Genomic DNA, 72089 nt, shown 5'->3' on the forward strand with positions numbered 1-72089 from the left:
CGTCGCGACAAGCTCTACATCGACAACGCAGGTTGGGGCCCCGACGCTGGCTCAATTGAGTATGGGTACTGGGTCCCCTTCGGTGGAATCCACGTCTTCATCGGCCGGATCGGCGAGCCGGGCCCTGAGCCGGACATCTTCACCGACCTCATCGAGACGGCTCAGCGTGCGAGACCCGCCCGGATTCAGCCCGCCGTGAGGCGTGCCTTCGTGGGTTGCATCCATGGAGGGGAGCTTTCTGAAGGATCGGTGGATGGTGGTGAGACGGCCATCTACTCTGACGGTGAGTCGTCCACAGGTGAGACGGATTCATTGTATCAACTACAAGATTGAGGGCTTAGGGGCTGTTCCGATGGCAGCAGTATTCCGGACCCCTTTGAGCCGCCGAATAGAGCGGGGATCATCATGACTGGCACGCAGCCTGCTCAAAACTCTACGGCTGCGGCAGCAATAACCATCAGGTCAGCAGCGGCCGGATAAGGAGGCCCCGCGCGCCCACCGGCTCAGGTGCTGATGGAGCTCATGGATAGGATGACGGCGCTGTTGACTACTGTAGTTGAACCGATGGATCAGGCTCAGCATGATGCAGAGGTGGCACGGTTACGTGAGGAGGTAGCACAAGCTAAGGAAAACTTGGCGGCGGAGGACGTCAGGTTGGCTGCAGAGCTGGCGGCTTTGGATGCTCGGGCTCAACAACTTCAATCAGAGGCTTTTCGGCTCACGATGGATCTGAACGCATCAAACGAGGTCTTGAGGAGAAGGCACCGGAAGACTCAATCACGTCTGCCTCTGACTTACGATCCTAGGAACCTCTTCCACACACCCCGTGCCCGTCCTAGTAACCCGCTGGAGGCAAACCGGATTGCAACACCCGGGGCTGGGGCGCCGGTTCAACCGCGGGCTATGGAACCCCCTCATGTGAATATTGCTCCACCTAATTATACACCAACACCACCGGGTCTTTTTCTAACCCTTTGGAGAATCTGATCGCTGCATTAGCACATTTGGTAGCTCTCCCGATGAAGGGCGACTCTCTGACGACAATCGAAACATGGAGGGTCAGAGAACTTCTTCAGACGGCTCTGGCACAGCAGGAGGCATACTATTATAGTCGAGACAGGGTTCTTTCAACCCCTCGCCCAAGCCGAAGCCCGAGCTATAGCAGGCATATGGATTCAGCAGCCGTGTCAAGCAACGCCCAACGCCGTAACCAGCCACGCATGCATGACCCGACACGTGATGGAGCTCTTAACTTGGTTGACGAGAATAGGATCTGCCAAGAGGCTGAGCGGGAGGTTCAACAGGTAGCTGAGCAGGTAGCTCACCAAGCTTTTTCGGTTTATTCGACGACCTGTGTTGAAGCAGATGTGGCAACAAGGACAGGAGGTATCCCTTGCTTGGTGCCAGCTCTATGTAATGAGCGTTTGTCAAAGGATTTCAAGGGGCCTCAGAAGGTGCCTAATTACACAGCCGACTTACAGCCCGGGGCATGGATTGAAAGTTATGAGATGGCCATGGAATTGCTGGAGGTCACTGACGCAGCAATGGCTAAGTACTTCACTATGATGCTGGATGGAACGGCCCGCACTTGGTTAAAGGGGCGGCCCCCTAATTCCATCGGTTCCTAGGCCGAGTTAAAGGCCTGGTATGCAAAATTCATGGCACGGGCGTGTTATGTTTATCTACAGCTCAAGCTGCCGGGTTATAAAGGTACTATCACAGTACATGGAAGTCGGAAGATAGCCTTAGAGTGTGAGGAAGGCGATGTTGCTTACGCGGAATCTATTTGCGCAACGGAGGAGTTAAAGTTCTACAAAGACAATGTTGACCCGGCAGACATGACATCTTTGAAGAAGCCAACTACGGAACATGAGTTGGCGCCGAAGTTTAAGTCAGCTGACGATACAAAGATGATTGATTTTGTGCCTAGCGACTCATCCAAACAATTTATTATCAGTGCTAATTTGGATCCCAAATAGGAAGGTGCGCTCATCGAGTTCATTCGTGAGAATCGGGACATCTTTGCATGGAAGCCGGGTGTACCGAGAGAACTCGCTGACTACACTCTCAATATTGATCCAAAGTTTAAGCCGGTCAGGAAGATTCTTCGGCGGTTCAACGAGGAAAGGCGCAAGGCTATTGGAGAAGAGGTGGCTCGGCTTATGGCAGTCGAGTTCATTATTGAAGTCTTTCATCCAGAGTGGTTGGCTAACCCGGTGCTCGTGCTTAAAAAGAACGGCACCTGGCGTATGTGTTTGGATTACACGGACTTAAACAAAGCTTGCCCGTCGATCCTTTTGCTCTCCCTCGTATTGATCAAATCATTGATGCTACGGCAGGTTGTGAGCGTTTGAGATTTTTGGATGCTTATTCTAGATACCATCACATCAAGATGGCGGTTAAGGACCAGGAGAAGACAACTTTCATTACTCCATTTGGAGCCTTTTGCTATGTGTCCATGCCTTTTGGGCTTAAGAGTGCCCAGGCGACTTATCAGCGGTGTGTGAAGAACTGTCTTCACAATCAGATTGGGCGTAATGTTCATTCTTATGTGGACGATATAATGGTGAAATCCAGAGAGAAGGAAACCTTGATAGATGATCTGAAGGAAACCTTTGATAACCTCCGGGTCTACAAGATGATGCTTAACCCGGCCAAGTGCATTTTTGGAGTACCGGCAGACAAGCTTTTGGGTTTTTTGGTGTCTAACAGAGGCATTGAGGCTAACCCAGAGAAAATCAAGGCGATTAAGTCTTTGGCTAAGCCGGCGTGCATCAATGACGTTTAGTGGCTGGCGGGTCGTGTTGCAGCTTTAAGCCGGTCCATAAGCCGGTTAGGTGAGAAGGCTATGCCGTTATATCAAATGATGAAGAAGATGGATGATTTTGTCTGGAGTGATGCTGCTAACTCTGCCTTTGAAGATATGAAAAGATAGCTCGCTGAGCGCTGGTTCTTGCTGCTCCTGTTGATAAGGAGCCACTATTGTTATATGTGGCTGCTAACACACGTGCTTCCAGTGTGGCCATTGTTGTAGAGCGCAAAGAGGCTGGCAAGGAATATCCGGTTCAACGGCCAGTTTACTATGTCAGTGAGGTGCTCATTGAGTCCAAACAGAGATATCCACATTGGCAGGAACTTCTTTATGGGGTGTTCATGGCGAGCCGGAAGCTTAAGCGTTACTTTCAGGGTCATCCTATCACTGTGGTTAGCACTGCTCCTTTAGGAGACACTGTTCAAAATAGAGAAGCCGCAGGATGAGTCGCCAAGTGGGCCATTGAACTTGGTTCTCATGGTTTAAAGTATGTGCCATCTACTGCCATCAAATCTCAAGCACTGGTGGACTTCATTAACGATTGGACGGAGTTGCAGATACCTGAAGAGAAGCCAGACAACACATATTGGACGATTCATTTTGATGGGTCCAGACAGTTGGAAGGCTCGGGGGCTGGAGTTGTTTTAACTTCCCCTTGAGGTGACAAATTTTGTTATGTGTTGCAGTTGATGTTTCCTTTTACTAACAACACAGCTGAGTATGAGGCCTTACTCCATGGTCTTCGAATGGCTAAAGAAATGAGTTTAAGCTGGGTAAGGTGCCTTGGCGACTCAGATTTGGTGGCTCAGCAAGTATCAGGCAAGTGGGACTCCAAGGATCCTCTCATGGCGGCCTATCGCTGTGAGGTTGATGTTGTTGCAAGACACTTCAAGGGTTATCGTGTGGAGCACATTGATCGCAGAAATAACGAAGCAGCCAATGCTTTAAGCCGGTTGGGATCTCAGCGTAAGCCAGTGCTGCCTAACACCTTTTTAGATGTTTTGCATAAACCTTCTATCAAGTTGCCTACAGAGGAAGACTTGGCTGTTCCAGACCCGGAAGCACAATTGGTGGCGACTCTTCATGTCATTCCAGATTGGACAGTGTCGTATTTGGCTTATATGACCCGGGGGGAGTTGCCGGAGGATGAGACCTTCGCTAGACAGATAACCTGGCGGTCTAAGTCAATGACAATTTCCAATGGTGAGTTGTATCATCACAGTGTCACCGGAGCATTTCAACATTGTGTCTCTCCTAAAGAAGGTCAAGAAATTCTCCGTGAGATCCATGAAGGAGATTGTGGACATCATGTCGGTTCAAAGTCTCTTGTGGCCAAAGCTTTCAGTCATGGTTTTTACTGGCTAACGGCTCATGCCGATGTGGAGGATCTGGTCAGTAGGTGTGATGGGTGTCAAAAATATGCACGACTGGCGCACGTGTCGGCTCAGGGAATACAGATGATTCCAATTACTTGGCCGTTTGTAGTCTGGGGGCTTGATATGGTTGGACCTTTCAAAAGATCCAAAGATAAAAAGACGCATCTTTTGGTGGCAGTGGACAAATTCACAAAGTGGGTTAAGGCAGAGCCGGTTAGTAAGTGTGATGCGGCCACGACGGTTCAATTCATGAAGAAAGTGATCTTTCGTTTTGGCTTTCCACACAGCATTATCACCGACAAAGGTACTAACTTGTCTCAAGGAGCTATGGAAGAATTCTGTCAACGGGAACATATCCGGCTTGATGTTTCATCAGTAGCTCACCCCCAATCGAATGGTCAAGCTGAAAGAGCCAATCAGGAAATCTTGAAAGGTCAAAAACCCCGACTTATGGTCCCTTTACAACAGACGCCGGGATGTTGGGTGGAAGAGTTACCCTCTGTGATATGGAGCATCAATAATACCCCTAACAGGTCTACGGGTTATACGCCTTTCTTCATGGTCTATGGAGCAGAGGCAGTCCTGCCAAGTGACATCCATCATGACTCGCCCTGAGTGGCGGCTTACGTTGAAGCTGATAATGAACAAGCCCGTCAGGATGCACTTGACTTATTGGATGAAGAGCGTGACTTAGTGATAGCCCGCTCAGCGATTTACCAACAAGACTTACGTCGTTACCACAGTCGCCGGGTTAGGTCAAGAACCTTTCAAGAAGGTGACCTGGTGCTCCGGCTCATCCAGGATCAGTCTGATGCGCACAAGCTATCCCCACCTTGGGAAGGACCCTTTGTGGTCAGCAAGAACTTGAATAACGGGTCATACTACCTTATCGATGTTCGAGAGCACAAACACTCACGTAAGTCGGAGAAAGAGACCCGCCGACCATAGCATATTTCTCATCTTCGGCCTTACTACACTTGAGCCACCGGCACTCATAATGTACATACTTTGACGTTGTATATATTATGATAAGTAATAAAGCAGGACCTCTATCCTTTTCATCCTTAATGGTCACATGTCTTTGTTATTTTAAGTATAAAACGACCAATTGGGGGCTGATCGTATTCGAATTTAGCTTAACCCTCTTGGTCCGGCTCATGATCGTATTCGAATCTAGCCGTTAAATCTCATGATCACTAGGGGGCTTCCTGTTCAAACATAGGTCGTATTCGAACCAAAGAGAACATAGCTGTCGTTACCCTCTTGATCGGCGCAAAGCCAAACTCACTAGGGGGCTTCTTGATCGTATCCGAATCATAGCTTAACCCCTTTTGGGTCCGACTCGGATCGTATTCGAATCAAGGTCGTTAAAAACCTCTCAAGGTCATTTGGGGGCTTCTTGTTCAAACATAGGCCATATTCGAACCAAAACATAGTTGTCGGTACCCTCTTGATTGGCGCAACACCACAACCACTGGGGGCTACATGATCGTATTCGAATCCTAGCTTAACCCCTTTGGTCCGGTTTACTGATTGTATTCAAACCAGAAGCCTCCCAATTTTTCTTGGTATTTAACTTACATTGTTTGAAAGACAATCTTTTGTTCTTTCGGTTTTTTGTTATCTAAAGCTAACTGTAAGTATGGTTTCAATTTAAACCGGCTTGGTTTTTCACAATGAATTGCCAAGTGTATAACAGTCATCATACATACGGAAGTATTGGCTTTTAAAGATTGGGTTATCACCCTTACTGTTCGGGTTACATAAGCCGACAGTCCAGATTCAAGATCACAGGTATGATATTGTCGTTAAAATTCATAACAGACTTATCTGTGTTTTCTTCAATCAAAGACTTTCTGGCCTTATTTATCATTTCATCTAGCCTTGATTATACATTTATGTTAATTTCCATATGTATGTACTAGGAGTTTTGACCCGTCCAGTGACAAACCGCCAGGACAGTTTTTCATCTTTTACATACAGGAATAGATTCAAATGCTATAGATATGATAAACGATGTAAAGCATATATTGACATGACGGATAAAAGTGTCGTACGCAGTACGATATGCACGATGGCATAGGCAGATCATGAAGTTTTAAGCTAGCCTATTACAAGGCGTTTGGAGCCCAAAAGGGTAATACTGTTTTTCTCCTGAACAGATGCTAGACTAAAGCCGGTTCATTAAATCTTGGCCGGATTATTTGGATGGTTACGACTCCTCCCTCACCGGTTCATCTTCCTCTGCCGTTTGAAAACTAGGCTTGGAACAATCAAAACCATGAAGAGCAACGAACTCAGCTTCATCATCGATTAGACCAGACGAGTCAATTTCTGGGGCAAAGGTATGCTGACGAACCGACGGGAGTAGATCAGTCACTTTATACGAAGGAGTCACCATCTTTTTATTCTCAGCTTCAAAACCTGGCTGATACTTATCAACATTGGTCTCGTCGCCAAAGATGGTAGCATGAGGACGAATTCCCTTCACGCAAGCAGCGAAATCTTCTTGATCAAACGGAGTCCCGTCTTCCTTAAAGCTGGGATACCCCTTGGCTACATCTGCCGGGTCTAGCACTGGTAACCAGGCTCTGGAGCGGCTTAGAGTAGTTAGGGCTCCTGCTCTTGCACAGGACCGCTTGACTTCTTGGAATCTGGCGGGTAAGATAGATAACTTCTTCAAGACATCACTCAAGAGGTTTGGTCCTTGCTTGGCTGGGGAAATAATGGCAAGCGCCCGTTGAGCTCTAGTGTGCAGTTGCTCCACCAGGGTGTAAACCGTCTTGTGTTTTATCAAGCTGTTTTGGCTCAGATTGCTGCTCCGTTGACCTATGAGTATCCTAAAAAGTTAAGCAGGTGGCTTATATTTATGGCAAAAATAGATTTTAAGTAAATAATACAACGAGTCACCGAAGATTGCAGAGCCATCTGAGACACACGGTTCTTTAAACCGGTGAGTTCAGTGGTAATCTCCTTGAGAGCCGCCTCAGTTGTCTCAGCATGCTGTATCAGTAAGGTTTTTTCATCGGCCAAGGATTTATTCTCTACATCAAAACTGGTCTTCAGTTTAAAGATTGGGTTATCACCCTTACTCTTCGGGTTACATAAGCCGACAGTTCAGATTCAAGATCACAGGTATGATATTGTCGTTAAAATTCATAATAGACTTATGTGTGTTTTCTTCAATCGAAGACTTCCCAACTTTATTTATACTTTCATCTAGCCTTGACTATACATTTATGTTAATTTCCATATGTATGTACTGGGAGTTTTGACCCGTCCATCGACAAACCGCCAGGACAGTTTTTCATCTTTTACATACAGGAACAGATTCAAACGCTACAGATATGATAAAGGATGTAAAGCATATATTAACACGACGGATAAAAGTGTCGTACGCAGTACGATATGCACGATGGCATAGGCAGATCATGAAGTTTTAAGCTGGCCTATTACAAGGCATTTGGAGCCCAAAAGGATAATACTGTTTTTCTCCTGAACAGATGCTAAACTAAAGCCAGTTCATTAAATCTTGGCCGGGTTATTTGGATGGTTACGACTCCTCTCTCACCGGTTCATCTTCCTCTACCGTTTGAAATCTGGGCTTGGACCAATCAAAACCATGAAGAGCAACGAACTCAGCTTCATCATCAATTAGACTAGGCAGGTCAATTTCTGGGGCAAAGGTATGCTGGCGAACCGGCGGGAGTAGATCGGTCACTTTATATGAAGGAGTCGCCATCTTTTTATTATCAGCGTCAAAACCTGGCTGAAACTTATCAACATTGGTCTCGTCGCCAAGGTTTGTAGCATGAGGATGAGTTCCCTTCATGCAAGCAGCGAAATCTTCTTGATCAATGGTGTCCCGTCTTCCTTAAAGCTGGGATACCCCTTGGGTACATCTGCCGAGTCTAGCTCTGGTACCCAGGCTTTGGAGCGGCTTAGAGCAGTTAGGGCTCCGACTCTTGCACAGCACCGCTTGACTTCTTGGAATCTGGCAGGTAAGATAGATAACTTCTTCAAGACATCACTCAAGAGGTTTGGTCCTTGGTTGGCTGGGGAAATAATGGCAAGCACCCGTTGAGCTCCAGTGCACAGTTGCTCCACCAGGGTGTAAACCGCCTTGAGTTTTATCAACCTGTTTTGGCTCAGATTGCTGCTCCGTTGACCTATGAGTATTCTAAAAAGTTAAGGAGGTGGCTTATATTTATGGCAACAATAGATTTTAAGTAAATAATACAACGAGTCACCAAAGATTGCAGAGACCATCTGAGACACACGGTTCTTTAAACCAGTGAGTTCAGTGGTAATCTCCTTGAGAGCCGCCTCAGTTGTCTCAGCATGCTGTATCAGCAAGGTTTTTTCATTGGCCAAGGATTTTTTCTCTACATCAAAACTGGTCTTCAGTTTGAAGATTGGGTTATCACCTTTACTGTTTGGGTTACATAAGCCGATAGTCCACATTCAAGATCACAGGTATGATATTGTCATTAAAATTCAAAACAGACTTATCTGTGTTTTCTTCAATCAAAGACTTTCCAGCCTTATTTATCCATACATCTAGCCTTGCTTATTCATTTATGTTAATTTCCATATGTATGTACTGGGAGTTTTGACCCGTCCGGCGACAAACCACCAGGACAGTTTTTCATCTTTTACATACAAGAACAGATTCAAATCCTACAAATATGATAAAGGATGTAAAGCATATATTGACACGACGGATAAAAGTGTCGTACGCACTATGATATGCACGATGGCATAGGTAGATCATGAAGTTTTAAGCTAGCCTATTACAAGGCGTTTGGAGCCCAAAAGAATAATACTATTTTTCTCCTGAACAGATGCTAAACTAAAGCTGGTTCATTAAATCTTGGCCGGGTTAGTTGGATGGTTACGACTCCTCCCTCACCGGTTCATCTTCCTCTGCCGTTTGAAAACTGGGCTTGGACCAATGAAAACAATGAAGAGCAACGAACTCAGCTTCATCATCAATTAGACCAGACGTGTCAATTTCTGGGGGGCAAAAGTATGCTGGCGGACCGGCGGGAGTAGATCAGTCACTTTATACGAAGGAGTCGCCATCTTTTTATTCTCAGCATCAAAACCTGGCTGATACTTATCAACATTGGTCTCGTCTCCAAGGATGGTAGCATGAGGACGAATTCCCTTCAGGCAAGCAGCGAAATCTTCTTGATCAAACGGAGTCCCGTCTTCCTTAAAGCTGGGATACCCCTTGGCTACATCTGCCGGGTCTAGCTCTGGTACCCAGGCTTTGGAGCGGCTTAGAGCATTTAGGACTCCGGCTCTTGCACAGGACCGCTTGACTTCGCAGAATCTGGCGGGTAAGATAGATAACATCTTCAAGACATCACTCAAGAGGTTTGGTCCTTTGTTGGCTGGGGAAATAATGGCAAGCACCCGTTGAGCTCCAGTGCATAGGTTCTCCACCAGGGTGTAAACCGCCTTGAGTTTTATCAAGCTGTTTTGGCTCAGATTGCTGCTCCGTTGCCCTATGAGTATTCTAAAAAGTTAAGCAGGTGGCTTATATTTATGGCAACAATAGATTTTAAGTAAATAATACAACGAGTCACCGAAGATTGCAGAGACCATCTGAGACACATGGTTCTTTAAACCAGTGAGTTCAATGGTAATCTCCTTGAGAGCCGCCTCAGTTGTCTCAGCATGCTGTATCAGCAAGGTTTTTTCATCGGCCAAGGATTTTTTCTCTACATCAAAACTGGTATTCAGTTTAAAGATTGGGTTATCACCTTTACTGTTCAGGTTACATAAGCCGATAGTCCAGATTCAAGATCACATGTATGATATTGTCGTTAAAATTCATAACAGACTTATCGGTGTTTTCTTCAATCAAAGACTTTCTAGCCTTATTTATCGTTACATCTAGCCTTGATTATACATTTATGTTAATTTCCATATGTATGTACTGGGATTTTTGACCCATGCAGCGACAAACCGCCAGGACAGTTTTTCATCTTTTACATACAAGAACAGATTCAAATGCTACAGATATGATAAAGGATGTAAAGCATATATTGACACGACGGATAAAAGTGTCGTACGCACTATGATATGCACGATGGCATAGGCAGATCATGAAGTTTTAAGCTAGCCTATTACAAGGCGTTTGGCGCCCAAAAGGATAATACTATTTTTCTCCTGAACAGATGCTAAACTAAAGCCGGTTCATTAAATCTTGGCCGGGTTATTTGGATGGTTACGACTCCTCCCTCACCGGTTCATCTTCCTCTGCTGTTTGAAAACTGGGCTTGGACCAATCAAAACCATGAAGAGCAACAAACTCAGCTTCATCATCAATTAGACCAGACATGTCAATTTCTGGGGCAAAGGTATGCTGGCGAACCGGCGGGAGTAGATCAGTCACTTTATACGAAGGAGTCGCCATCTTTTTATTCTCAGCATCAAAACCTGGCTGATACTTATCAACATTGGTCTCGTCGCCAAGGATGGTAGCATGAGGACGAATTCCCTTCACGTAAGCAGCAAAATCTTCTTGATCAAGCGGACTCCCGTCTTCCTTAAAGCTGGGATACCCCTTGGCTACATCTGCCGGGTCTAGCTCTGGTACTGAGGCTTTGGAGCGGCTTAGAGCAGTTAGGGCTCCGGCTCTTGCACAGGACCGCTTGACTTCCTGGAATCTGGCGGGTAAGATAGATAACTTCTTCAAGACATCACTCAAGAGGTTTGGTCCTTGGTTGGCTGGGGAAATAATGGCAAGCACCCGTTGAGCTCCAGTGCATAGTTGCTCCACCAGGGTGTAAACCGCCTTGAGTTTTATCAAGCTGTTTTGGCTCAGATTGCTGCTCCGTTGACCTATGAGTATTCTAAAAAGTTAAGCAGGTGGCTTATATTTATGGCGACAATAGATTTTAAGTAAATAATACAACGAGTCATCGAAGATTGCCGAGACCATCTGAGACACACGGTTCTTTAAACCAGTGAGTTTAGTGGTAATCTCCTTGAGAGCCGCCTCAGTTGTCTCAGCATGCTGTATCAGCAAGGTTTTTTCATCGGCCAAGGATTTTTTCTCTACATCAAAACTGGTATTCAGTTTAAAGATTGGGTTATCACCTTTACTGTTCGGGTTACATAGGCCGACAGTCCAGATTCAAGATCACAGGTATGATATTGTCGTTAAAATTCATAACAGACTTATCTGTGTTTTCTTCAATCAAAGACTTTCCAGCCTTATTTATCCTTACATCTAGCCTTGATTATACATTTATGTTAATTTCCATATGTATGTACTGGGAGTTTTGACCCGTCCAGCGACAAACCGCCAGGACAGTTTTTCATCTTTTACATACAAGAACAAATTCAAATGCTACATATATGATAAAGGATGTAAAGCATATATTGACACGACAGATAAAAGTGTCGTACGCACTATGATATGCACGATGGCATAGGCAGATCATGAAGTTTTAAGCTAGCCTATTACAAGGCGTTTGGAGCCCAAAAGGATAATACTATTTTTCTCCTGAACAGATGCTAAACTAAAGCCGGTTCATTAAATCTTGGCCGGGTTATTTGGATGGTTACGACTCCTCCCTCACCGGTTCATCTTCCTCTGCCATTTGAAAACTGGGCTTGGACCAATCAAAACCATGAAGAGCAATGAGCTCAGCTCTGGTACCGAGGCTTTGGAGCGGCTTAGAGCAGTTAGGGCTCCGGCTCTTGCACAGGACCACTTGACTTCTTGGAATCTGGCGGGTAAGATAGATAACTTCTTCAAAACATCACTCAAGAGGTTTGGTCCTTGGTTGGCCTGGGAAATAATGGAAAGCGCCTGTTGAGCTCCAGTGTACAGTTGCTCCACTAGGGTGTAAACCTCCTTGAGTTTTATCAAGCTGTTTTGGCTCAGATTGCTCCTCCGTTGACCTATGAGTATTCTAAAAACTTTAGCAGGTGGCTTATATTTATGGCAACAATAGATTTTAAGTAAATAATACAACGAGTCATCGAAGATTGTAGAGACCATCTGAGACACACGGTTCTTTAAACCGGTGAGTTCGGTGGTAATCTCCTTGAGAGCCGCCTCAGTTGTCTCAGCATGCTGTATCAGCAAGGTTTTTTCATCGGCCAAAGATTTTTTCTCTACATCAAAACTGGTATTCAGTTTAAAGATTGGGTTATCACCTTTACTGTTCGGGTTACATAAGCCGACCGTCCAGATTCAAGATCACACGTATGATATTGTCGTTAAAATTCATAACAGACTTATCTGTGTTTTCTTCAATCAAAGACTTTCCAGCCTTATTTATCCTTACATCTAGCCTTGATTATACATTTATGTTAATTTCCATATGTATGTACTGGGATTTTTGACCCGTCCAGCGACAAACCGCCAGGACAGTTTTTCATCTTTTACATACAAGAACAGATTCAAATGCTACAGATATGATAAAGGATGTAAAGCATATATTGACACGACGGATAAAAGTGTCGTACACACTATGATATGCACGATGGCATAGGCAGATCATGAAGTTTTAAGCTAGCCTATTACAAGGCGTTTGGAGCCCAAAAGGATAATACTATTTTTCTCCTGAACAGATGCTAAACTAAAGCCGGTTCATTAAATCTTGGCCGGGTTATTTGGATGGTTACGACTCCTCCCTCACCGGTTCATCTTCCTCTGCTGTTTGAAAACTGGGCTTGGACCAATCAAAACCATGAAGAGCAACGAACTCAGCTTGATCATCAATTAGACCAGACGTGTCAATTTCTGGGGCAAAGGTATGCTGGCGAACCGGCGGGAGTAGATCAGTCACTTTATACGAAGGAGTCGCCATCTTTTTATTCTCGGCATCAAAACCTGGCTGATACTTATCAACATTGGTCTCGTCGCCAAGGATGGTAGCATGAGGACGAATTCCCTTCACGCAAGCAGCGAAATCTTCTTGATCAAGCGGAGTCCCGTCTTCCTTAAAGCTGGGATACCCCTTGGCTACATCTGCCGGGTCTAGCTCAGGTACCGAGGCTTTGGAGCGGCTTAGAGCAGTTAGGGCTCCGGCTCTTGCACAGGACCGCTTGACTTCCTGGAATCTGGCGGGTAAGATAGATAACTTCTTCAAGACATCACTCAAGAGGTTTGGTCCTTGGTTGGCTGGGGAAATAATGGCAAGCACCCGTTGAGCTCCAGTGCGTAGTTGCTCCACCAGGGTGTAAACCGCCTTGAGTTTTATCAAGCTGTTTTGGCTCAGATTGCTGCTCCGTTGACCTATGAGTATTCTAAAAAGTTAAGCAGGTGTCTTATATTTATGGCGACAATAGATTTTAAGTAAATAATACAACGAGTCATCGAAGATTGCAGAGACCATCTGAGACACACGGTTCTTTAAACCAGTGAGTTCAGTGGTAATCTCCTTGAGAGCCGCCTCAGTTGTCTCAGCATGCTGTATCAGCAAGGTTTTTTCATCGGCCAAGGATTTTTTCTCTACATCAAAACTGGTTTTCAGTTTAAAGATTGGGTTATCACCTTTACTGTTCGGGTTACATAGGCCGACAGTCCAGATTCAAGATCACACGTATGATATTGTCGTTAAAATTCATAACAGACTTATCTGTGTTTTCTTCAATCAAAGACTTTCCAGCCTTATTTATCCTTACATCTAGCCTTGATTATACATTTATGTTAATTTCCATATGTATGTACTGGGAGTTTTGACCCGTCCAGCGACAAACCGCCAGGACAGTTTTTCATCTTTTACATACAAGAACAGATTCAAATGCTTCAGATATGATAAAGGATGTAAAGCATATATTGACACGACGGATAAAAGTGTCGTACGCACTATGATATGCACAATGGCATAGGCAGATCATGAAGTTTTAAGCTAGCCTATTACAAGGCGTTTGGAGCCCAAAAGGATAATACTATTTTTCTCCTGAACAGATGCTAAACTAAAGCCGGTTCATTAAATCTTGGCCGGGTTATTTGGATGGTTACGACTCCTCCCTCACCGGTTCATCTTCCTCTGCCGTTTGAAAACTGGGCTTGGACCAATCAAAACCATGAAGAGCAATGAACTCAGCTTCACCATCAATTAGACCAGACGTGTCAATTTTTGGGGCAAAGGTATGCTGGCGAACCGGCGGGAGAAGATCAGTCACTTTATACGAAGGAGTCGCCATCTTTTTATTCTCAGCATCAAAACCTGGCTGATACTTATCAACATTGGTCTCGTCGCCAAGGATGGTAGCATGAGGACGAATTCCCTTCACGCAAGCAGCGAAATCTTCTTGATCAAACGGAGTCCCGTCTTCCTTAAAGCTGGGATACCCCTTGGCTACATCTGCCGGGTCTAGCTCTGGTACCCAGGCTTTGGAGCGGCTTAGAGCAGTTAGGGCTCCGGCTCTTGCACAGGACCACTTGACTTCTTGGAATCTGGTGGGTAAGATAGATAACTTCTTCAAGACATCACTCAAGAGGTTTGGTCCTTGGTTGGCTGGGGAAATAATGGCAAGCACCCGTTGAGCTCCAGTGCATAGTTGCTCCACTAGGGTGTAAACCGCCTTGAGTTTTATCAAGCTGTTTTGGCTCAGATTGCTACTCCGTTGACCTATGAGTATTCTAAAAAGTTAAGCAGGTGGCTTATATTTATGGCGACAATAGATTTTAAGTAAATAATAAAACGAGTCATCGAAGATTGCAGAGACCATCTAAGACACATGGTTCTTTAAACCAGTGAGTTTAGTGGTAATCTCCTTGAGAGCCGCCTCAGTTGTCTCAGCATGTTGTATCAGCAAGGTTTTTTCATCGGCCAAGGATTTTTTCTCTACATCAAAACTGGTCTTCAGTTTCTCTGCTTCGGATAGGCTCAACTGGAGTTTGGAGTCAGCATTCTTTATCTCAGTCTCTTGGGCCGCCAACCGGATTTTCGCATCAATCAGTTGAGAATCCAAGTCGTTATGGCAGTCTACAAACAAGCACAGGTGTGTCAAAGTTTATTCCAATAAAGGTAATAATGATTAAAGTCCCAAGTGCTTTTCAAAGCAACATCACTCGGCACTTGGGGGATAATGTCTGCCAAAGCAATTTTTAAATGCAAAAATGACTCTTCTAAAAACAAGTCCCAAGTGTTTTACACGTAACAACGCTTGGCACTTGGGGTCTAATGCATGATATTCAGAAGGTTTTTCCTCTTGAGCCGGATAACAATATTAGTTTGGACTGGTTCAAGACAACTATGAAGTTATGTACCGGCTCATTCATGATGAATTAAATCGGCCCTTGGGGACTACATGTGAAATTATGCTAATTAGATAAATCCGGTTAAACATTTTAAACCGGACTTGGAAAAATCTAGGTCAGAACGTCAACCTATTTCAAAAGTCTACATATCATTCAAGTTTATCATAATCAGGAGACTTGGGGGGCTGGCAGAGCATATAACCTAATGAAATGCGGAGATCATACCTCATATTTTAGTTGCAGCTATTTGACCATCTCAATTTCAGAGTCACGGGTAGAATGCACGTGACTAAGGTAGCCAGATAGCACATCACTAATACTCAGGTCATCATAGTGAGAGATGTCAAAGCGAACTTTCTGCTTTTCGAAAGCCTCTTGCTTGGCGGAGTGTCTGGCCAGTACCGTTGGATTGCCTGGCTCAATGAATCTACTACCAGTGATCAGAACATCATTGTCATAAGTCGCCGGTGGGTTAGTTGAGCTTGACGGTTCAACAGTAGAGGAATTGAGAATGGTCTCATCAACAGACGACTCAGGAGGATCTACTTGAACATTCACAGTAGGGTCTTTTGGTGCTTCAGGTTGTCCCGGGGCAGGAGTCAGTGATGCCGGTTCAACGACTTTTGGGTCTTCAGTCGGCTTAATCACCCTCGTCTTCTTAGGTTTTGCTTGACCACTAAGAGGAATTTGATGAATCAGTATAATGATACGGACATAAAGATGCAGAAGAAGGATAATTATCTTTACCCAGGCGCAGTCTTGAAAGCCGGAAGTTGAGTTTGTGAAGAATCACTAGAAGAACGAGAGACCTCCTTCAAAAGTGAAATCACAATTAAAAACAGCAAGGAAGTAGATTCATTGATAAAGGCAAAAGTCAAAGGGGAAGGAAACCTCATTCTGGCGTTTCCGAGGAGTTTTCGGTATGCCGGAGGGCAGTTCATTGTCGTCACTGGTCCGGGTCTGACGGCGGCTCTCATGTTGCTGCTTTTTCAAAAGAAAATGAGGATCCAAATAAGCCAAAGGGTGTGAAAACCTTACTTTCCGGGTTACTAGTCGTCGTGGAATTGTCACGGCAGATGTCCTAGTTGAAAGGACTTAGTCGTGAGGCCAACGCATCTATGTGGTACCTTGAGAGGGGTTGAGCGGGATGAGAGACGCGAGGTTTTACCCAGGTTCGGCCCCTCACGGTGGAGGTAAAAGCCTACATCCTGCTTCATTGATATTGATGATGATGATCATGATTACAAGGGTGCTCTATCTCGAGAGCTATAGACTTGTATGTCTAAACCTAACTTGTGAAACTTGTCCCTCTTGGGGTGCCCTGCCCCTCCTTATATAAGTTGAAGGTGCGGGTTACATGTGGAGTCCTAGTAGGACTAGGACTACTCTATTACAAGTCGAATGCTAGTCTTGCTTATTTTGTAAGAGAATATTCCTTATGCCTTAAACCGGCCCATCATAACATGAACCGGCCTTCTGGGCATTGGGCCTTGTCATCCGTCTGTCCCGCCCGCCAGGTTACAAGTGAATCATAATGTTCATTCAGGTTGCTTGTAAACTGTCTGGTCAGTGCGGGTCGCCGGTGAATCGCCAAGTCCGGCCGGGTCACGCCGCGGGGTATATCCCCAACATTAGGCCCAAAGTTTAGCTTGGATTTATCCATGGTAAACTTCTGCTGCAAAATATACACAAGAACAAATTTGACAGGTTGTGCTCCGGGTTAAGAATTCTTGTAAACCGGCACCTAATCATTCTTAAGTCCTTGTCATTTCCTCCTTCAAGAAAATTCGGGTCAATAGACCAGCTTCATAATCAATTTGCTTGTAAAATAAATATTGTAAATAAAGAATCCATTTGAGTCGGCCTTGAATGCTCTGACTTGACAAAAATATTGGTCTTCAAATATTCAATCTGATATTCAGTAAGCTTGAAAATGTAGAACTTGCCAAGCTATGATTTTCAAAATCGGCGAGTTATAAAAACTAATAATTCCGGGTCATGATTGTTGCCAACGCCGGTTCATGATTTTTGTCAACGCCAGTTCATGATTATTGATGACGCCGGGTCATGATTATTGATGACACCGGGTCAATCTAGTTTATTCAAAACTGAGAATTTGAAGATTTTTCTCTCTTATATCCATATTATCTGTAGCCCCCAAGTCTTGAACAGAACAAAGTGATGGATTAAGACTTACTTCAATATAAATACTACCACTTAAGAAATCCATGTTGTTCATCCCAGACACTTAGTAAAAACTAAATACTCCATATTATGTAGCCCTAAGTGTTGGGTTGTCATCCTTGCAGCAACATGGGACTTGTAATTGCCCGATGCTAAAAAAACTTCAACCAGTGTAGCCCCCAAGGGCCGGGTCATTATGCAATAATGAGCAGGGACTTTATAAATATAATCATGCTTCATTGAAAATAACATCATATGATGTAACTCCACCATGGGGCTTGAACCCACGTCCACAATGTTAAGAGCTTTGTGTTTTACCAACTGAGCAGCGGACCCTTGAATGTAACGGATTAAAACTTGTGTACCTTGAATCATTGATAGGAGCAATTGGTAGCCCCCAAGGACCGGCTCATTATGATGTGATGAGTCGGGTCTTCAAAAAATGAATTTGCATTAGCCCCCAAGTGTCATGGTGCATGCTTGCAGCGACATGAGACTTTCATATTTGATATAATCTCAACTTAAATAATGTAGCCCCCAAGTGCCGGGTCGTAAACCTGCAGCGACTCGGGACTATTCCTTCAATTGTAGAATAAATCATATCCATTGATAATATAACAGCCATTGTGCTAAAGCGACTTTGAAAACCTGAATCATAATACTGGTTATTGATAACCATAATAAAATCCCAGCCATGTTGGCTATTTGAAGATTTGAATAATATAATCCAATGATTTATGAGCGCATGATTCCAATGGCGCAATCCAAATATATATACTAGCAAGTTATAATCCGAAACCAGTTCGGGTTAATAAACACTAGATAATTTATCATCATATTGGCGACTTATAGTCGAAAGCCTGGCCGGGTTAATAAACGATGGTGATTTATAATCATGCATTATTCAACCTGTTTCTGCATACAACAAGTTTAAAGTGTCCTGGCGGTTTACCGCTGGACGGGTCATAATGCCCAACATACGACCCAGGTTTATAACCAAGGCTGCATTTAAGAATAATCAAATATGAAATATATCATACCAATAAGGGTGAATCACATCATTGGTTTACCAACTTTTGTAGTAAGGGTGATAACCCCAATCTTGAGTACTGATAACTCCTTCCATATTTTGCAGGTTTATGATAAAATTGTACTGGGTTGTAATAAACACCGGATTATCCATATATAGTACTGGCGACTTGCAGTCGAAACCAGACCGGGTCAATAAGCGCTGGATTATAACTGATCATATATTGACAACTTGTAGTTGAAAGCCAAGCCGGGTCAATAAAGTCGGTTTATCATAAGATATTATCAACCTCATCAAAGGAGAAAAAACTTGGCAAATAAAAGCAGAGAAAGAACATGCAAGGCTTTTCATTGGCTGCCAGGCCCAAAATCGAGGCTTTTCATGGCCTGCCAGGCCACTGAGTTAAACCATTTCACGAAGCCTTTTAAGATGTACCTCAATCATTAACCAATCGTTGTTTTAACTTTGACAAGTTCAGGGTCTATGAGATTGACTAGTCAAACGTTCGGCGGGTCATACCAGGTTTACCTGGATGGAGTGGCTTACTTAAAGAAGGCATGATAACCCGGGGTTTTAGGTGAATACACCTGGCTTCCAAGTCTGGCTTGATAGCCTATTACAAGTGTAGACTCTTTGTTCGTTGCGAAGCAAAGGGCCCCCAAGCAATATTTTGAGTTGTGCTCAGTGGGTGCCTATGTTTGAGTTGTGTTGTGCAACAGACTCTCTTGGGCCCCTGATGATAATATTGGCTTGATAGCCAGATTCCCTAAGTAACCAAAGTTGTGCTCTTACGATAATATTGGCTTGATAGCCAGATCAAGAGGGTAGCAACGCCATGTTCTCTTTGGTGAATACACCTATGTTTGAACAGGAAGCCCCCAAGTGATCAATAATATGATAAACCAATAAGGCAGGATACCCATGTTTGAACCGCGCATCATGGCAACATGTCCTCTTCGGCAACCTTTAACTTTTTGCAAGAGATAATATTTTCTTGAACTGGGAGTTTGAACCGGATATTGAGAGTTTCAAAGCTGTGTGGGAGACATCTTTCCCTCGAACCGGATTTTAAACCGGAATCTTCATTTTCAGCCAGAAATTTTCTGACGGCCTTTAAACTCGAACTTGCGAGAAATTAATTCTTTTGAACCGGAAATTCTTAAACCCGATTTGAGAGCTTTGGGGCTTTGCAAGAGACGGCTTCCTCTTGAACCGGATATTGAGGGCTTCAGTGCTTTGGAGACGGGATTTCCCTTGAACTGGATTGTAAACCGGAAGCATCATTGTGAGATGGAATATTTTTGATGCCCTTTCAAATTTTCATCAATATGGTAGTAGCCCCCGGGACAGGGTTATCTTTCTCTCGATTGTCCTGAGGATCTTGAATTCACTAAAAAAACTGGCAATATTTGCTGAGCCATATCATTGTAGCCCCCCAGTCTTAAGGCGACTCGAGGAGTTGGCTAGAGATTCTCCATATTTTACCGTGATATAAACCAGCATAAGTTGTATATCATTGGTATTGATAGCATGATGTGAATCCACAGAAGGTTGAGGTGACTACGGCGGGTTATAAATGATCCCATATGAGTCGTGTCAGCAACTCGGCCAATGGTTTCTTCCAACTGGCTGTCTGAAGTTAACCAAACTGTAGTGGCAGCGATTTGTGTGCATGTCCATTGAGCCATCCAGCGCAGACGGCGGCTGAATGATAATTTGCCTCCAATTTGTTGGAACAAAACCGGGCTACCCAAGCAGTGACTTGCTCATACTCAATAAATAGCTCATGCAGACAGATGCGGCCCGGTTAGACATAGACCGGACCACAAGGGCGGTAGCATAAGCACTTTCGTTGAGCACGGTAGCACGGATAAATGTTAGTGAAAATGACGATGCTATGCACTCCAAATCCACAATATAACTCCACATCGGCGGTGAATAATTGTTCTGATGAAAAATATACAAACCAACGTAATTGTTCTTTGATAAAAACAATATGTGTCTAAAATGGATTTAGATAGATTTCACCTGATATGTTAGGCCGGAAATTATCCGTTGCAGAATTGATGATCACCTTGGTGACGCTTAAACCAATCATGACCGAGTCGGCCGTGAGAGCAGAAAGATGAGTCAGCCGCGGCATTGTAAGGCGGTGCGGATGGAAGAGTCAACCATAGGCACGATAAGCCGTGAGGGCGGGCGAGTAATCGCAAGCGCGGTAATCTGCTCGGATGGGCGAGTTAATCATGGGAGCAATAACCCACGCGAGCGGACGAGTTAATGTAGTGCGGGTCCGCAGAGGCGGCGACTTATGTACGTCTGCATACTTCATAGATACGGTATGACACCATCTTTACAATGAATCATTATCCTGCAAAAAATATATATTCCCAACTAGAGTAATTGTTTCTTTGACAAAAACAATATGCGCCAAAAATAACTTTAGATGGATACCACCTGACTCGTCTCAACAGTAAATGAGTCGGCTGCGGCGTTGTAAACCGGTGCGGATGGGGAATGTCGACACCGGTGTTGTAAACCGGCACGGACGGGCGAGTCGGCCATATGTTGATGTAGACTAAGCCGGATGTTTGACCCGGCTGCGGGGGACAGCAGGCGAACACCATAAAAATGATGCTGGCGTATGCTCCATATCCACGGTATATCAACACTTTTGTAATGAATAATTTACCTGTATATAACAACACTATAAGGCAAAGTAGTTGTTTCACAAAAAGTTAACAAGTACTGATAAAAAGTAAACTTGGATGGATATCACCTGATTTATTTAAAAGATTTACCATCCGCCGCGGCTCCGCAACTCCGGCCGCCGCCACCATCGCCGTGGCCGCCCCGCCCGGCTACCGCTCCGGTCCCGCGCTGCCCGCCACCACCGGCACCGCCCCGGCCTCTCCTCCCCTCGGCCTCCTCTTCCTCCCTCTACTCCGGCCGCCGCATGGCCATCAACGCCGGCAAGACCCCGGTGAACCTCGGGGCACGTGCAAACCCTAGATCTGGGAGGTGATTTTTCTTCTAAGTCCTAAAAATCCAAGATCCATATGCTCCTGTTCATCGTGTCATATCTCCGTATTCGTAACTCCATTTTTGGCATATAGCATATCAAAATGTTCATCTCAGAGAGTACATCATTTCATTCCATTGCATCATTTTCATTTGAGTTCGTCTTGATGCCCGAAATGCTGTTAGAAGAGGGATACTTGAGTCAATTGTCAGATCTGCTGCTCCTTTTAAATATTTGTCATTTTTGCCATGACTATTGTGTGCATGATATGCCCATGAGTTCTACATATGTTTTGTTAAGGGTTTTGTCATCTTTCCAGAGGTGCAACCCATGTATTTTTGTGATGTATGTGGTGACTAGCACAAGCTTGCCAAGTGAGGCACTTGGTAATTCTAATTTCAGGGACTTAGCAATTCCACTAAGTTCTTGAGTTGTTTATCTCATGTTGCCATATGTTCATGTTGTTTCCTAGTGATCCGTGCCTCCTTTGAGGATGATCATTAAGGATGTTTTGTTAATCTTGTAGTGCTCTATCTATCCATGTCTTTTTTTGCAATTATGGAGCACCCTAGCTTGAGTCAATCGAGCTCTACTTTTGCTACTTTGTGAATCTAGGCAGATTGTCTACTTGTTAGCGATTTTGCCGATGATGTTGTAGTTGATCCGTGCATGCTATGCTATTGTTCTTGCCTTGTCTAGCTTGCATTTTGTGTATTCTTGATGGTTGTATGCTTAGATTGTCATGATTTGCCCTGTGGTGAGTGCATCGAGCTCGTAAACAAGCCTACTTGAGTTATGTTTCAGCATGTGCCAGTTTTCACTAAGTCTGAAAACTGATTATGTTTTTGCTATGTTCACATGCTTGCAATTGTATTTTCTGATCCCTTTTGGCTCAAGGTCACTAAGGGACTTTTGTTAAGCTGTTTGAGTAGCTCCATGTAATGCTTTACTTTGCCATGTTCAGGTCTTGTAGCATGTAGTTTTGCTGCTCCGAAGAGTGCTACCTGATCTGAAATTCCAGACAAGTGTTAATTTCACCAACTGTTTGCCATATACATTTTTGTCATGTATACATCCCTGCCATGTATTTTGTTGTCATGTTTGAGTGCTGTAGCATGTTCATCTCATTACATTTAGATGGCTACTTGCTGTAAATCGCAGAACGTGGCCATATTTGAATTGCTTGCCATTTCCAAACCGTAACTCTGATTCTGGCGTTCTTTATATCGTTTTCAAGTGATTTCATCTCATATTTCCAGTGGCACACTTGGATTCCCATGTTGAGGCCAGGTTCATGCTTTCCCTGTCTAATCTTGCATAAGCATCCCGCATCGCATCCCGCATAGCATACCATCCTTGCATCATAGTGTTTGATCCTTGCACGTGGTTGATTTTGTCCTTGTTGCTTGTTTGTCTTGTTTGGGTAGAGCTGGGAGACGAGTTCGCTAATGAGGAGCCCGTTGAGTTTTCTTTCGAGGATCCAGTCAACTCAGACAACTTTGCAGGCAAGAGGATCATATCCTCGAAATCACTACTATCTTTGCTATGCTAGATTGCTCGCTCTTTTGCTATGCCAATGCTACGATGCCTACCACTTGCTTTCAAGCCTGCCAAATTTCCATGTCAAAACCTCTAACCCACCATGTCCTAGCAAACCGTTGATTGGCTATGTTACCGGTTTGCTCAGCCCCTCTTATAGTGTTGCTAGTTGCAGGTGAAGATTGGAGGCCGTTCCTTGTTGGAACATTTATTTACTTGATGGGATATCATTATATTGCCATGTTATCTTAATGCATCTATATACTTGGTAAAAGGTGGAAGGCTCGGCCTCTCTCCTAGTGTTTTGTTCCACTCTTGCCGCCCTAGTTTCCGTCCTATCGGTGTTATGTTCCCGGATTTTGCGTTCCTTACGCGGTTGGGTTATAATGGGAACCCCTTGATAGTTTGCCTTGATTAAAGCTTTTCCAGCAATGCCCAACCTTGGTTTTACCATTTGCCACCTAGCCTATTTTCCCTTGGGTTTCCGGAGCCCGAGGGTCATCTTATTTTAACCCCCCCGGGCCAGTGCTCCTCTGAGTGTTGGTCCGACCTAGTAGACTGCTGGGCCACCTCGGGGCAACTTGAGGGTTGGTTTTACTCGTAGGATGTCTCATCTGAGTGTGCCCTTAGAACGAGATATGTGCAGCTCCTATCGAGATTTGTCGGCACATTCGGGCGGTGTTGTTGGTCTTGTTTTAACCTGTCGAAGTGTCTTGAAGAACCGAGATACCGAGTCTAATCGGAACGTCTTGGGAGGAGGTCTATTCCTTCGTTGACCGTGAGAGCTTGTCATGGGCTAAGTTGGGACTCCCCTGCAGGGATTTGAACTTTCGAAAGCCGTGCCCACGGTTATGGGCAGATGGGAATTTGTTAATGTCCGGTTGTACATAACTTGAACCTTAACTTAATTAAAATGAATCAACTGAGTGTGTTACCGTGATGGCCTCTTCTCGGCGGGGTCCGGGAAGCGGACACGGTGTTGGAGTAATGCTTGCGCAGGTTGTCCTCTAGTTTCTTGCTCGCTCTTTGCCTCCTCTTCTCGCTCTCTTTTGCGAATAAGTTAGCCACCATATTTTGCTAGTCGCTTGCTGCAGCTCCACATATATTTGTACCTTGCCTTACCTATAAGCTTAAATAGTCTTGATCACGAGGGTGCGAGATTGCTGAGTCCCTGTGGCTCACAGATTACTATTACACCATATGCAGGGCCTGATGATTCCGCTCCAGGAGACGCGCTTGAGCTCAAGTGGGAGTTCGATGAAGACTCTCAATGTTACTATGTTTCCTTTCCTGATGATCAGTAGTGGTGCCCAGTTGGGGGTGATCGGGACCGTGTCGCATGTTGGGTTATCTTTTATTTTGGCGCCGTAGTCGGGCCATGAGTGATTGTATGATGTAATGTTATTTATGTACCTTGATTGACGTGGCGAGTGTAAGCCAACTATGTTATCTCCCCTTTATTATTGATATTACATGGGATGTTGTGAAGATTGCCTTACTTGCGACATATGCCTTCAATGCGATTATGTCTCTAAGTCATGCCTCGACACGTGGGAGCTATAGTCGCATCGAGGGTGTTACAAGTTGGTAATCAGAGCCTTCCCCGACCTTAGGAGCCCCATTGCTTGATCGTTATTAGCGGCCGAGTTGTGTCTAGAAAAAATGTTTTGAGTCTTTTAGGAATTATATATCGGAGAGTTTAGGAATTCTTTTTACTTCCCAGTCTCCTCATCGCTCTGGTAAGGCATCCTGGCGCAGAGTTTTGACTCTTCTCTTCTTAAATTTCACTAAAAAAAATTTAGGATCACGCGGGTATCTTGGAATCGTTCCGATGGTTTTATGATGAGAACATTGTCTTGGTGCCTCCTGTCAGGGGTTTTGTGGAAGTGTCCCGGGGAGTTGAGCTCTGAGGTGTTGTCATCATAATTTTATCGTTGCAGTTCTGGAATACCTGAGTTTAGTACGCCGACATCGAAAATCTCTTTTATGCAGTTCGTTGGTGAGATAACCTTGACGCCACACAGTACTGGGGCGGGAGTTTGGAACGGATGCTTTTCGAAGGTTGAGGTAGATGGTTTCCGAAGTTTTTTCTCGGTTATGTGTTGAAGGATGGATACAGCTGGATGTAGGATTTTGCTAGATTTGGGTGAGATATTAGGCTTCCCCTGTATCCCCAACACCTGATTGCATAACCGGAAAGGTTCGGGAGTTTCATAGGTGGGAATTCTAGTAGCTCTAGTTCTTCTTCCACGGATATTGGTTTGAGATTGGGATTTCTTACCAATTATTCGTTCTTGATCCGTACCTTGTTGATTTATTTCTCTACCTTAATTCTAAGTGGTTTCTCAATTTATGGATATGTGACCATTTCAAGAGGAATGCATTCGTTCATTTTGTTCGGATGTGAAGACTATATGTTGCAATTTTCATTCCGTTGGATTCAGCTTCAGTATTTGTCTGTCAATGTTCTAATGGATGTCAACCTCTTCAGGATGGCTCCTCCAACGCGCACGACTCCGAATCCTAATCCGCCACCAACTCCACCTCCTCCGGAGGCATGGCAAGCTGTGATGGCCGCAACCAATGCAAACACACAGTTGATCATGCAAATTCTCCAAGAGCGCAAGCAAGGCAACCAAGGGAACCAAGGCAACAATCAGAATCACTTAGCTTCACTCAACCAGGTCCTTGCTAATGGGCCAAAGACTTTCAGCAATTGTGTTGAGGCAACTGATGCTGACGATTGGCTTGTGGATCTGTGCAAGCATTTCGAGTGCAGTAACGTCAGGCCTGAGGACTTTTTTAAGTTCGCTTCCTTCGAACTCAAAGATCAAGCTGTAGAATGGTTCCAGTAGTACAAGGATTCCAGAGGTGGACGTGTTATCACCTGGGATGAATTCCGTCAAGATTTCCGAGCTCATCATATTCCTCAGAGTGTGGTTGAAAGCAAGCGTGAGGAATTCCGCAACCTGAAGCAAGGCTCTTTGTCTGTCTATGACTACAACAAGTTGTTCCAGAAGCTCGCCCGCTTTGCTAAGCGGGACATACCTGATGAGAAGAGCATGATATACCAGTTCAGGGGTGGTCTCAGAGAAGAAATTCAGCTAGCTCTTGTTCTCTTCGAGCCCTAGAGGTACGATGAGTTCTACAACATGGCACTGAAGCAAGAGGCTGCTCAATTGAGGTGTGATGCTTCCAAGAAGCGAGTCAGAGATGTTACTCCTTCTTCCTCTACTCAAGTGGCCAAGCAGCAGAAGTATTGGCTTCCTCCTCCTCCGTTCCGTCAGCCGTATCAGCAGAAGAGCAAAGGTGGCAGTGCATCCTCCCACCCACCCAACCCTGGCTTTCAGAACAAGACTTCATCTCAACCTCCAAGATCGAGTGCTCCGTATCACCGTCCGCTTTCAGAGGTCACGTGCAACAAGTGCCAACAGAAGGGTCACTATGCCAACAAGTGTTTCAACCAGAGGCATCTTCCTCCTCCTCCTCCTGCCAGATCGGCAATTACCGCTGTGGTAAAGCATAACCCCAAGCACGCCAAGGTCAATTTGATGAATGCAGCTCAGGCAGAGGACTCGTCAGATGTCATCATGGGTAACCTTCCTGTTAATGATGTTCCAGCTAATGTTCTTTTTGACACTGGTGCATCGCATTCTTTCTTGTCATGCCCTTTTGCATCAAAGCACAATGTTGATACTGAGATCATGCCCAAAGTCTTGCAAGTTGTTTCTCCCGGCAAGCTTTTGACTTCTAGCTTGGTTGCTCCCGATATCTCTATCACGTTGGGTGACTACAAGTTTCTCTCTTCTCCGGTGGTTCTTGGTAACCCAGATATTGATCTTATTCTCTGAATGGATTGGCTTTCTAAGAACAAGGCTCAGCTTGATTGTGCAGCCAGGCAGATTCAATTGACTCATTCATCTGAGGATGTAATTGTCTTTGCCGCTCGTGATGATACTATCCATCTGTTTGCTCTCAATGAGAAGGGTGAACTCGATGCCATCTCGCAAATTCCAGTTCATTGCGAATATCAAGACATCTTTCCAGAAGAGCTTCCAGGAATGCCTCCGCACCGGCCAGTTGAATTCGTTATTGATCTTGAGCTTGGTACGGAACCTATTTGCAAACGTCCTTACAAGCTCGGACCTGAAGAGTTGAAGGAGCTGAAGAAGCAACTCGATATTCAAGAGAAAATGGGTCTCATCCGGCCTAGTTCTTGTCCGTGGGGTTGTGGTGTTCTTTTTGTTAAAAAGAAGGATGGAACGGACCGACTTTGTGTTGATTACCGTCCATTGAAAAAGAAGACCATCAAGAACAAATACCCACTTCCCAACATCAACGAGCTGTTCGAACAATTCAAAGGTGCTCAAGTATTCTCCAAGCTTGATCTCCGTATGGGTTATCATCAGATTCGAATCCGTGAGCAAGATATTCCCAAGACGGCTTTTAGGACAAGCTATGGTTCATACGAATACACGATCATGTCTTTTGGCCTCGTCAACGCTCCTCCGATGTTCTCTCGCATGATGAACTTCATCTTCAACGCCTACACCGATGACTTCGTTTTGGTCTATCTCGACGACATTCTGGTTTTCTCGAAGAACAAGGAAGATCATGCCAAGCACTTGCGTTTGGTACTCGATAAGCTCAGGGAACATCAGTTCTACGCCAAGTTCTCCAAGTGTGAATTTTGGCTCGATGAGGTTCTTTATCTTGGTTATATCATCTCTGCCAAGGGCATTGCAGTGAATCCTGAGAAGGTGTCTGCAATTGTGAATTGGGAACCTCCTCAGAACGTGAAGCAGCTCCGTAGCTTCCTCGGTCTCGCAAGCTATTGCCGAAGATTCGTTGAAAACTTTTCTAAGATCGCGAAGCCTCTCTCTAATCTTCTCCAGAAGCACGTCAAGTACGTTTGGTCTCCGGACTGTGACATTGCTTTCAACACTTTGAAAGAGAAATTGATCACTGCTCCAGTTCTGACTCCGCCTGATGAATCCAAGCCTTACGAGGTCTTTTGTGATGCCTCTCTCCAAGGTCTTGGCATAGTATTGATGCAAGAGAAGAAAGTTGTTGCTTATACCTCTCGCCAATTGAAGCCTAATGAGAAGGACTACCCCACTCATGATCTCGAGTTGGCGGCAGTTGTGTATGCTCTTTTGACTTGGAGACATCTCTTATTGGGAAGAAAAGTGGACATTTTCATTGATCACAAGAGTCTCAAGTACATCTTCACTCAGCCTAATCTCAACCTCAGGCAAACTCGATGGGTCAAAATGATTCAAGAGTATAATACGAGCATCGAGTATACTCCAGGCAAGGCCAATGTGATTGCTGACGTATTGAGCAGGAAGGCTTACTGCAACAGTCTTATTCTCAAGCCTTATCAACCCGAGCTTTGTGAAGCTTTCCGCAAACTTAATCTGCAAGTTGTTCCTCAAGGTTTCCTCGCCAACCTTCAAGTCTCTCCTACCTTGGAAGACAAGATTCGCCAAGCCCAGCTTCTTGATGCTATGGTGAAGAAGGTGAAGATTGGGATTGCCAAGAGTCAACCCAAGTACAAGTGCTACCGCCTTGATGACAAGGATACTCTCTTCTTCGAGGATCGTATTGTTGTACCCAAAGGTGAACTTCGTAAAGTGATCATGAACGAGGCTCACAATTCTCTCCTCTCCATCCACCCTGGGAGCACGAAGATGTATCAGGACCTCAAACAGGCTTATTGATGGACTCAAATGAAGCGCGAGATTGCTCAATTCGTGAATGAATGTGATGTCCGCAGAAGAGTGAAGGCAGAACACCAAAGGCCAGCTGGTCTCCTCCAACCTCTTGCCATTCCAGAATGGAAGTTTGACCACATTGAAATGGACCTCGTGACTGGGTTTCCAAAGTCCAAGCGTGGCAATGATGCTATATTCGTTGTCATCGACAAACTCACTAAAGTGGCTCACTTTCTGCCTATCAAAGAGTCGATCACTGCAGCTCAATTGGCGGAACTCTATACCTCTCGGATTGTCTCTCTGCACGGTATTCCTCAAGTGATCTCTTCAGACCGTGGCAGCATCTTTACCTCCATGTTTTGGGATTCTTTTCAGAAGGCCATGGGCACCAACATCCGCTTTAGCACAGCTTTCCATCCTCAAACTAGCGGTCAAGTCGAGCTTGTCAACCAGATTCTTGAAGATATGCTCAGGGCTTGTGTGATCTCCTTCGGCATGAAGTGGGAGGATTGTCTTCCTTATGCTGAATTCTCCTACAACAACAGTTTTCAAGCAAGTTCGGGCAAGGCCCCATTTGAAATTCTGTATGGCAGGAATTGTCGTACCCCTCTCAACTGGTCTGAAACCGGTGAACGTCAGCTTTTGGGTAATGACTTAATCACAGAGGCAGAGGAAATGTGCAAAGTCATTCGTGATAACCTCAAAGCAGCCCAATCCCGCCAGAAGAGCTACTATGATAGTAAGCACCGTGATTTTTCTTTCGAGATCGGAGATCATGTTTAGCTCCGCGTCTCTCCTATGAAAGGTACTCATCGCCTCGGTATCAAAGGGAAGCTTGCCCCCAGATACGTGGGACCTTTCAAGATTGTCAGCAACAGAGGCGACCTCGCCTATCAACTTGAGCTTCCTTCAAATTTTGCAAATGTTCATGATGTGTTTCATGTCTCCCAGCTCTGAAAGTGCTTCAACACTCCTGACTGCAGCGTCAACTTCGAAGACATTGAGCTCCAAGAAGATCTCTCCTATCGTGAGCACTCAGTTGCTATTCTTGAAAAGACAGAACGCAAGACTCGCAACAAGTCAATCAAATTCCTCAAAGTCAAGTGGTCACACCATTCCGACCGTGAAGCTAACTAGGAACGCGAGGATCACCTCCGTTCTGAGTACCCGACGTTCTTTCAGTCCTAGATCTCAGGACGAGATCCTTTCATAGTGGTGGAGTGTTGTAACACCCCGGATGTAACTTTCCCAATTTGTACTCCAACTCTTGTCGTTTCCGGCGTTAAGTTATTTTATTTTCTCGGGTTCGGGTCTTTGTCTCCGTGTGTTGTTGTTGTTGTCATGCATCTCATATCATGTGATCATGTGCATTGCATTTGCATACGTGTTCATCTCATGCATTCGAGCATTTTCCCCGTTGTCCGTTTTGCATTCCGGCGCTTCGTTCTCCTCCAGTGGTCATTTCTACCTTTCTATCGTGTGTGGGGATAAAACATTTCCGGATTGGACCGAGACTTGCCAAGCGGCCTTGGTTTACTACCGGTAGACCGCCTGTCAAGTTTCGTATCATTTGGACTTCGTTTGATACTCCAACGGTTAACCGAGGGACCGAAAAGGCCTCATGTGTGTTGCAGCCCAACACCCCTCCAATTTCGCCCAAAACCCACCTAAGCCTTCTCCATCATCTAGACCATTCGTTCACGATCGCGTGGCCGAAAACCGCACCTCATTTGGACTCTCCTAGTTCCCTCTATGCCTATAAATAGGTCCTCGAAATATCCGGATCCCCCTCGTCACAAACCCTAAAAAATCGTCTCCGCGCCGGCCGGACACGTCCGCCCGGGCCGGACACTTCCGCCGCCGCCAACCCGCGCTCGCCACGTGGCCGGGCGAGCCCCACATCGCCGCCGCCGCCCGAGGCCCGCCCGAGCCCGCGGCTCCGCCACTCCGGCCGCCGCCACCATCGCCGTGGCCGCCCCGCCCGGCCACCGCTCCGGTCCCGCGCCGCCCGCCACCACCGGCGCCGCCCCGGCCTCTCCTCCCCTCGGCCTCCTCTTCCTCCCTCCACTCTGGCCGCCGCACGGCCATCGACGCTGGCAAGACCCCGGCGAACCTCGGGGCACGTGCAAACCCTAGATCTGGGAGGTGGTTTTTCTTCGAAGTCCTAAAAATCCCAGATCCATATGCTCCTGTTCATCGTGTTGTATCTCCGTATCCGTAACTCCGTTTCTGGCATATAGCATATGAAAGTGTTCATCTTAGAGAGTACATCATTTCGTTCCATTGCATCATTTTCATTTGAGTTCGTCTTGATGCCCGAAATGCTGTTAGAAGAGGGCTACTTGAGTTAATTGTCAGATCTGCTGGTCCTTTTAGATATTTGTCATTTTTGCCATGACTATTGTGTGCATGATATGACCATGAGTTCTAAATATGTTTTGTTAAGGGTTTTGTCATCTTTCCAGAGGTGCAAACCATGTATTTTTGTGATGTGTGTGGTGACTAGCACAAGCTTGCCAAGTGAGGCACTTGGTAATTCTGATTTCAGGGACTTAGCAATTCCACTAAGTCCTTGAGCTGTTTATCTCATGTTGCCATATGTTCATGTTGTTTCCTAGTGATCCGTGCCTCTTTATCCATCCATGTCTTTGTTTACAATTATGGAGCAACCTAGCTTGAGTCAATCGAGCTCTACTTTTGCTACTTTGTGAATTTGGGCAGATTGTCTACTTGTTAGCGATTTTGCCGATGATGTTGTAGTTGATCCGTGCATGCTATGCTATTGTTCTTGCCTTGTATAGCTTGCATTTTGTGTGTTCTTGTTGGGTGTATGCTTAGATTGTCATGACTTGCCCTGTGGTGAGTGCATCGAGCTCGTAAACATGCCTACTTGAGTTATGTTTTAGCATGTGCCAGTTTTCACTAAGTCTGAAAACTGATTATGTTTTTGCTATGTTCACATGCTTGCAATTGTATTTTCTGATCCCTTTTGGCTCAAGGTCACTAAGGGACTTTTGTTAAGCTCTTTGAGTAGCTCCATGCTATGCTTTACTTTTCCATGTTCAGGTCTTGTAGCATGTAGTTTTGCTGCTCCGAAGAGTGCTACCTGATCTGAAATTCCAGACAAGTGTTAATTTCACCAAGTCTGGAATCTGTTTGCCAGATACATTTTTGCCATGCTTGTTTGAACCTGTTAATGGATGAATTGGCCGTAGCTCAGTGCTAGACTTTTGTTAAGAATCATGAATACATCCCTGCCATGTATTTTGTTGTCATGTTTGAGTGCTGTAGCATGTTCATCTCATTGCATTTAGAAGGCTACTTGATGTAAATCGCAGAACATGGCCATATTTGAATTGCTTGCCATTTCCAAACCGTAACTCTGATTCCGGCGTTCTTTATATCGTTTTCAAGTGATTTCATCTCATATTTCCAGTGGCACACTTGGATTCCCATGTTGAGGCCAGGTTCATGCTTTCCTTGTCTAATCTTGCATAAGCATCCCGCATCGCATCCCGCATAGCATACCATCCTTGCATCATAGTGTTTGATCCTTGCACGTGGTTGATTTTGTCCTTGTTGCTTGTTTGTCTTGTTTGGGTAGAGCCGGTAGACGAGTTCGCTAATGAGGAGCCTGTTGAGTTTACTTTCGAGGATCCAGTCAACCCGGACAACTGTGCAGGCAAGATGATCATATCCTCGAAATCACTACTATCTTTGCTATGCTAGATTGCTCGCTCCTTTGCTATGCCAATGCTACGATGCCTACCACTTGCTTTAAAGCCTCCCAAATTTCCATGTCAAAACCTGTAACCCACCATGTCCTAGCAAACCGTTGATTGGCTATGTTACCGCTTTGCTCAGCCCCTCTTATAGCATTGCTAGTTGCAGGTGAAGGCTGAAGGTCGTTCCTTGTTGGAACATTTATTTACTTGTTGGGATATCATTATATTGCCATGTTATCTTAATGCATCTATATACTTGGTAAAGGGTGGAAGGCTCGGCCTCTCGCCTAGTGTTTTGTTCCACTCTTGCCGCCCTAGTTTCCATCATATCGGTGTTATGTTCCCGGATTTTGCGTTCCTTACGCGGTTGGGTTATAATGGGAACCCCTTGATAATTCGCCTTGATTAAAGCTTTTCCAGCAATGCCCAACCTTGGTTTTACCATTTGCCACCTAGCCTCTTTTCCCTTGGGTTTCCGGAGCCGGAGGGTCATCTTATTTTAACCCCCCCGGGCCAGTGCTCCTCTGAGTGTTGGTCCGACCTAGTAGACTGTTGGGCCACCTCGGGGCAACTTGAGGGTTGATTTTACTCGTAGGATGTCTCATCTGAGTGTGCCCTGAGAACGAGATATGTGCAGATCCTATCGAGATTTGTCGGCACATTCGGGCGGTGTTGCTGGTCTTGTTTTAACCTGTCGAAGTGTCTTGAAGAACCGAGATACCGAGTCTAATCGGAACGTCTTGGGAGGAGGTCTATTCCTTCGTTGACCGTGAGAGCTTGTCATGGGCTAAGTTGGGACTCCCCTGCAGGGATTTGAACTTTCGAAAGCCATGCCCGCGGTTATGGGCAGATGGGAATTTGTTAATGTCCGGTTGTACATAACTTGAACCTTAACTTAATTAAAATGAATCAACTGAGTGTGTTACCGTGATGGCCTCTTCTCGGCGGGGTCGGGAAGCGGACACGGTGTTGGAGTAATGCTTGCGCAGGTTGTCCTCTAGTTTCTCGCTCGCGCTTTGCCTCCTCTTCTCGCTCTCTTTTGCGAATAAGTTAGCCACCATATTTTGCTAGTCGCTTGCTGCAGCTCCAAATATATTTGTACATTGCCTTACCTATAAGCTTAAATAGTCTTGATCACGAGGGTGCGAGATTGCTGAGTCCCCGTGGCTCACAGATTACTATTACACCAGATGCAGGGCCTGATGATTCCGCTCCAGGAGAGGCGCTTGAGCTCAAGTGGGAGTTCGACGAAGACTCTCAACATTACTATGTTTCCTTTCCTGATGATCAGTAGTGGTGCCCAGTTGGGGGTGATCGGGACCGTGTCGCATGTTGGGTTATCTTTTATTTTGGCGCCGTAGTCGGGCCATGAGTGATTGTATGATGTAATGTTATTTATGTACCTTGATTGACGTGGCGAGTGTAAGCCAACTATGTTATCTCCCCTTTATTATTGATATTACATGGGATGTTGTGAAGATTGCCTTACTTGCGACATATGCCTTCAATGCGATTATGTCTCTAAGTCGTGCCTCGACACGTGGGAGCTATAGTCGCATCGAGGGTGTTACAAGGACGGAGGAGGCTGGTGTGGGGATGGTGTTCTAGCGTGGACAGTGTATGAATGGGAAAATGGAGGGAGAGGTACGGGGAACCATGTTTTTGGGACGCGCCTGTCTGAAATATGGGAAAGTTACGAACTTAGCCCCCGTTTAAAATTTGGACGTCTCATCGGTTGGGGATAGGACAGTAATCTCGCATGTCGCAAATATTTCCCCAGAGCGATTTCGGGAGAGGAGAGGGTGTTTTGGTGCCCATGGTTGGCGCCCACGGTGTATGAACCGGGCTGACAGGTAGTGCGGTTCTGTCACGTCTGAGTGAAGTTACAAAACTGCCCCTATTGAAAATATTTGCCTACATCGATTTCGGTCGAGTCGAGTTTGTTTTGCCGCCCACCGTGTATGAATGGGGAATTGGAGGGAGAAATAGAGGTCTTTCGCACGAGCTTGAATAAAATGTGTTTGCCGCCCATGTTTGGCGCCCACCATGTCGGAATGGGCTCAGAGGCGGTCGTGTCACGTCTAATTGAAGTTACTAGCCTACCCCTATCAAGAGTAGTGGAAATCAGGCTGATGGATTGTCCGTGTAAGGGGTAGACTATAATTTCCATATCCCAAACACTTGGCTTCGGGCAGCCAACGTGGGAGTGGACATTTTTCTGCTTCTTTCGAATTTTGGGACAATAAGCATCCACGTTTACACTGGCAACTAAATTCGAGTCCTTTTTGTATTCCTATACGAATCTTTATAAATCATTCTATGTGTTTTTATATATCTTCAAAAGCACAAAAAAGATGTATTCCACTCTCATATATGAATATGATTTACAAATGCCGATACTCGAATTCACAAGCTAGAATCCAGTTTAAGGTGAATTCGAATATTTGGAACACTTTATGTCCAACTCAAATGTCACACGCAGCATAATGTGTACTCCCATTTAGATATGTACACAAGCAATGTATTAAGATTCAAATACCGAATCAATCAACCAATAATGTACAAAACTAGCATACATATAAACATTTATAGAGTATATGGATCAATAATATAAACTAACATACATAAGCCAGGCCGCTGTACTTTTTTTTTGCTAGAAGAGCATCCTTTTTAGCGACGCTAGTACAACATCTTAGCCCTTTCCGATGCGTGCCACTTATGATCCATCTATACTACTATTATTGTCGAATGCACATTCAGCTCGATTGGCATATTTGTAGGTCTGGCACAGCAATCAAAATGAAATGTCTCCGAGTCTTATCAATTAATATAGACTTGTGCTCAAATAGAATTACAAACCAAAAAACAAAAAATAATTATTACATGATCTCTAAAACAAATGGTTTGATCGATTACATGAACAAACAACACAAAGGTTATTTGACGATGGAAAGAACATTACACCTATGATTTACCAAGTGGGAATTTAATTTCCTTTTTTCCTTTAGGACCTTAACAATGTGGTCGGTCTTAGCTTGCTTCGTTTTGAAATCCACCAAATGTTTAATGGTTGTCTTGAGTACTGCTTGTGATTGTGCTGTTTGCTTTCTCAACATGACAACTTCATCTCTAAGTGCAGAAGTAGAATATCTTTATACCACTAGTTTAGCCTCTAGAGCATGAGCAGTTGGAAATTCATGATGCACGATTGGGCCGGTGCCACTGCTGTGGGATGATACAACGTCCATGGGGACCTCGCTCTTTGATCTTGGGCTAACATGTTTTGCCATTAAAGTTCTGATTGGATTCCGAAAAGTTGAAGTTAGCAAAACATTTAAATTGGGAGTTATAACAGCAAACCAGTTAAACAAACAAGGAAATAAAGAGTTTCAGTTGGATGCTAAAAAGTAGTTATTAACATCATTGTAACTGGTTGTTCCAGCAGCAAAGCAGTTAAACAAACAACTTTTTCAAAAGGTACCTGTTGTGGCATTGGAGTTTCTCTTGGATCCTGAAAAGTTGAGTAGCCAGTAACATGATTAGAACAACCGGTTGCAGCAGCAAAGCAATTAAACAAACAAGTTTTGCAAAAGGAACCTGTTGAGGCATTGGAGTTTCTCTTGGATCCTGAAAAGTTGAGTAGTCAGTAACTTGATTAGAGCAACAAGTTACAGCAGCAAACCTGTTACACAAATATATTTTTGAAAATTTACCTGCTATGCAATTGGACTTCCAATTGGATCCTAAAAACTTGAAGTTGGTAAGATGATTACAGCAACAATTTATAGCAGCAAACCAGGTAAACAAGGAAGTTTCTGAAAACATACCTGTTGTGCCAACGGAGTTTCAGTTGGATCCTGCAAACTGGAATGTTACCAATCGATAAATAAATTTTTGCAAAAGCCATATGAAACTAACATCAAACTAGTAAAACTAACCAGTTTTGGCAACGTATTTAGTTACACATGAACTAGTAAAACTAACATGTTCTTGGCGACGTACTAAAGTAACAAGTCGGTACTGTTTACCAGCAACATAGACATCTATAAATTTCTTTGATGTAAGAAAAATGATTCCAAAATAGATATAAGTTAAAAAGACCGTGCCCCTCATTTAAACCTAACAGTTGTCTATCTATGAACATGCAAACATTACTAGTGCTACAAGTGATAACAGCAAACCATTTAAACAAACAAGGTATTAGAACGTAAATTACACGTGAATTCTGCTGCACCCTAGAAGTACATATGGCCAGCTATCTACGTGCTTAAGTAGCTATTTAAGTTCAGGCAAACAGGTAATTCTTAACAGTAAGTATCAAACACATAGATAGGCGTAGTCTATAATAGGATTAACAGGCTATGGCATTATGTAATCAGTAGCAAACTAAATTAAGCCAAGCAACATAATTGAACAATTTTGCAATAAGTGGCTAACTAAAATTCTGAGAAGCGGGTAACTGAACTTACGCTAGCTCTTTGTACAAGCACACTGCAACTTCTTTTTCGCTTACAAGGTTCTACGAAGGAGTCCATGGCATCAATTGCTTGGATACGCAGTCCCAATACTTCTTTCTTTCCACACATCATTGGTAAGTCGAATGGTTAATCTGGTAAGATGGTGCGTCCTTGATATGTTATATGAGGACGTGTAGTCAGACTAGTTGTAGCTACACACATCACACTCGCTTTTACTATATATTTCATGTGATTACATTTGGCATACCGAGATCTAAGCAATCTACAATAGGATGAAAGACTTGCATCCTTCACATTATTGGCGAACTCAGTTCATAGAAACAAGCAATTCAACCATTCTATGGGTAAATCAAAAGCGCCACTAGAATATTTTTCACTACCCCAATCATACACGCAAAAGGGGCGACTCCATCGTAGGGGCTGGTATGGGAGGCCACCTCAGGTGGCTGGAAAGTGTGCACCTAGTTTGAGTCGTCTAGGTTGGCCCAAGCTAGTTATGTTCGTCCCAATGCACGACCAGGCAATGTAAAAAATGAAGAAAAACATTTCAATTTGGATCGGCCAATAACATAAGTGCAAGGAAGGCCCTATAACAGGCTCGCAGCCCAAATGAGCGCCTCCCATATCGATCGACAGCAGGAAAAATCCCAATTCCATCCGTCCAGCCTCCAGTCCAGTTCGCTCCAAACCTAGCCACCGCTGTACGGACCAACACAACACTTCCTTGCACCCTCATTGGAGGGCGGTCGCCGGGCTTCAAGCGAATGGAAGGACAAGAAGATGAAGATCCAGCCCTGGGTGTAGCCTGCGTGGGAGGCAGCGGCGGCAGCACAGGCATGGCATCGAGCTTGCGCAAACGGACAGTCGCAACATGCAAGAGCATCATGGGCAACGAGCAGGTACATTGATAACCACAAGTATAGGGGATTAGTTGTAGCCTCTTTCGATAAGTAAGAGTGTCAAACCCAACGAGGAGCTAAAGGTAGAACAAATATTCCCTCAAGTTCTATCGACCACCGATACAACTCTACGCACGCTTGAAGTTCGCTTTACCTAGAACAAGTATGAAACTAGAAGTACTTTATAGATGTTGTGGGATAGGTTTGCAAGAATATAAAGAGCACGTTAATAAAAACTAGGGGCTGTTTTAGGCAAAGAAGCAATAAAGTTAGTATAGCGAGTGTGGAAAAGTGGTTGGTAGGAGTTGCGAAATTGTCCCTAAGCAATTGACTACTTTACTAGACCGATAGCAAGTTTTATGTGGGAGAGGCCACAGCTAGCATGTCATCCCTGACTTGGAATTCTATGCACTTATGATTGGAACTATTAGCAAGCATCCACAACTACTAACGTTCATTAAGGCAAAACCCAATCATAACATTAAGACATATTGGTCCCCCTTCAATCCTGTATGCATCAATTTCTATGCTAGGTTGAATCTTCTGTCGCTGTTGGGGATATGACTACCAGGAATGACCCGCCCAGGAGGGGTCGGGTCAATAGCAATGGCGGGTTAACTAAAGGAAGCCCGAAGAGTACACAAGGTGACGGTTTATGATAAGATTTGTAGTAGGCCGAAGCCTAGAGGCGGCTTAAGACCCATGAGTATAAACCGCCATGTATGATAAGACTTGTAAAGCAAGGCATGTAAAAGACGTCACCGAGCCGGACACGTTGTATGAGCTGGCCGGGACTCTGTAGGCCGCAGGGCGTCTACCCGTGTATATAAGGGGACGACCCGGCGGTGGCTTAGGGAAAGAAACAACAGATCGACAGCCAAGCTAGCGTATTTCGCTCCTTGGTCATTGAAACCTAGCAATACCACAACAACTGGACTATGCTTTACCTTCACCGTAAGGGGCAGAACAAGTATAAACCTCTCGTGTCCTTGCCCCGATTAACCCCTTTAAGCTTCCTAGTTGCGATGGATTCCCGACTAAGTCCTTTCAATAGGACATCTTCCATGACAATTCCATGACAGTTAGCGCCCACCGTGGGGCCAGCGCACGGTGGATTTGATTTCTTGAAGGGAAGCTTCGATGGGCTCAAGGGATACGCTGTGGGCCGGATGACCAAGAGTCATCGTGGCAAGCTCTACATCGATGATGCAGGCTGGGGCCCTGACGCCGACTTAATTGAGTATGGGTACCGGGTCCCCTTCGGCAGAATCCACACTTCATCGGCTGGATTGGTGAGCCGGGCCCTGAGCCGGACATCTGCACCAACCTCATCGAGACGGCTTAGCATGCGAGACCCGCATGGACTCAGCCCACCGTGAGGCGTGCCTTGGTATGTTGCATCCATGGAGGGGAGTTTTCTGAAGGATCTATGGATGGCGGCGAGACGGTTGTCAACTCTGACGGTGAGTCGTCCACAGGTGAGACGGATTCATTGTATCAACTAAAGGATGGCGGGCTTGGGGGCTGTTGCGATGGCAGCAGTATTACGGACCCCTTTGAGCCGCCAAATAGAGCCGAAATCTTCATGGCTGGTATGTATCCCATTCAAAACTCTATGGCTGCAGCAGCGATAACCACCGGATTGGCAGCGGCCGGGTCAGGAGACCCCGCGCGCCCGCCGGCTCAGGTGCTGATGGATCTCATGGATAGGATGACGACCCTATTGACCATCGTGGTTGAACCGGCGGACAAAGCTCAACATGATGCGGAGGTGGCACGGTTACATGGGGAAGTAGCTCAAGCCAAGGAAAACTTGGTGGCAGAGGACGTCCAGATGGCTGCAGAACGGGCGAATTTAGACGCTCGGGCTCAGCAGCTTCAATCAGAGGCTTTTCAGCTTTCAATGAATCTGAACACATCAAACGGGGTCATGAGGAGAAGGCACCAGAAGACTCAATCATGTATGCCCCTTACTTATGATCCTAGGAATCTTTTCCACACACCCGGGGCTAGTCCCAGTAACCCACCGGAGTCAAACCGGGTCACAACACCCGGGGCTGGGGGGCCGGCTCAGCCGCGAGCTATGGAACCCCCACGGATGAATACGGCTCCGCCTCGTTATACACCAACACCGCCGGGTCATTTTTCTAACCCTTTGGAGAATCTGATTGCTGCATCGGCATGCCTGGCAGCTCTCCCAATGGAAGGCGATTCCCCGACGGCGATCGAAACACGAAGGGTTAGAGATCTTCTTCAGACAGCTTTGGCACAGCTGGATTCATACTCTTATAGTCGAGACAGGATTCATTCAACCCCTCGCCCAAGCCGGAGCCCAAGCTATACCAGGCATCTGGATTCAGCGACCATGTCAAGCAATGCTCAGCGCCATAACCAGCCACGCAGGTATGAACCGGCGCATGATGGAGCTCTTAACTTGGTGGACCAGGAGAGAATCCGGCAAGAGGCTCAGCAGGCGGTTCAACAGGCAGCTGAGCGGGCGGCTCACCAGGATTTTCCAGTTTATCCAACGGCCTCTGTTGAAGCAGGTGTGGCCACAAGGACAGGAGGTGTCCCTTATCTAGTGCCGGCTCTGTGTAACGAACGTTTGCCAAAGGACTTTAAGGGGCCTCGCAAGGTGCCTAATTACATAGCCGACTTACAGCCAGGGGCATGTTTTGAAAGTTATGAGATGGCCATGGAATTGTTGGAGGTCAGTGACGCAACAATGGCCAAGTACTTCACTATGATGTTGGATGGAACAACTCGCACTTGGTTAAGGGGGTTGCCACCCAATTCCATCGGCTCATGGGCAGAGTTAAAAGCCCGTATCATTCAAAACTTTAAAGATACATGCAAGCAGCCCATGTCGATTGTGGATTTGACTAATTGCAAGCAAGAGGAAGGTGAATCGACGACCCATTGGGTGTGCCGGGTGAAGGAAATAATACATTCATCTGATAAGATGGATGCCGGCTTCGTGGTCTTAATGTTGGAGAAAAATTGCCGTTTTGAACCTCTAAAACAGAAGCTTCGGCGGCTCAAGCGTGATTGTAATGACATGGGCTAGCTGATGGCGGCTCTGGTCAAGTACGCCGATTCTGATAGTACCAAGGATCCCGCGTCTGACATAGAGAAGACAAGGATGGGAAAGAAGAATGGAAACGGCAAGGGTCACCAGCATAACCCGGCAAATCAAGGAGGAAACAATAAACGTAAGGCTGACGGTAGTCTGGATTTGTGGCTAACACCAATGCATAGGGTAACAATCAACGGCGTAAGGGGAGGCCACCTCCTCGGTCAAGCGGGTCAGGTCCCACTCTTGAACAGTTGCTAAATGAACCCTGTCCAAGACACAGCACCCAGGAGAAGCCGACCACCCATCTATGGAAAGACTGTATGATCATGAAGGCTTTCAAGAATTCTAACATGTTCGACTGTAATCATGGACCTAGCAGTGGCTCAGGCGGTGGCGGTTTCCACGGCCCAGGCGGCGGCTCAAGTGCTGGCGGTTTTCACGGCCCGGGCGGTGGCTCAAGCGGTGGAGGTTTTCATGGCTAGGGCCCTCAAGGCAACCAATGCGGCTATAACCAGCAATCTGGCCAAGGTAGTCAACAGCAGCAACATTCCAGGTATCAGAGTAAGCCAAAGCAGTTAAACAGTGGGCAGTACCATGTGTTCACCACCAGTTTATGCAAAAGGGGCCAGAAACTTCATAAGAGAGTTGTGAATACTGTTGAGCCGGTGGTTCCACGTTATTTGAGATGGTCTGAGCAGCCTATTATGTGGAGTAGGGAACATCACCCTCCATAGGTTGACAATCCGGGTCATCTGGCTTTGGTGGTCGCGCCTCAGGTTGGTGGATATAAATTCACTAAAGTAATGATGGATGGAGGTAGTAGCATCAACATCCTCTATTATGAGACGTTTCGTCGCATGGGGTTAACTAACAAAAGTTTTAGGATGTCCAACACTGTTTTACATGGAGTAGTACCTGGCAAGTCAGCATATCCAGCTGGTAAGATTGAGCTGGAAGTAGCCTTTGGAGATGAGCATGATTCTAGGGCGGAGAAGTTAACCTTTGAAGTGGTCAAAATCAAAAGCCCATATCACGCTCTGTTTGGACGGCCGGCTTACGCTAAGTTCATGGCGTGGCCGTGTTATGTTTATCTGCAACTTAAAATGCCTAGTTATAAGGGCACCATCACTGTTCATGGGAGCCGGAAGATAGCCTTGGAATGTGAAGAAGGTGATGCTGCTTACGCCGAATCTGTTTGTGCGACAGAGGAATTGAAGTTTTACAAGGATAATGTTGACCCGGCGGACATGACATCTTTGAAGAAGCCAACTATTGAGCATGAGCCGGCGTTGAAATTTAAGTCAGCTGACGATACCAAGATGATTGACTTTGTGCCTAGCAACTCATTCAAACAATTCATTATCAGTGCTAACTTGGATCCCAAATAGGAAAGCGTGCTCATCGAATTCATCTATGAGAACCGAGACATATTTTCATGGAAACCTTCTGACATGCCAGGTGTACTGAGGGAACTCGCTGAGCACACTGTCAATATTGATCCAAAGTTTAAGTCGGCCAGGCAGTATCTTCGATGGTTCAACGAGGAAAGGCGCAAGGCTATTGGAGAAGAGGTGGCCCGGCTCTTGGCGGCTGGGTTTATTGTTGAAGTTTTTCACCCAGAGTGGTTGGCTAACCCGGTGCTGGTGCTTAAAAAGAACGACACTTGGCGTATGTGTGTGGATTACACAGATTTAAACAAGGCTTGTCCGGCCGATCCTTTTGCTCTCCCTCGTATTGATCAAATCATTGATGCTACGACGGGTTGTGAGCGTTTGAGCTTTGTGGATGCTTATTCCGGCTATCATCAGATCAAAATGGCAGTTAAGAACCAGGAGAAGACGGCTTTCATTACTCCGTTTGGAGCCTTCTGTTCTGTGTCTATGCCTTTTGGGCTTAAGAGTGCCCAGGTGACTTATCAGCGGTGTGTGCAGAACTTCCTTCATAATCATATTGGGTGTAATGTTCATGCTTACGTGGACGATATAGTGGTGAAGTCCACAGAGAAGGAAACCTTGGTAGATGATCTGAAGGAAACCTTTGATAACCTCCGGGTCTACAAGATGATGCTCAACCGACCAAGTGCATTTTTGGAGTCCCAGCTGGCAAGCTTTTGGGTTTTTTGGTGTCTAACAGAGGCATTGAGGCTAATCCGGAGAAAATTAAGGCAATTACATTTTTGGCTAAGCCAGCATGCATCAATGACGTTCAGCGGCTGGTGGGTCATGTTGTAGCTTTAAGCCGATTCATAAGCCGGTTGGGTGAGAAGGCTATGCCGTTGTATCAAATGATGAAGAAGATGGATGATTTTGTCTGGAGTGACGCTGCTAATTCTGCCTTTGAAGATCTGAAAAGACAGCTTGCCGAACCGCCGGTTCTTGCTGCTCCTATTGAGAAATAGCCACTATTGTTATATGTGGCTGCTAACACACGTGCTGTCAGTGTGGCCATTGTTGTAGAGCGCAAAGAGGCTGGCAAGGAACATCCGGTTCAACGGCCGGTTTACTATGTCAGTGAGGTGCTCATTGAATTCAAGCAAAGATATCCACATTGGCAGAAGCTTGTTTATGGGGTGTTCCTGGCAAGCCAGAAGCTGAAGCATTACTTTCAGGGTCATCCTATCACGGTGGTTAGCTCTGCTCCTTTAGGAGATATGATTCAAAATAGATAAGCCACAAGACGAGTCGCCAAGTGGGCCATTGAGCTTGGGTCTCATAATTTAAAGTATGTGCAACATACTGCCATTAAGTCTCAAGCACTGGTGGACTTCATTAACGATTGGACGGAGTTGTAGATACCTGAAGAGAAGCCAGACAACACATATTGGACGATTCATTTCGATGGGTCCAGACAGTTGGAAGGCTCGGGGGCTGGAGTTGTTTTAACTTCTCCTCGAGGTGACAAGTTTTGTTATGTGTTGCGATTAATGTTTCCTTGTACCAAAAATGCAGCAGAGTATGAGGGCTTACTCCATGGTCTTTGAATGGCTAAAGAAATGAGTTTAAGCCGGGTACGGTGCCTTGGCGACTCAGATTTGGTGGCTCAACAAGTATCAGGCAAGTGGGACTCCAAGGACCCTCTCATGGCGGCTTATCGCCATGAGGTTGACGCAGTTGCTGGACACTTCAAAGGTTATCAAGTGGAGCACATTGACCGCAGAAAAAACAAAGCGGCTGATGCTTTAAGCCGGTTGGGATCTCAGCGTAAGCCGGTGCCACCTAACACTTTTTTAGATGTTCTGCATAATCCTTCTGTCAAGTTGCCTACAGAGGAAGATTTGGCCGTTCCAGACCCGGAGGCACAGTTAGTGTCGGCTCTTCATGTCATTCCAGATTGGACAGTACCGTATTTGGCTTATATGACCCGGGGCGAGTTGCCAGAAGATGAGACCTTGGCTAGACAGATAACCCGGCGGTCTAAGTCAATGACAATTTCCAGTGGTGAGTTGTATCATCGCAGCATCACCGGAGCGTTTCAATGTTGTGTCTCTCCTGAAGAAGGTCAAGAAATTTTTCGTGAGATCCATGAAGGAGATTGTGGCCATCATACCGGTTCAAAGTCTCTTGTGGCCAAAGCTTTTTGTCATGGTTTTTACTGGCTAACGGCTCATGCTGATGTGGAGGATCTGGTCAGTAGGTGCGATGGGTGTCTAAAATTTGCACGACGAGCACACATGCCAGCTCAAGAATTGCGGATGATTCCAATCACTTGGCGTTTGCAGTCTGGGGGCTTGACATGGTTGGACCTTTCAAAAGGTCTAAAGATAAGAAGACACACCTTTTAGTAGCAGTGGACCAGTTCACAAAATGGGTTGAGGCAGAGCCGGTCAGTAAGTGTGATGCGGCCATGGCGGTTCAATTCATAGAGAAGGTGATATTTCATTTTGGCTTTCCACATAGCATTATCACTGACAATGGCACCAACCTGTCCCAAGGAGATATGGAAGAGTTATGTCAACGGGAGCATATCTGGCTTGATGTTTCTTCAGTAGCTCACCCCCAATCCAATAGTCAAGCTGAACGAGCCAATCAGGGAATCCTGAAAGGTTTAAAACCCCGGCTTATGGTTCCTTTACAACGAACGCTGGGTTGTTGGGTGGAAGAATTACCTTCTGTGATATGGAGCATCAATACTATTCCTAACAGGTCTGCGGGTTATACACCTTTCTTCATGGTTTATGGAGCAGAGGCAGTTTTTCCCAGTGACATTCATCATGACTCGCCCCGCATGGCGGCTTACGTTGAAGCTGATAACGAGCAAGCCCGACAGGATGCGCTTGACTTACTAGATGAGGAGCGAGACTTGGCAGCAACCTGATCAGCAATTTACCAACAGGACCTGCACCGTTATCACAGCCGTTGGGTTAAGTCCAGAACCTTTCAAGAAGGTGACCTGGTGCTCCGGCTCATCCAGGATCAGTCTGATGCGCACAAGCTATCCCCTCCTTGGAAGGACCCTTTGTGGTCAGCAAGAACTTAAACAACGGATCATATTACCTTATCAATGTTCGAGAGCACCAAGACTCACGTAAGTCGGAGGAGGAGACCCACCGACCATGGAATATTGCTCATCTGCGGCCTTACTACACTTGAGCCACCGGCTCTCATAATATACATACTTTGACGTTGTATATATTATGATTAGTAATAAAGTAGGACCTTTGTCCTTTTTTGATCATATATCTTTATTATTCTAATTATTCAAATGACCAGTTGGGGGCTGATCGTATTTGAATCTAGCTTAACCCTTTTGGTCCGGCTCATGATCGTATTCGAATCTAGCCGTTAAACTTCATGGTCACCAGGGGGTTTCCTGTTCAAACATAGGTCGTATTTGAGCCAAGGAGAACATAGTTGTCGTAACCCTCTTGATCGGCGCAAAGCCAAACTCATTAGGGGGCTTCTTGATCATATCCGAATCATAGCATAACCCCTTTTGAGTCTGACTTGGATCGTATTCGAATCAGGGTCGTTAAAAAACTCTCAAGGTCATTTGGGGGCTTCCTGTTCAAACATAGGTCGTATTCGAACCAAAGAGAACATAGCTATCGGTGCCCTTTTGATCGGCGCAACGCCAAAGCCACTGGGGGCTACATGATCGTATTTGAATCAGAAGCCTCCAAGTTTTTCTTAATGCTTGATTTACATTATTTGAAAGATTCTCTTTTGTTTCATTGGTTTTTTGTTGTCTCGAATCTAACTATAAGGCTGGCTTCAATTTAAACCGGCTTGGTCCTTTGACAATAAGTTGCCAATGTATAACAGCCATCAAGCATATGGAGTATTGACAATGATTGGGTTATCACCCTTACTGTCCGGGTCATACAAGCCGGCAGTTCAGAATCAAAGAACACAGATATGACATTGTCGTTCATAAACATGCTTATCTGTGTTTTTTCGTTAATCAAAGGCTTTTTCAGCTTTGTTTATCTTTACATCTGGTCTTGATTATTCTACTATGATAATTTCATAGTTATATATCGGGTGTTTTAACCCATCTAGCAATAAATCGCCTGGACAGTTTTTTCATCTTTTGCATATAGGAACAGATTTCAACACTACATATGTGATCAAGGATATAATGCATGACGGTTAAAAGAGTCATATGCAACATAATACGCATGATCGCATAGGCAAAACATGCAGTTTTCACGCTAACCTATTACAAGGCATTGAGAGCCCAAAAGGTTAAAATTGTTTTCTCTCCTAAGTAGATGTCAAGCTAAGACTGGTTCATTAAGTCTTGACCAGATTATTCGGACGGTTATGACTCCCCCCTCACCGGTTCACCTCCCTCCACTGGTTGGAAGCTGGGCTTGGACCAATCAAAGCCATCCAGAGCAACGAACTCAGCTTCATCGTCAATTAGACCAGTCGGGTCAATTTCTGGGGCAAAGGTGTGTTGGCGAACTGACGGGATAAGATATGTCACTTTATACGAGGAGTCGCCATCTTCTTATTATCAACAACAAAACCCGACTGATATTTATCAATGTTGGTTTCCTCGCCAAGGATGGTAGCATGAGGACGAACTCCCCTCACACAAGCAGCAAAGTCATCTTGATCAAACAAAGTCCCGTCTTCCTTCAAAGGGAGATACCCCTTGGCTACATCAGCCGGGTCTAGTTCAGGCACCCGGGCTTTGGATAGGCTTAGAGCAGTTAGGGCTCCGGCTTTTGCACAAGTCCACTTGACCTCTTGGAATCTGGCAGGTAAAATAGATAGCTTCTTCAAAACATCACTCAAGAGGTTGGGTCCTTTATTGGCTGGGGAGAAAATAGCAAGCGCCCGTTGAGCCCCAGTATACAGTTGCTCCACCAAGGTGTAAACCGCCTTGAGTTTTGTCACGCTGTTTTGACTCAGATTATTGCTCCGTGGACCTTTGAGTATTTTCAAAAAGGTTAAGCAGGCGGCTTATATTTCTGGCAAAAATAGAGTGCAAGTAACTAATGCAAATGACTCACCAAAGATTGCAGAGACCATCTGAGACACACAGTTTTTTAAGCTGGTGAGCTCCGTGGTAACCTCCTTGAGAGCCGCCTCCGCTGTCTCAACACGCTGTATCAGCAAGGTTTTCTCATCGGCCCAGGATTTCTTCTCCACATCAAAACAGGTCTTCAGTTTTTCAGCTTCAGAGAGGCTCAACTGGAGTTTGGAGTCAGCGTTCTTTATCTCCGCCTCTTGAGCCCCCAGCTGGGCCTTTGCAGCAGTCAATTGAGAGCCCAATTCAGTTAGGGCGGTCTACAAACATGCACAGGTGTGTTAAAATTTATTTCAATAAAGGTTATAATTATTAAAGTCCCAAGTGATTTGCAATGCAACACCACTCGGCCCTTGGGGGCTAATGTCTGCCAAAGCAATTTTTTAAATGCAGAATGGCTCTTCTATGCTTAAAGTCCCAAGTGTTTTACAAGTAACAACGCTTGGCACTTGGGGGCTAATGCATGATATTAAGAAAGTTTTTTCATGTTGAGCCGGATCACACTATTTGTTTGGACTGATTCAAGGCAGTTATGAAGTCAAGTACCGGCTCATTCATGATAAATTGAGCCGGCCCTTGGGGACTACAGGTGAAATTTATGCCAAATTTAAGGAAAACCTATATCACAAGTCTATAGATCATTCAGGTTCATCATAATCCGGAGACTTGGGGGCTGGCAGAGCATATGTAAGCTAGTGAAAGCCGGAGAACGTACCTCATATTTCAGCTGCAGTTGCTTGACCATCTCAATTTCTGAGTCACGGCTGGAATGCACATGACTGAGGTATCCAGACAGCACATCACTGACTTTCAGGTGAGCGTAGTGAGAGACGTCAAACCACACCTTCTGCCTTTCTAAAGCTTCTTGCTTGGCAGAGTGCCAGGCCAGTATGGTTGGGTTGCCCGGCTCAACGAATCGACTACCAGTAATTAAGACATCATTGTCAGAAGTCGTCGGCGGGTTAGCTGAGCTAGATGGCTCAGCGGTAGACGAATTGAGAATGGTCTCATCAACTGACGGCTCAGGAGGGTCTGCTTGAACATGGACAGTAGGGTCTTCTGGTGCTTCAGATTGTTCAGGAGGAGTTGGTATTGCCGGTTCAGGAGCAGGGTATTTCGGGTCTTCTGCCGGCTTAGCCACCTTGGCTTTCTTGGATTTTGCTTGACCGCTAAGAAGGGTTTCATGAGTTAGTATAAATGGTGCAGACTCAAAGATGCAGAAGAAAGATAATTTTCCTTACCCAGGGGTAGTCTTGAAAGCTGGGAATTGAGTTTGTGAAGAATCGCCAGAAGAGCAAGAAACCTCCTGCAAAAGTAAAAATAAAGTTAAGAGAGTAAGGAAATAGATTCATTGATAAAAGCAAGAGACAAAGGTGAAAGAAACTTCATTCTAGCATTTTCGAGTAGTTTTTTGTAAGCCGGAGGGAAGTTCATTATCGTCATTGGTCCGGGCCTGACGGCGGATTTCATGTTGCTGCTTTTTCAAAAGAAAATGAGGATCCAAATAAGCCAAAGGGTGTGAAAACCTTACTTTCCGGGTTACCATTCGAGGTTTCTATCTTGGATGAGGGGTTGAGTCGGAGGAAATAGTTACCTCTTCTTCTACTGCCTGGCTGGCCCTCGTGTCATCCTGGCAATAGTCAGTGTCAATAAGATTGTTAAAAAGTAGGCCAAGAGAGTCAAGGGCTACCTCCGACGCAGAAACATCATCCAGCTTGAACATATCAGAGGCGGTTCTTTTCTTCTTGGACTTTTGGGTCGTCTTCTTGGCGGCTATGGCGGCGGCTCTAGCCTTCTTGGCAGCTTCATGATCGTATTTTGCCTTCCAAAAGTCAGACTTGGCCTATAGGCAAATAACAGGTTAAAGGTCATGCAAGTACTTAACTACTAAAGAAAAAAAGGGAGTCAAGGGGACTTACCTCTGGTGTCGGGTTAAGCTTGCAGAAAGGATTCAATCCAACTTTACTGTAGTCCTCGTATTTGCGGTTTACGAGGGTTGTTGACATTTCAACAATGGCCTCTTCAGTCAGTTGTATAGAGCTATGACGCAGAGGGTCATCTGGGCCTCCGCCATATTTATACATCAAGTTGGACCGGTGGCTCAGAGGAATGACCCGCCATGCAATCCAACAACGGAGCAGATCAACTCCGGTTAGGCCGTTTCCCAATAAGGCTTGAATCCTTTTGATGGAGGGGATAAGCTTCTTACGCTCAGCAACAGTCAGCTTGTCAAGGAGCACAAACTTAGAGTCAAGACGCTCCACGCGATAACCCGATAGTGGTTTTTCGTCAGCTGGCGACGTATCTTTGCAGTAAAACCAAGTTTGGTTCCAATCCTTGGGATGTGTCGGGGATATACCCTGCGGTATGACCCGGCTGGAGTTGTAAACCGGTGGGACTTGGTAAACCGGTGGATGGTAAACCGGCGGAGAGTTAAGACAGAGAGTCAAGACAGATGGCTAAGGCAGACAATGTTAACCCGGCAGAACAATGTTAAACCGGCAGACAATGTTAAACCGGTAGACAATGTTAAACTGGTAGACAATGTTAAACCGGCGGAACAATGTTAAACCGGCAGACCTTAAGAAGCCCAGGAAGGGAAGTCAAAATAGTTGAAGTTAAAGTCCGAGTTGGACTCCACATGTAACCCGCCCCTTCAACATATATAAGGAGGGGCAGGGCTCCTTAAAGGGGGAGAAGCAAGAAACAATCTCTAGGGCTAGACGCAACTAGAGGAGAGCCGGTTTACGACGACTCCCTCGTGATGATAATGAGATCTAGCCTCAAACAGCATGTAGGGTTGTTACTAGATGATGTTTCCCGGGGCCCGAAGTTGTCTAAACCCTTGTCTTGTGTTGCGTCTCTCGATTCAGCTCAACCCCTCTCAAGCTACCACATAGATGCGTTGGCCTCGCGACTAAGTCCTCACACTAAGGACATCTGACGTGACAATTCCACGACAGGATGGCTTGGTAAGACTACTAAGGGAAAGACAGCGCCCTGTCGGCGCTGAATCGAAGTTCCACCAAGTTCCAAGCTAGGGCCACTGGTGCATTCATTCTGGCGGTTCAGATAGAAATACTCTCTGAAGAGTTCAACAATCGGTTCTTCTTGAAGATAAACCTCACAGAGAACATGAAAATTGCAAATGTTGTATATGGAGTTGGGTCCAAGATCTTGTGGATGAAGCTTGAAAAAATGCAGAACGTCTCTGAAGAACTTTGAGCGAGGTGGTGAAAAACCCCGATTCATGTGATCAGTAAAAATGATGACTTCACTGTCTTTCGGCTAAGGCCGTTCTTTGGCCGGGTCAGGAGCACAATAGGACATAATGTTCTTCTCTGGAAAGTATCTGATGGTGACAAAATCCTTCAAAATGGCATCCGTGAATGTGGAAGGGACCTAGTTGCATACTATTGGCGCTTTTGATGGCATGATGAAAAAAGTGCAAGCTGAAAAGAAAGTAATTTGCCGGTTCAATTTAATTGGTGGAATTACAGGTTAAATGATTGTAGTACAGATGAGTAATGGCGGCTTAAGTAAGGGCTAATGATATATGAAGGAGAAATGAGCCGGTATGATATGCCACATGACTAAAGATATTTGAAGGTTGTCTGAGACAGAATTGACTAAGTACTAAGATAAACAAGTTTCACAAGCTATTGCTATTATTTTGGATCAAGATAGTTCAAAAAAGAAAAATAAATCTAGACCAAAAAACCAGCACAGAGGAGTTCATCAGTTCTAAGGGGACCTTTGTACAAGAGAAAGAGATCTCCTAGCATCTGAAACGGATGCAAAACAACTACCACATAGGTTATATACTTCTTTTAGATCAAAGGAGGGTGCGGTTGATAAACTGCAAGGAATCTGTGATGAACAGCGAAGAACTCAAGAAATAAACTCGCGAACCCTAATGAAGATCTAAGGTGTGAGACAACAAGAGCTTACGGATGCAGATCTACTGCGGAGGGTCGCCGCCATTCTCTAGACGAGCTCAGGGTGATGTAGCGGCCAAAATTGAGGACGACGGTGAGCGCTGCGGCGGTGGCGGAGCTCGAGTGGTAGAGAGGTGGCGAGAGTAGGAAGAAGAAGAAAGAGGAAGGACTGGCCCTGCCTATTTATAAGGAGATAGGTGAACAGGCAGGCGCAAAAATCGAGGAAGGTTAAAAGTAATGATTATCTAACTAAATGGATGCCTCGATTCTCGGAAAACATTTAAGATAAGGATTCGTTACAAATGACATTGTGGCGGGTTTCCAAAAATTTTGAAGATGACATCATGGCGGTTTCCAGAGCTTTTATAAAACAGCAGAAGATGGATTTCGTCTAAGTGTTGGAGATTGACAAGAACAAAGTTCAAATCAACTCGGGGCCTAATGTTGGGGATATGACTACCAGGAATGACCCGCCCAGGAGGGGCCAGGTCAATAGCAATGGCGGGTTAACTAAAGGAAGCCCGAAGAGTACACAAGGTGACGGTTTATGATAAGATTTGTAGTAGGCCGACGCCCAGAGGCAGCTTAAGGCCCATGAGTATAAACCACCATGTATGATAAGACTTGTAAGGCAAGGCATGTAAAAGATGTTACCGAGTCGGACATGTTGTATGAGCCGGCCGGGACTCTGTAGGCCGTAGGGCGTCAACCGTGTATATAAGGGGACGACCCGGCGGCAGCTTAGGGCAAGAAACAACAGATCGAGAGCCAAGCTAGCGTATTTCGCTCCTTGGTCATCAAAACCTAGCAATACCACAACAACTGGACTAGGATTTACCTTCAGCACAAGGGGCCAAACCAGTATAAACCTCTCGTGTCCTTTGTCCCGATTAACCCCTTTAAGCTTCCTAGTTGCGATGGCTCCACGACTAAGTCCTTTCAATAGGACATCTGCCGTGACAATTCCACGATAGTCACTCTTGCCCTCCAATACATAGTCCTACCAACATACAACTAACCCTATGGTGTGATCCACGTGCGCGCTCATATGATGGGCACCAAAGGACAACAACATAACCACAAGCAAATTAAACCAATCATAGCAATTCACCAATTACCGATAGGTCAACGGAAATCTACTCAGACATCATAGGATGGAAACACATCATTGGATAATAATATGAAGCATAAAGCACCATGTTCAAGTAGAGGGTACAGCGGGTTGCGGGAGAGTGGATTGCTGTAGATAGATGGGGGAAGGTGATAAAGATCTTGGTAAAGATGACGGAGGTTTTGGTGGAGATCGCCATCACACGATGATGGCCCCGGCGGCATTCCGGCGCAACCGGGAGAGAGGGGGAGAGAGCCCCCCTTCTTCTTCTTCTTCTTCTTCTTCTTCTTCTTCTTCTTCTTCTTCTTCTTCTTCTTCTTCTTCTTCTTCTTCTTCTTCTTCTTCTTCTTCTTCTTCTTCCTTAACCTTCTCCCTAGATGGGAGAAGGGTTTCCCCTCTGGTCCATGGCCTCCATGGCGGCGGAGGGGCGAGAGCCCCTCTGAGATTGGATCTGTCTCTCTGTCTTTCTCTATTTCTGCGTTATAGATTCTGGCCTTTCACCGTTTCTTATATACCGGGAGATCCGTTACTCCGATTGGGCTGAAATTTTAACACGATTTGTATCCAGATATTGGCTTTCTTTCGGCGAAAGAAGGGCACCAACTGCCTTACGGGGTGGCCATGAGGGTCAGGGGTGCACCCACCCCCTGGGGTGCGCCCCCTACCTCGTGGCCCCTTCGTTCATCGTCTCGCGTTGATTCTTCTTCCGAAAATTCACATATATTACAAAAAAATCTCAGTAAGTTTTTATGCCATTTGGACTCCGTTTGATATGGATTTTCTGCGAAACAAAAAACATGCAACAAACAGGAACTGCCACTAGGCATTGGATCAATATGGTAGTCCCAAAAATAGTATAAAAAGTTGCCAAAAGTATATGAAAGTTGTAGAATATTGGCATGGAACAAAAAAAATTATAGATACGACAGAGACATATCAGCATCCCCAAGCTTAATTCCTGCTCGTCCTCGAGTAGGTAAATGATAAAAAGGATAATTTTTGATGTGGAATGCTACCTAGCATAATCTTGATCTTGTAATCTAATCATGGCATGAATATTAAGACACGAGTGATTCAAAGCAATAGTCTATCATTTGACATTAAGACAATAATACTTCAAGCATACCAACTAAGCAATTATTTCTTCTCAAAATAACATAGCCAAAGAAAGCTCATCCCAACAAAATCATATAGTTTGGCTATGCTTCATCTTCGTCACACAAAATGCTCTCATCATGCACAACCCCGATGACAAGCCAAGCAATTGTTTCATACTTTAGTATTTTCAAACTTTTTCAACCTTCACGCAATATATGAGCGCGAGCCATGGACATAGCACTATATGTGGATAGAATATGATGATGGAGGTTGTGTGGAGAAGACAAAAAAGGAGAAAGTCTCACATCAACGTGACTAATCAACGGGCTATGGAGATGCCCATCAATTGATGTCAATGCGAGGAGTAGGGATTGCCATGCAACGGTTGCACTAAGAGCTATAAGTGTATGAAAGCTCAAACTCTAAACTAAGTGGGTGTGCATCCAACTTGCTTGCTCATGAAGACCTCGGGCATTTGAGGAAGCCCATATCGGAATATACAAGCCAAGTTCTATAATGAAAATTCCCACTAGTATATGAAAGTGAGAACTCAAGAGACTATCTATATGAAGAACATGGTGCTACTCTAAAGCACAAGTGTGGTAAAAGGATAGTGACATTGCCCCTTCTCTCTTTTTCTCTCAATTTTATTTTGTTTTGGTGGGCTTCTTTGGCCTTTTTTATTTGGGCTTCTTTGGCCTCTTTTAATTTTTTTAAAGTCCGGAGTCTCATACCGACTTGTGGGGGAATCATAGTCTCCATCATCCTTTCCTCGCTGGGGAAATGCTCTAATAATGATGATCATCACACTTTTATTTACTTACAACTCAATATTACAACTCGATGTCTAGAACAAAGTATGACTATATGAATGCCTCCGGCGGTGTACCAGGATGTGCAATGATCTAGCGTAGCAATGACATCAAAAAACGGACAAGACAAGAAAACCTCATGATAGCTATCTTACAATCATGCAAAGCAATATGACAATGAATGCTCAAGTCATGTATATGATTATGATGGAAGTTGCATGGCAATATATCTCGGAATGGCTATGGAAATGCCATAATAGGTAGGTATGGTGGCTGTTTTGAGGAAGATATAAGAAGGCTTATGTGTGATAGAGCGTATCATATCACGGGGTTTGGATGCACCGGCGAAGTTTGCACCGACTCTCAAGGTGAGAAAGGGCAATGCACGGTACCGAAGAGGCTAGCAATGATGGAAGGGTGAGAGTGCGTATAATCCATGGACTCAATATTAGTCATAAAGAACTCACATACTTATTGCAAAAATCTAAAAGTCATCAAAACCAAGCACTACACGCATGCTCCTAGGGGGATAGATTGGTAGGAAAAGACCATCGCTCGTCCCCGACCACCACTCATAAGGAAGGTAATCAAAGAAACACCTCATGCTTCAAATTTGTCACACAACGGTTACCATACGTGCATGCTACGGGACTTGCAAACCTCAACACAAGTATTTCTAAATTTCGCAATTACTCAACTAGCACGACTCTAATATCACCACCTTTATATCGCAAAACTATTGCAAGGAATCAAACATATCATATTCAGTGATCTACAAATTTTATGTAGGATTTTATGACTAACCATGTGAATGACGAATTCCTGTCATCTCTCAAAATAGATATAAGTGAAGCAAGAGAGTTTAATTCTTTCTACAAATTATATGCCCATGTTCTAACAAATATAATTGAAGCAAAAGAGCATTCTACAAATGGCAGTTTTCTATGTGAAGCACATGAAGCATTCTATAAAGCCATACTCAAAAAATATAAGTGAAGTGCAAAGAGCATTTTATAAATCAACCATGGACTATCTCATACCAGCATGGTGCATCAAAGAAATGTGAAAACTAAATGAAAAAGACGCTCCAAGAGTTGCACATATCACATGAACGAAATGAAACCGAAAACATACCGATACTTGTTGAAGAAACATGGGATGCCTTCAGGGGCATCCCCAAGATTAGACGCTTGAGTTCCCTTGAATATTTACTTGGGGTTCCTTGGGAATCCCCAAGCTTGAGCTCTTTCCTATCCTCCTTCTCCTCATATCGGGGCCTCCTCGATCTTTGATCACTTCATCCACACAAAACTCAACAGAAAGCTCGGTAAGATCCGTTAGTATAATAAAGGAAATCACTACTCTAAGTACTGTTGAAAACCAATTCATACTTTGTTTTTGCATTGTAGGTACTATAATATAACTTTTCCATGGCTTAATCCACTGATAGAATTCGATAGTTTCATCAAAACAAGCAAACTATGCATCAAAAACAGAATCTGTCTTAAACAGGACAGTCTGTAGTAATCTGAACATTCGCCATACTTCTCGTACTCCAAAAATTCTGAAAAATTTAGGAAAAATAAACAATTTGTGTAGAAAGACAGCCAAAATGTTTCAAAACCGTTTGATGAACCAGTAAAAAATGTAAAATCGCGCACTACAGCCAAAGTTTCTATTTTGCACCGCACAAACCAACAAGGAATGTAAACATCCTAAAGGCAAATCTTGGCACATTATTTTTATGATACAAAGGATTTGTACTTTATAAAATCACACAACAGAAATAAATGACTCTCTAAAACTTCCGGGTTGTCTCCCTGGTAGAGCTTTCTTTAAAGCCATTAAGCTAGGCATATAGTGCTCAAGTAATGGATCCACCCGGATCCCAAGGTATTGTTGGAAATATGCCCTAGAGGCAATAATAAAATGATTATTATTATATTTACTTATTCATGATAATTGTCTATTATTCATGCTATAATTGTGTTATCCGGAAATCATGATACATGTGTGAATACATAGACCATAACATGTCCCTAGTGAGCCTCTAGTTAACTAGCTCGTTGATCAACAGATAGTCATGGTTTCCTGACTATGGACATTGGATGTCATTGATAACGGGATCACATCATTAGGAGAATGATATGATGGAAAAGACGCAATCCTAAGCATAGCACAAGATCATGTAGTTCGTTTGCTAGAGCTTTTCCAATGTCAAGTATCATTTCCTTAGACCATGAGATCGTGTAACTCCCGGATGCCGTAGGAGTGCTTTGGGTGTACCAAACGTCACAACATAACTGGGTGACTATAAAGGTATACTACAGGTATCCCCGAAAGTATCTGTTGGGTTGACACGGATAGAGACTGGAATTTGTCACTCCGTATGACGAAGAGGTATCTCTGGGCCCACTCAGTAATGCATCATCATAATGAGCTCAATGTGACCAAGTGTTTGGTCACGGGACCATGCATTATGGTACGAGTAAAGTGACTTGCCGGTAACGAGATTGAACGAGGTATTGGGATACCGACGATCGAATCTCGGGTAAGTAACGTACCGATTGACAAAGGGAATTGAATACGGGATTGATTGAATCCTCGACATCGTGGTTCATCCGATGAGATCATCGTGGAACATGTGGGAGCCAACATGGATATCCAGATCCTGGTGGTGGTTATTGACCGGAGAGTTGTCTCGGTCATGTCTGCGTGTCTCCCGAACTCGTAGGGTCTACACACTTAAGGTTCGGTGACGCTAGGGTTGTTGAGATATTAGTATGCGGTAACCCGAAAGTTGTTCGGAGTCCTGGATGATATCCCGGACGTCACGGGGAGTTCCGGAATGGTCCGGAGGTGAAGATTTATATATAGGAAGTCTAGTTTCAGCCATCGCGAAAGTTTCGGGGGTAATCGATATTGTACCGGGACCACCGGAAGGGTCCCGGGGGGTCCACCGGGTGAGGACACCTATCCCGGAGGGCCCCATGGGCTGAAGTGGGAGGGGAACCAGCCCCTGGTGGGCTGGTGCACCCCCCCATGGGCATCCACCTGTGCCTAGTGTTGGAAACCCTAGGGGTGGGGGACGCCCCACCTGACTTGGGGGGCAAGTCCCCCCTTGGCTGCCGCCCCCCTTGGAGATGGGATCTCCTAGGGACGGCGCCCCACCTAGGCACCCTATATATAGTGGGGGGGAGGAGGGCAGCCGCACCAAAGTCCCTGGCGCCTCCCTCTCCCCTCGTAACACCTCTCCCTCTCGTCGGAGCTTGGCGAAGCCCTGCCGAGGAATAGACCTCCTCCCGAGACATTCCGATCAGACTGGTATCCCGGTTCTACAAGACATTTCGACAGGGTAAAACTAAACCAGCAACACCACCCAGATGTGCCGACAAATCCCGATAGGAGCTGCACATATCTCGTTCTCAGGGCACACCGGATGAGCAAGACATCGGGTAAGCCAGCCCAGAGTTGCCCCTGGTAGCCTCAGACATCGCTCAGTTGGACCAACACTCAGAGGAGCACTGGCCCGAGGGGGGGGGGGTAAAATAATGATGACCCTCAGGAGCGCGACTCCCAAGGCAAAAGAAAAGGCTAGGTGGCAAATGGTAAAACCAATGTTGGGCATTGCTGGAAGAGCTTTACTTAAGGCGAACTATCAAGGGGTTCCCATTATTACCCAACCACGTAAGGAACGCAAAATCCGGGAACATAACACCGATATGACGGAAACTAGGGCGGCAAGAGTGGAACAAAACACCAGGCATAAGGCCGAGCCTTCCACCATTTACCAAGTGTATAGATGCATTAATTAAATAAGATATATTGTGATAACCCAACAAATAAACATTTTCCAACAAGGAACAACATCTCCATGTTCCAACAAGGAACAAACTTCAATCTTCACCTGCAGCTAACAACGCTATAAGAGGGGCTGAGCAAAGCGGTAACATAGCCAAACAACGGTTTGCAAGGACAAGGTGGGTTAGAGGCTTGGTTCAACAATATGGGAGGCATGATAAGAAAGTGGTAGGTATCGCAGCTTACACATAGCAAAAGAGCGAGCATCTAGCAAGCAAAGATAGAAGTGATTTCGAGGGTATGGTCATCTTGCCTGAAATCCCGCAAGGAAGAAGAATGAGTCCATGAAGAAGAAAAACGAACATAGACGAACGGGTCCTCACAAACGCGACGTAACCGAAACCAACCCGAAGAAGCAAACACCGGAAAGAAGCACACAACATAGTAAACAACCAACACATGAACATGGTATGGTATGCGAGATGCGGTATGCGATGCATATGCATGATTTGCAAGAGAATGCATGAACCTGGCCCCAACATGGAAATCGAAGTGTGCCACTGGAAAGATGAGATGAAATCGCTCGAAAAAGATATAAAGAATGCCGAAATCGGAGTTACGGTTTGGAAATGGCAACCAATTCAAATATGACCACGTTCTGCGATTTACAGCAAGTAGCCATCAAAATGCATCAAGATGAACATGCTACAGCACCGAAACAAGACATCAAAATACATGGCAGGGATGCATTCATGATGCTTAACAAAATTCTAGCACTGAGCTACGGCCAATTCATCCATTAACAGGTTCAAACAAGCATGGCAAAAATGCATATGGTAAACAGATCTCACACTTAGTGAAATTAACACTTGTCTGGAATTTCCGATCAGATAGCACTCTTCGGAGCATGAAAACTATATGCTACAGAACCTGAACATGGCAAAGTAAAGCATGGAATGGAGCTACTCAAAGAGATTAACAAAAGTCCCTTAGTGACATTGAGCCAAAAGGGATCAGAAAATACAATTGCAAGCATGTGAACATGGCAAAAACATAATCAGATCATAGACTTAGTGAAAACTGGAGCATGCTGAAACAGATATCAAGTAGGCATGTTCACTAGCTCGATGCACTCACTACAGAGCAAGGCATGACAATCTAAGCATACACCCATCAATAATACACATAATAAAAGCTAGACATGGCAAGAACAAAAGCATAGCATGCACGGATCAACTACAACATCCTCGGCAAAATTGCTAACAAGTAGACAATCTGCCCAGATTCACGAAATAGCAAAAGTAGAGCTCGATTGACTCAAGCTAGGGTGCTCCATAATTGCAAAAAAAGACATGGATGGATAGAGCACTACAATATTAACAAAAAATCCTTACTGATCATCCTCAAAAGAGGCACGGATCACTAGGAAACAACAAGAACATATCGCCACATGAGATAAACAGGTCAAGGACTTAGTGGAAATGCTAAGTCCCTGAAATCAGCATTACCAAGTGCCTCACTTTGCAAGCTTGTGCTAGTCACCACACACATCACAAAAATACATGGATGAAACCTCTGGAAAGATGGCAAGGCATATAACAAAATACATGTAGAGCTCAGGGGCATATCATGCATACATTAATCATGACAAAAATGACAAATAGCTATATGGTGCAGCAGATCTGACAATAATCTCAAATAGCTCTCTTCTAACAGCATTTCGGGCGCCAAGATGAACTCAAATGAAAATGATGCAATGAGCTGAAATGATGTGCTCTCTGAGACGAACATTTTGATATGCTACACGCATGAATCGGAGCTACGGATGCAAAGTTGTGATATGATGAACATGGGCATTTGAAACATGGAAAACTCGGGGACTTGGTGAAATTTTACCCTGCGGGAAAAGTCAACGCGGGACGACGAGATCTGGGACAAGGAGATCCGGGGGACGAGGAGCCGCGTTTGGATAGACGACCTGGTGGATCTTGTCCAGGGGCAGGTCAACGCCGGCGGCGAGCTCCTCCGGTGAGGGCGCGGATGCCGAGGAGGTCGAGGTGGAGGAGCACGGTCGCCGGGGCACGGCACCAGCGAAGGGCGACGCAGGGCCGGGCGCTCGGGCGGCGTGGTGCGCTCACAGGAGGAAGGCGGCGCAGGACAGCGGCCATGGCGCGGCGGCGCTGGAGGGCTCCGGCGAGGGCGGAGGAAGTCCAGCGAGGCAATGGGAAGTCGAGGGAGGCCGGGATACACTCGATCCGGTGGAGGACGAGGTCGGGGATCCATCTCCAGCGATGGATGGAGCTTGGGGAGGCGCGAGGGTCCTGGCAGCGAGCTCTGGCGAGGTTGACCGGCGGCGAGGAACTCTGGCGGAGGTCCGGCGAGAGGGCGTGGCGCGGATCTCCTCGGGCCTGGCGCGGCCTGGGGTGGGCCGGAGATGGGATCCACGGGCCCGGCGGCGAAGTGGGGCGCGGGAGGACACATGTCGGCTCCGGATTGGACGAAGGCGGCGGCGGACATGTCCGGGCGGTGAAGTTTTGTCCGGTGGCGACGAGGGAGTTAGATCTAGGGTTTGGACTGCGCGAAAAATCGGAGAGAGCCACATATTTATAGGTAGAGGGAGCTAGGAGAGTCCAAATGAGGTGCGGTTTTCGGCCACGCGATCGTGATCGAACGACCGAGATGATGGAGGAGTTCTAGGTGGGTTTTGGACCAAATTGGAGGGGTGTTGGGCTGCAACACACATGAGGCCTTTTCGGTCCCTCGGTTAACCGTTGGAGTATCAAACGAAGTCCAAATGGTACGAAACTTGACAGGCGGTCTACCGGTAGTAAACCAAGGCCGCTTGGCAAGTCTCGGTCCAATCCAGAAATGTTTAATCCCCACACATGAAAGAAAATTAGAAATGACCACCGGAGGAGAACGGAGCGCCGGAATGCAAAACGGACAACGGGGAAAATGCTTGGATGCATGAGACGAACATGTATGCAAATGAAATGCACATGATGACATGATATGCAATGCATGACACGCAAGCAATGACAAGGCAACAATAGCGAATAACTAGAGGACACCTGGCACATCGGTCTCGGGGCGTCACAACACTCCACCACTACGAGAGGATCTCGTCCCGAGATGTAGAATGGCACCGGAGGGAAAACATAAAAAAGAGAAGAGGTAAAACTAAGTTGCTCCTTTGACAAATGCGTGAAACCAAAGAACCTTGAAAAGAGTTGGACAAATTAAGAGAAAAAAATACAATGAAGAAGAACAAAGTTGAAAGCACTTCGGTAGGGAAGAGGAACGAGGAAGAACAAATTCGGGTAGCACTCCGATTGAAAAGAGATGCAAGGCTTGACAAGGAGAAAAGAACTTGAGCAAAAGGGCACAACACTCAGGTTAAATGGATAGGCATGAAAAGAACATGATCTTTGACAAAATGAGATGATGGTTGAAGAAAGCAACATGACAATGCCTCCGGAACAAAAGAATAGAAGATAGATAATTGAACTAGGAGAATGGAGAAGAAAATGCCAACTTCTGCCACAAAAGAGTTGAAAAGGCATCCTTAAGCGAAAGGTCGAACGGAGTTATTGGAAAACCAACAACGAAAAGATAAGCTTTAAGTGGGCTTATGGAAAACATGTCAAAACTGAGTAGAAATTCTGTCACTAACGGAAATGATAGATTGGAATGATAAGAAAAAGGAAACGAGAAACTTTTACACCGGGAGGATAAATGAAGAACGTGGGTCATCATGAGCAACATAAATAGCAACAATCCTTCGGGAAGACTTTAGGTGCAACATGACACAAGATAACTCCAATGCAGAAAGTGATGGGCTTAAATACCTCATTCTTGAGAACATGTGAATCATGAAACATGAACTCAAATTATCAAGAATGACATAATACCACCTCCAATGGAGCGGTAGAAAAAAAATTGCACTCCGGATTGCAAGATGAAGAATGCTTGAGCACCTCTGAAAAGAAACTTGATGAACACTTTGAGAAGGAATTAAATCCTTGATGAACCAGCATGTAGAACCTTCGTGCAGAACTCCGGTAACAAAAGGATGATCAAAACGTAATGAAGGGCAAGTTGAAAACACAAGGTGAATCCTTGCAATGATTAGATAGATCTTTGGAATGAAATAATTGAAATAACTTTGAGCTCCGGAAATAAAGATGGACAACTTGAATCAAGAATTTGATGCACCTCCGGAATAGGGAATTAATCACTTGGATGAACAAGAATAAGGATTACGTTATGCGTATCCTTCACCAATTTAAATTGATGACAAACAACGGATTTGGCATACTATTTATTCTCGTGGAAAGGATTAAGGAGAGGCATAACTTAAGCTTGAGAAGGTCTTCAACGATCCACCGGTAGAATTAGGAAAACACGAATGCATTTATATGATAAATGAAGGAAGAAGAAACTTGGACGAACCACCGTAAGAATTGAACATGAAAATAGCAAGAGCACAAATTCACCGGGAAGAATTGGAAAACGAAAGAAGATACTTGAAGGAATTTAGATACAAGAGAACGAATAGATCCCGAACTGATAGGAGAATCATAACTGACAGCTGAGAATGAATAAACCTGAATTGATGGACTCCGGATAACAAACTGAGAAGACTCTTGAATTACTCTGGATAGGTGACAAAATACTCACAACCAAAAATAATTATGAGAGAATGGCATGAAGCTAGAATCACGAATCTTGAAGAGAATGGAGCAAGATTAAAGAGAAACTCTTCTTCGGTCTTCAAAAGATGAGAATGACAACAAGAAACACCACCAAGAATTATTGAGGCACCGGAATAAAGAAGAATATGAAAGTTGAATCAACAATGAAATGAATTTGAAAGATCTTGGAGAAAGACATTTAACTCATGATAAATCATACTTACGTCAAACTTCGAAAAGAAAAATTGAGGATAGCTCCGGGAAAATAAGAAGAGTCAGGTAAGATCCTGGGAAAAGACCTGTGGGTTAGGGCCCACTCAAAATAACACCGTTGAAAAGATTTCAAAGGGAGGTTGCACCGGTTGAATTAAAAGACTTGAAAGAGAGAACGTCCTCGAAGATATTGAATAACTGCAGAGTGGAAACAAGAATTTTCGAGATATCTTGAACACTCCGGAACAATTGAATAGCGAGAAGAGGAATGAATATGAGGTGCACTGGCATGAGAAAGGCATTTGAAATACGGAAAAGAATATGATCAACACCGAAAGCTTGACTTGAAACCACCGGAGAAGATAAAAGAAAGAAGAATGATGAACTAGAAGCTCCGTTAGTATCTTCATGAGAATCACCTGATAAGAATATTGATAGAAAAGAATGGAGAGACCTCACATCAATAATATGGATACTCGATTAAGAGATCTGAATCCTTGGAGAAAAGCAAAAGGGAGGGAGGGTGGGAAAAAACAAAGACAATTTGGAATGGGTGAAACGAACACCGTTGAGAAGAACTGATACTTGATCTTGCGGTTGTAGAAATGATCGGATCCATTTGAAGGGAAACACGCCGTGAAAAGAAATTGAAATGGCAAACTCGATGATCGAGAAGGATTAGTATTCACATCGGAGTATGAGAACACCGCTTAGGAACAGGTATGGAATCAACATTTGACTTTGAAGCAACTCGAATACCACAACTCAAAACAAAACAAAGGATTGGCTTATAGAATAAACCGGAACAAAACATATGATAGATGTTTCGTCTGAAGTTTTTGTGGTGGCGCCTACACGGGCTCGATCGTACAGCACCATCATGTACAAGGCAGCGCACATGACATACGAAGCGTCCCCGAGTCGGCATAGCCAAGGACTCTTTAAGACACAACGAGACCACTGTAAAACCAACCGTGAATAGGCGGACCACTAGACGTCGAACCCCAATTTTATATCATATATCCGTCAGAAAGATATCCTAAGAGCTACTTGAATTCCCACTTAAAAACTCCCGAAATTTTTCGGTTATGCAATCAGGTGTTGGGGATACAGGGGAAGCATAATATCTTACCCAAAACTAGCAAATCCTACATCCAGCTGTATCCATCCTTCAACACATAACCAAGAGACCTTCGGAAATCATCTACCTCAACCTTCGAAAAGCATCCGTTATACAAGTTATGGCAATACCTCCGAACTCCCGCCCCAGTACTGGGTGGCGTCGAGGTTATCTCACCAATGAACTGCATAAAAGAGATTTTTGATGTCGGCGTACTAAACTCAGGTATTCCAGAACTGCAACAATAAAATTATGACAACAACACCTCGGAGCTCAACTCCCCGGGACACTTCCACAAAACCCCTGACAGGAGGCACCAAGACAATGTTCTCATCATAAAAACATCGGAATGATTCCAAGATACCCGCGTGATCCTAAATTTGTTTTTGTGAAATTTGAGAAGAGAAGAGTCAAAACTCTACGTCAGGATGCCTTACCAAAGCGATGAGGAGACTGGGGAGTAAAAATAATTCCTAAACTCTCCGATATATAATTCCTAAATGACTCAAAACATTTTTCTAGACTCAACAACGGCTACTAGTTCGATCAAGCAATGGGGCTCCTAAGGTGGGGGAAGGCTCTGATTACCAACTTGTAACGCCCTCGATGCGGCTATATCTCCCACGTGTCGAAGCACGGCTTAGAGGCATAACCGCATTGAAAGCAATGTCGCAAGTGAGGTAATCTTCACACAACCCATGTAATACATAAGGGAAAGAGATACATAGTTGGCTTACAATCGCCACTTCACACAATTACATGAATAAAACATTACATCATCCAGATACAATCAAGGTCCGACTACGGAACCAAAATAAAAGAAGAACCCCAAATGCGACAAGGTCCCCGATCGACCCCAAATGGGCACCACTACTGATCAACTAGAAGCAGAACAACATAAAGGACAAGATCTTCATCGAGCTCCTCCTTGAGCTTGGTTGCATCATCTGCACGGACTCATCGGCACCTGCAAGCTAGTTTTTGGAAGTATCTGTGAGCCACAGGGACTCAGCAATCTCGCACCCTCGCGATCAAGACTATTTAAGCTTATGGGTAAGGTAAAGGTATGAGGTGGAGCTGCAGCAAGCGACTGGCATATATGGTGGCTAACATACGCAAATGAGAGCGAGAAGAGAAGGCAAAGCACGGTCGATAAAAGTATGATCAAGAAGTGATCCTAAAACAACCTACGTCAAGCATAACTCCAACACCGTGTTCACTTCTCGGACTCCGCCAGAAAGAGACCATAACGGTTACACACACGGTTGATACATTTTAATTAAGGTCAACTTCAGGTTTTCTACAACCGGACATTAACAAATTCCCATCTGCCCATAACCGCGGGCACCGCTTTCGAAAGTTCAAATCCCTGCAGGGGTGTCCCAACTTAGCCCATCACAAGCTCTGACGGTCAACAAAGGAATAGACCTCCTCCCGAGACATTCCGATCAGACTCGGTATCCCGGTTCTACAAGACATTTCGACAGGGTAAAACTAAACCAGCAACACCACCCAGATGTGCAGACAAATCCTGATAGAAGCTGCACATATCTCGTTCTCAGGGCACACCGGATGAGCAAGACGTCGGGTAAGCCAGCCCAGAGTTGCCCTTGGTAGCCTCGGACATCGCTCAGTTGGACCAACACTCAGAGGAGCACTGGCCCGAGGGGGGGTAAATAATGATGACCCTCAGGAGCGTGACTCCCAAGGCAAAAGAAAAGGCTAGGTGGCAAATGGTAAAACCAATGTTGGGCATTGCTGGAAGAGCTTTACTTAAGGCGAACTGTCAAGGGGTTCCCATTATTACCCAACCGCGTAAGGAACGCAAAATCCGGGAACATAACACCGATATGACGGAAACTAGGGCGGCAAGAGTGGAACAAAACACCAGGCATAAGGCTGAGCCTTCCACCCTTTACCAAGTGTATAGATGCATTAATTAAATAAGATATATTGTGATAACCCAACAAGTAAACATGTTCCAACAAGGAACAACATCTCCATGTTCCAACAAGGAACAAACTTCAATCTTTACCTGCAGCTAACAACGCTATAAGAGGGGCTGAGCAAAGCGGTAACATAGCCAAACAACGGTTTGCTAGGACAAGGTGGGTTAGAGGCTTGGTTCAACAATATGGGAGGCATGATAAGCAAGTGGTAGGTATCGCAGCTTAGGCATAGCAAAAGAGCGAGCAACTAGCAAGCAAAGATAGAAGTGATTTCGAGGGTATGGTCATCTTGCCTGAAATCCCGCAAGGAAGAAGAATGAGTCCATGAAGAAGACAAACGGACGTAGACGAACGGGTCCTCACAAACGCGACGTAACCAAAACCAACCCGAAGAAGCAAACACCGGAAAGAAGCACACAACATAGTAAACAACCAACACATGAACATGGTATGATATGTGAGATGCGGTATGCGATGCATATGCATGATTTGCAAGAGAATGCATGAACATGGCCTCAACTTGGAAATCCAAGTATGCCACTGGAAATATGAGATTAAATCGCTTGAAAAGGATATAAAGAATGCCGGAATCGGAGTTATGGTTTGGAAATGGCAAGCAATTCAAATATGACCACGTTCTGCGGTTTACAGCAAGTAGCCATCTAAATGCAACAAGATGAACATGCTACAGCACCCAAACAAGACAACAAAATACATGGCAGGGATGCATTCATGATGCTTAACAAAAGTATAGCACTGAGCTACGGCCAATTCATCCATTAACAAGTTCAAACAAGCATGGCAAAAATGCATATGGTAAACAGATCTCAGACTTAGTGAAATTAACACTTGTCTGGAATTTCAGATCAGATAGCACTCTTCGGAGCATGAAAACTATATGCTACAGGACCTGAACATGGCAAAGTAAAGCATGGAATGGAGCTACTCAAAGAGCTTAACAAAAGTCCCTTAGTGACATTGAGCCAAAAGGGATCAGAAAATACAATTGCAAGCATGTGAACATGGCAAAAACATAATCAGATCATAGACTTAGTGAAAACTGGAGCATGCTGAAACAGATATCAAGTAGGCATGTTCACTAGCTCGATGCACTCACTACAGAGCAAGGCATGACAATCTAAGCATACACCCATCAAGAATACACATAATAAAAGCTAGACATGGCAAGAACAAAAGCATAGCATCCACGGATGAACTACAACATCCTCGGCAAAATTGCTAACAAGTAGACAATCTGCCCAGATTCATGAAATAGCAAAATTAGAGCTCGATTGACTCAAGCCAGGGTGCTCCATAATTGCAAAAAAAGACATGGATGGATAGAGCACTACAATATTAACAAAAAATCCTTACTAATCATCCTCAAAAGAGGCACGGATCACTAGGAAACAACAAGAACATATCGCCATATGAGATAAACAGGTCAAGGACTTAGTGGAAATGCTAAGTCCCTGAAATCAGCATTACCAAGTGCCTCACTTTGCAAGCTTGTGCTAGTCACCACACACATCACAAAAATACATGGATGGAACCTCTGGAAAGATGGCAAGGCATATAACAAAATACATGTAGAGCTCAGGGGCATATCATGCACACATTAATCATGGCAAAAATGACAAATAGCTATATGGTGCAGCAGATCTGACAATAATCTCAAATAGCTCTCTTCCAACAGCATTTTGGGCGCCAAGATGAACTCAAATGAAAATGATGCTATGAGCTGAAATGATGTGCTCTCTGAGACGAACATTTTGATATTCTACACGCATGAATCGGAGCTACGGATGCAAAGTTGTGACACGATGAACATGGGCATTTGAAACATGGAAAACTCAGGGACTTGGTGAAATTTTACCCCGCGCGAAAAGTCAACCCGGGACAACGAGATCCGGGACAAGGAGATCCGGGGGACGAGGAGCCGCGTTTGGATAGACGACCTGGTGGATCTCGTCCAGGGGCAGGTCAACGCCGGCGGCGAGCTCCTTCGGCGAGGGCGCGAATGCCGAGGAGGTCGAGGCGGAGGAGCACGGTCGCCAGGGCGCGGCTCCGGCGAAGGGCGACGCAGGGCCGGGCCCTCGGGAGGCGCGGTGCGCTCATAGGAGGAAGGCAGCGCAGGACGGCGGCCATGGCGCGGCGGCGCTGGAGGGCTCCGGCGAGGGCGGAGGAAGTCTGGCGAGGCAATGGGAAGTCGAGGGAGGCCGGGATACACTCGATCCGGTGGAGGACGAGGTCGGGGATCCATCTCCGGCGATGGACGGAGCTTGGGGAGGCGCGAGGGTCCTGGAGGCGAGCTCCGGCGAGGTTGACCGGCGGCGAGGAACTCCGGCGGAGGTCCGGCGAGAGGGCGCGGCGCAGATCTCCTCGGGCCTGGCGCGTCCCGGGGCGGGCCGGAGATGGGCTCCACGGGCCCGGCGGCAAAGTGGGGCGCGGGAGGACACATGTCGGCTCCGGATTGGACGAAGGCGGCGGCGGACATGTCCGGGCGGCGAAGTTTTGTCCGGTGGCGACGAGGGAGTTAGATCTAGGGTTTGGACTGCGCGAAAAATCGGGGAGAGCCACATATTTATAGGTAGAGGGAGCTAGGAGAGTCCAAATGAGGTGCGATTTTCGGCCACGGGATCGTGATCGAACGACCGAGATGATGGAGGAGGTCTAGGTGGGTTTTGGACCAAATTGGAGGGGTGTTGGGCTGCAACACACACGAGGCCTTTTCGGTCCCTCGGTTAACCGTTGGAGTATCAAACGAAATCCAAATGGTACGAAACTTGACAGGCGGTCTACCGGTAGTAAACCAAGGCCGCTTGGCAAGTCTCGGTCCAATCCGGAAATGTTTAATCCCCACACATGAAAGAAAAGTAGAAATGACCACCGGAGGAGAACGGAGCGCCGGAATGCAAAACGGACAACGGGGAAAATGCTCGGATGCATGAGACGAACATGTATGCAAATGAAATGCACATGATGACATGATATGCAATAACAAGGCAACAACAGCGAATAACTAGAGGACACCTGGCACATTGGTCTCAGGGCGTCACAATCAACCTCTCCTGCCCCTTGCTGGATCAAGAAGGAGGAGACGTCTTCCCCAACTATACGTTTGTCGACCGCGGAGGTGCCGTCCATTCGGCGCTCGGTCATCGGTGATTTGGATCACGACGAGTACGACTCCATCAACCCAGTTCTCTTGAACGCTTCCGCTCGCGATCTACAAGGGTATGTAGATGCACTCCCCTCTCCCTCGTTGCTAGATGACTCCATAGATTGATCTTGGTGATGCATAGAAAATTTTAAAATTCTGCTACGTTCCCCAACAGTGGCATCATGAGCTAGGTCTATGTGTAGTTTGTATGCACGAGTAGAACACAAGATGTTGTGGGCATCGATTTTGTCAATTTACTTACCGTTACTAGTCTTATCTTGATTCGATGGCATCGTGGGATGAAGCGGCCTGGACCGACCTTACACATACGCTTATGTGAGACTGGTTCCACCGACTGACATGCACTAGTTGCATAAGGTCGCTAGCGGGTGTCTGTCTCTCCCACTTTAGTCAGATCGGATTCTATGAAAAGGGTCCTTATGAAGGGTAAATAGAAATTGGCATATCACGTTGTGGTTTTGGCGTAGGTAAGAAACGTTCTTGCTAGAAACCTATAGCAGCCACGTAAAAAAAACTTGCAACACCAATTAGAGGACGTCTAACTTGTTTTTGCAGCATGTGCCATGTGATGTGATATGGCCAAAAGGATGTGATGAATGATATATGTGATGTATGAGATTGATCATGTTCTTTTAATAGGAATCACGACTTGCATGTCGATGAGTATGACAACTGGCAGGAGCCATAGGAATTGTCTTAATTTATTTATGACCTGCGTGTCAACATAAACGTCATGTAATTACTTTGCTTTATCGCTAACCGTTAGCCATAGTAGTAGAAGTAATAGTTGACGAGACAACTTCATGAAGACACGATGATGGAGATCATGGTGTCAAGCCGTTGACGACGATGATCATGGCGCCCCGAAGATGGAGATCAATAGGAGCAAAATGATATTGGCCATATCATGTCACTATTTGGTTGCATGTGATGTTTATCATGTTTTACATCTTATTTGCTTAGAACGATGGTAGCATAAATAAGATGATCCCTCGCAATAATTTCAAGAAAGTGTTCCCCCTAACTATGCAACGTTGCTAAGGTCCGTTGTTCCGAAGCACCACGTGATGATCGGGTGTGATAGGTTCTAACGTTCACATACGATGGGTGTAAGCCGGATTTACACACGCAATACACTTAGGTTGACTTGACGAGCCTAGCATGTACAGAAATGGCCTCGGAACACGGAAGACCGAAAGGTCGAACATGAGTCATATAGAAGATATGATCAACATGAAAATGTTCACCGATGATGACTAGTCCATCTCACATGATGATCGGACACGGCCTAGTTGACTCGGATCATGTATCACTTAGATGACTAGAGGAATGTCAATCTGAGTGGGAGTTCATTAAATAATTTGAATAGATGAACTTAATTATCATGAACTTAGTCTAAAAACCTTTGCAAAATGTCTTGTAGATCAAATGGCCAACGCTCATGTCAACCTCAACTTCAACGTGTTCCTAGAGAAAACCAAGCTGAAAGATGATGGCAGCAACTATACAGACTGGGTCTGGAACCTGAGGATCATCCTCATAGCTGCTAAGAAAGAATGTGTCCTAGAAGCACCGCTAGGTGAAGCACCCATCCCAGAGAACCAAGACGTTATGAACGCTTGGCAGTCGCGTGCTGATGATTACTCCCTCGTTCAGTGTGGCATGCTTTACAGCTTAGAACCGGGGCTCCAAAAGCGTTTTGAGCAACACGGAGCATATGAGATGTTCGAAGAGCTGAAAATGGTTTTCCAAGCTCATGCCCGGGTCGAGAGATATGAAGTCTCCGACAAGTTCTACAGTTGTAAGATGGAGGAAAATAGTTCTGTCAGTGAGCACATACTCAAAATGTCCGGGTTGCACAACCGCTTGTCCCAGCTGGACATTAACCTCCCGGACGAGGCGGTCATTGACAGAATCCTTCAGTCGCTCCCACCTAGCTACAAGAGCTTTGTGATGAACTACAATATGGAGGGGATGGTCAAAACTATTCCTAAAGTATTTTCAATGCTGAAATCAGCTGAGGTGGAAATCAAAAAGGAACATCAAGTGTTGATCGACAATAAAACCACTAGTTTCAAGAAAGGCAAGGGTAAGAAGAACTTCAAGAAGGACGACAAGGGAGTCGCCGCGGCCGGTAAATCAGTTGCCGGGAAGAAGCCAAAGAATGGACCCAAACCTGAGACTGAGTGCTTTTATTGCAAGGGAAAGGGACAGTGGAAGCGGAACTGCCCCCAAATACTTAGCGGACAAGAAGACCGGCAACACTAAAGGTATATGTGATATACATGTAATTGATGTGTACCTTACCAGTACTCGTAGTAGCTCCTGGGTATTTGATACCGGTGCGGTTGCTCATATTTGTAACTCAACACAGGAGCTGCGGAATAAGCGGAGACTGGCGAAGGACGAGGTGACGATGCGCGTCGGGAATGGTTCCAAGGTTGATGTGATCGCCGTCGGCACGCTACCTCTACATTTACCTACGGGATTAGTTTTAAACCTCAATAATTGTTATTTAGTGCCAGCTTGGAGCATGAACATTGTATTTGGATATTTTTTAATACGAGATGGCTACTCATTTAAATCCGAGAATAA

The sequence above is a fragment of the Triticum aestivum genome, chromosome 6A (genome assembly GCF_018294505.1).
Source record: "Triticum aestivum cultivar Chinese Spring chromosome 6A, IWGSC CS RefSeq v2.1, whole genome shotgun sequence".
In the NCBI taxonomy this organism is placed as follows: Eukaryota; Viridiplantae; Streptophyta; class Magnoliopsida; order Poales; family Poaceae; genus Triticum; species Triticum aestivum.